Source organism: Tauraco erythrolophus, chromosome 21 (assembly GCF_009769465.1).
Source record: "Tauraco erythrolophus isolate bTauEry1 chromosome 21, bTauEry1.pri, whole genome shotgun sequence".
Taxonomy (NCBI): Eukaryota; Metazoa; Chordata; class Aves; order Musophagiformes; family Musophagidae; genus Tauraco; species Tauraco erythrolophus.
In genome coordinates, this window is record NC_141485.1 from 7473847 (window position 1) to 7527858 (window position 54012).

The 54012-nt window shown below is 55.5% G+C and overlaps 4 protein-coding genes across 5 annotated transcripts; 2 read left to right on the plus strand and 2 right to left on the minus strand.

Moving 5' to 3' along the window:
* Nucleotides 1-19437: 19437 nt before the first annotated feature.
* On the minus strand, nt 19438-27057 carry FKBP6 (FKBP prolyl isomerase family member 6 (inactive)). Its single transcript, XM_086624881.1, has 6 exons — nt 26928-27057; nt 24610-24812; nt 23229-23348; nt 22163-22357; nt 21757-21866; nt 19438-19540 (listed from the first exon to the last, which is right to left on the minus strand). Exons 1-6 carry the CDS (start codon nt 27055-27057, stop codon nt 19438-19440), a joined length of 861 nt encoding a protein of 286 aa, XP_086481007.1.
* Nucleotides 27058-29405: 2348 nt separating this feature from the next.
* On the plus strand, nt 29406-33611 carry TRIM50 (tripartite motif containing 50). Its single transcript, XM_086624547.1, has 6 exons — nt 29406-29810; nt 30714-30809; nt 31690-31920; nt 32263-32285; nt 32570-32694; nt 33004-33611. The coding sequence occupies exons 1-6, from the start codon at nt 29406-29408 to the stop codon at nt 33609-33611; spliced, it is 1488 nt and encodes a 495-aa protein (XP_086480673.1).
* A 1926-nt stretch (nt 33612-35537) lies between these two features.
* NSUN5 (NOP2/Sun RNA methyltransferase 5) lies at nt 35538-38837 on the plus strand. Its single transcript, XM_086624549.1, has 10 exons — nt 35538-35630; nt 35725-35847; nt 35928-36102; nt 36184-36292; nt 36512-36650; nt 37074-37189; nt 37612-37790; nt 37870-38074; nt 38147-38299; nt 38521-38837. Exons 1-10 carry the CDS (start codon nt 35538-35540, stop codon nt 38624-38626), a joined length of 1398 nt encoding a protein of 465 aa, XP_086480675.1. The 3' UTR covers nt 38627-38837.
* A 1672-nt stretch (nt 38838-40509) lies between these two features.
* On the minus strand, nt 40510-52689 carry POM121 (POM121 transmembrane nucleoporin). Of its 2 annotated transcripts, XM_086624546.1 has the most exons (14): nt 52427-52689; nt 52127-52342; nt 51610-51780; nt 49708-49788; nt 49225-49396; nt 48054-48145; nt 47128-47198; nt 46298-46422; nt 45795-45897; nt 45606-45608; nt 45306-45479; nt 43255-44979; nt 42387-42515; nt 40510-42166 (listed from the first exon to the last, which is right to left on the minus strand). In XM_086624546.1, exons 1-14 carry the CDS (start codon nt 52687-52689, stop codon nt 42072-42074), a joined length of 3420 nt encoding a protein of 1139 aa, XP_086480672.1. In that variant the 3' UTR covers nt 40510-42071. The 2 variants fall into 2 exon arrangements, with proteins under 2 accessions (XP_086480672.1, XP_086480671.1); XM_086624545.1 differs by lacking the exon at nt 45606-45608 and having other exon boundaries at nt 52127-52340; nt 52434-52689.
* Nucleotides 52690-54012: the final 1323 nt, after the last annotated feature.

A 54012-nucleotide genomic window follows, 5' to 3' on the forward strand; every position in this document is an offset into this window, starting at 1 on the left:
ACGGCTGCCTGGGCACCCCGTCCCTCCAGGGCAGCACTGGTGGGTGCAGGCAGGCAGGGAGCCCGGGGGTGCGCATCCCACTGGGGAAGGACTTTGCTACTGGAGTGGCACCAGCATGACCCACTTGTAGCTTAAAAACATCCTAATATGGAAATATTTACGAAAACACTAAAAAACGCAAAGTTTAACCAAAAAAAAAAAGCAGTGCCATGGTAGGTAAGCCAGCTGCCTCCTTTTCTTTTCCAAAAAATATTTTCACAAGATGGGGTCTAGGTCCGTCATCGTCATCACGGCATCGAGAGCTCAAGACGGCAACTTGGAATGGAAACCCTCAGGTATGTCAAACAAAAATACTATTTACCGTTCACTTACTAATCCTGTTCTCCTCTGGAGGAAAAAAACACAAAGCTCCCGTATTTATCTAGCAGAACTCAGCACTTCTGGGTTTTGCCGACGGTGCCTAAATATAGTTAGTGAGAAACAAATAATCTTTCAGGGATTTCTGCTCCCTCCGTCTCTCCAACCACCTTTCTTTAAAGGTCAGGCGATGGCAGCGAAGGCTCTTGCCCCGGCTGGCCACCCCTGCCATGTGGGCAGGAGTCCTGCGCTAAGAAAAGGTGCTTTTTCAATGTGTCACCAAGTCTGTGAGGTGGGTCCCCCACCCCGCCGGGCTCCTCCAGCAGTGCTGGGGGTGGGCTGTGGGTGACTCTGCTCTGGCCCCAGCCCCAGCGCCAGCCGGTCCCTCTCCTGCCCCTGCAAATGGCACCAACCCTCCAGGCACGTGCCACATCGCTGGAGGAGACAGCAGAGGGCGAAGGCTCATTTGCTGTTACTGGGGAGGTCAACATCTGGAGATGACATCTGGTCCCAGAGTGGTGCCAGACCACGGGTCCCAGCTCCCTGGGGGCTGGCGGATCTCCCCAGGCCACCATGAAATACTTCTGCTGGACATCGTGAAGGCAGGAGAGCTGCTGCCCAGCTGGGACCACAGCTCTGTGGGAGGGAAGAGATGGAGACGGCTGCAGGGATGGGCCGGGAGAGAAAAGAAGGAAAGGGTTAAAGACAGGGCGATCCCTCCAGGTGCTGAAGGATTGGTCATGGCAAGAGGAGTCCACCTAAGTACATGCAGAGGATGAAAAGTGAGCTGAGTCTCTTCCCCTGATGTTCAACCTGCATGTTCCTGCCCTCTGCCTTGTCCCGGGGTACCCCTGAGGTACCTTTTGCCCGTCTCCATCTCTAATGTTTTGCTCATTGCCCAGCGAGCAAAGAACCATGGGCAGGGAGCTGGTGATGGCAGGCAGAGCCAGCGGGGCCCCACCAGCCCTCCACACTTCCAAAAACCAGGGCTGGAAAATAAACACGTCTCCAAGCAAGCAGCAGAGACCTGTCTGAGGGAAGGCCACATCCCGTCGCATCCCCATGGCATCGTCGTGGCTGCCCGCAGGTCAAGCCAGCAGCGCCAAGGGCAGAAGCCAGCTGCCCTCTCAGATGGCTTCAACCACTCTCATGGCTCCTGGCAACGCCACTTTTGCTGCAAACCCCCCAGGAGCCCCGATGAGGTGCCCAAGGGGGATTTTGGATGTCTGCATGACCAGACGAGTGGCCTTGCGCGGCAGAAGGGCCACTGCCCCGGCTCCTCCTCGCCGAGGTGCATGGCAGGGACTCGCGGCACAGCAGCAAACCTGAGCCCAGCCCCGTGCTCCCTGGTCTGGCAGGTCCCCTGGCACCCTCCAAGCATCCGCAGCCCGTGTGGGTGCCCAGGGTTGCCAGCTCACCCCGTGGGAGTCTGTGGTGCTGCCCTGCCTCCCACCAACCCCCCGACCCCAATCCACCCTGGGAGGGGATGATCCAGCCATGGGGGTTTGGTGTGGACCATGTCCCTGTCCCCCCCCCACTATCCAGCAGAACACGGACTTGGCCCTGGCAGGTGCGGAACATCCCAAACACTCTGGCAAAGCAAACCCTTCCCCGCCGGCCCTGCTCCCTCCCCTCCCACCCTCTCTCCCCTCCTCGCATTTTCCGCCCTCGCTGCAAACTCTCCAGCACAGGAAAATGTGAGGCCATGGAAAAGGAAGCCGGTCCCCAGCAGCCAGGCCACCTTCCTTCTCCTCAGCCTCTTTGTCTCACAGATCACAGCTTGCCCAGCTCCTGGCACCTCCGGTGACCCACCCCAGCCGAGCTGCCTGCTCCCCCTGCCCTGCAGCTCACCACCCCCTGGCAGGGCCCCGAGCCCCCACATTGCACGGAGCTGGTTTTGGGGCTCACTGAGGGTTTCATGGAGCAGCCAGAGCTCCAAGGGCGAGAGCGCTCAGGAATGAAGGCTTGGTGCTGCCGGCAAAGCCCCTGTGGTTTCCCCATCCACCCCTCCGTTGCTCCAAGCCCAGGTCCTACATCGGCTCCAGCCCTCGTGACCTCCATGGTGAGGACCGGCCCCACCAGCAGGCACCATCCCAGTGCGCACGAGGCCGGAGAAGCGCCAGTATCCCTCCCCTCTGGCCTGGCTGCGGGGAGCAGAGCTGGGAATTGCACTGCAGTGCCCCAGCACTTCCCATTCCCCAGCAGGGTCAGGATCCCACCCTCAGCTTCCAGTCCTATTTTAAAGCAAATTTGGAGTCTCCTTTTGACCACATCCCTCCACAATCTTCTCTAACACCTTCTCCAGACCCTCCCGGTCTGCCAGATGTGGTTCCTGTCTGGCTTTATGCAAGAGGATGCTCCTTACTGGGGGAGAGGCAGGGGAGACGCTGGGGTACGCAGGACAGGAGGTGTGCGTGGGAAGGGGGTCACAGACCAGCAAGACCACGGAAAAAACAGCTCAAGCCTGATTTATCTTTTCCCAAAAGCTGGAAAAAAGAAGTCCAGGAACATCAGGGAGCTCCCACTTCCCTGCCAGTGCTTGATGGTAGGGGAACAGACCCCCAGCCATGTGGGGTGCCAGGCTGGGGGCTGCCCCACAAACTGTGGTGCAGGTTGACACCGGGGTACGACTTCCCACCGCTGAAAGCGCTTGTTCCTGATGTTGTCCCCCCCAGCTAAGGGACTGGTCCTTGACATCTGATTCACTCAGGGCAGCATCTTGTGTGGCTTTAAATCCCACACAGCAGAGCCAGAACGGGAACTTGGGAGGAAGGAGAGATGCCAAGGGTCCGGCATGGCATCAGCTGGCTCCAGCTCCAGCAGTGTTTCCGTGACTTCTCTCCACAGCCTGACCTGAGCAAGCCATGGAGCAGGGACCTGCTCACACCTGCAGCAGGGTTGGCCACTGCACTGGAGAGGGACAAGCAGGGGCGGCTGAGGTGTTGGAGATGCTCAGTCTCCTTGCAAGAACGTCTTTAACTGAGAGCTGGATCATCCGTCGGGAGCAACCCTGACCCTGGTCCCTGCCAGGGATGGGGATGTTTGTGTCGGCCGTCAGACAGTGCTTGGCCCAGGAGCTGCAGCGAACGGATATACATTCCCTGAAACAACTGCTAATTGTCCCCAGTTAGGGCCAGGTCTGGAATACTCATCAGCACATGGCCCCAGCCCTAGTGCGTTTCACAGGATGGTGAGGAACAGTGGCAGCGGAGCAGGGGGAAGGTGTCCCACCACCAGCACCTGCCCTGTTGAGGCAGGATTTGTATTTACGCTGCTTTCAGGGAAAAGGGAAATGTGCTCCAGGTTCCTCTGGGCTTTTACGGCAGCTCCTGGAGGGATGGAGGAGGGATCTGGGAGGGTCCCAGCACTCCTCAGCAGCAGCACGAATGCCAGCCCAAGGGTCCCTTCTGCCCCAGCCCAGCCTTTGGGCAGCCCCAAATGCCAGCAGCTCCTGGAGCCAGGGCTATGGGGATGGCATGAGCCCAAGGGCAGCACCAGCCCAACCCAGCCACGAGATCTTCTCCGTCAGGCACCAGGGGCTGCACCGCCGCTCGCTGCTGCCCCATGCCCATACGTGCCTCAGGGGCTGCAGCCATGCAAAACCACCCAAATGCGTCAAACCACCAGGAAAAGAGCTTGCCTGGGCAGTGGATGCCCTTTGAGGAGCTCAGGTAAGAGGGAAGCAGAGATGTTTTCCCAGGACAATGAAGGCTGAGCCAGGCTGGACGCTCTGTGTGCGATACCATCCCAAGAGCAGCTCTCTGCTCCTGCGCCTGCAGCTCACACGGCTTTTCCCAAAGCTGGAGACAAAAACTGTATGGATTTTGCGAAGTCCGGAAGAGCAGCAGCAGTGTGAGGTGGGGGTCCAGTTGCACCTGATGCCCCAAACCCCACCCAACAGAGAACAAGCTCCCGAAACCTTGGAGATGCTGGAAATGCCTTTGCCACCAAATGCCTTTGCGAGCTGAGCTGCCAGCGCAGCATACACGGGGTTCCCTCCGGCCAGACCCCGACTCCACTGGACAGGTTTGCGTTTGGAAACACCAGCCCAGGGTGCCGGCTCCCCTGGGGAGCCTCTGCTCTGCTGAGGGGGGGGGACCTCCTTGGTGACCACCCTGCAATGGGGGGAAGGTAAGTGTACCCCCAATTGCCCCATAAGCAATGGATGCCTCCTCCATCGCTCCCACTGGGCACCGCCGGCTGCCACAGCCAGCGCCGCCGGCATGCTGGGGCGCAGGGGAAGAAAGGAATTTCTGTGTAAATCCCATTTACCGTCGGGTTTCTCACTTCCCCTCCAGCAGACAATCCCGGCCCTCAGCACAGCGCTGCATGAAGGGGCTGTTTAATATATTTTTGGAAGAAAAAAAAAAAACCCCTCTCTGAAAAGAGCCTCTTTCAGCTAATAATGAAGTGAATATTATATTAAGAGTGAAAACATATTCAGGGTAACTTACAGAGGGAGACAGAAAACCTTTTCATAACATCCTGGCCACAAACACAACTGCCAATTAAACCAGCTTCGTTCACCGGCCCGTGCCAACACAAACGAGGGGGCAGGGAGCCGAGCACGCGGAGCTGGCGCGTTCGGTGCCCAGTTGGGCTGGCGGCACCGAGCGGTTTCCACTCCGCTGACTTTCAGAGCCAGCCATCGAAATAAAAAGGCACGAGTCCCTGTCCCAGGCTGTCCCTGTGCAGGCACGGGGTGCCCAGCAGAGGAGAGGGGCTCCAGTGCCACAGGGTCCTCAGTCCCTGCTCACAGCCACTGGTTCTGCCCCTCCTCTGGTCTGTGCCAGGGCACTGCCAGCAGCAGAGGGGACACGGTGGGTGGCAGGAGCCCCCAAGCACGTGGCCCAAGGGATGAGCAGGATCGCTCCTGGCCATGGTGGAGGGTGCTGAGCCACCCACCCAGGCTGAGCTGATGGGACCAGCCCAGGCTCAGCGGCCCCATGCATCACATGAAGGTTTAGAGGGATGGACGCTGTGTGTCCCACCCCAACACCCTGTACCCGGGCAGCAGACCTGCGACCAGCCAAAAGGGCACAGATCAGATTCTAACCGGAGGTGCCAAAGCCTGGAGCTTTTGTCGGGACCTTCCAGCATCCCCCATCTCCGCCAAGGGGTTCCCGTGTGCCTTGGACATCTCATCCCACCTTTAGCTCTGCTGACAATTTCAGCCTACCCTCGTCCCTGGCAGACCACAGCCCACAATATAGTGGGGACATCAACACCCTCCAGAGTTTCTGCATCAGCTGCCACTGGAGGGGACTGGCACTGAGTGGGGTCTTGTTGCCCTTGCCATGTCCCTTGGAGACTCACCAGCACGGAGCAGGGCTTCCAGGGGGTGCAACAAGCTGGGAGGCCAGACCCATAGGTGACATACAGGGGTTGTTTCACACTTGATAGGTTTGTTTTATCTTTGTCTTGCAGCACAAGGAGCTGGATGGATGGGTTGAGGGAACACAACATCTCAGGTTTTAGTTAACACCCATGCCAGGAAAACATCATATGGTATCGGACAATATTTTAATTGAGCAAACACTCAGCCAAGCTCAGGAGCTGCAAACAGACAGCTGATAAACCCAAACTGGAAATACAAGACCATTTTTGAGCTGTAATCAACCTTTGGAACAGTTTCTTCATGGAACAAGCTGGAGATGTTTGTTGAACTATTTAACAAGGAGGGGGAAGAGGCACTTTGGCCCAAAATAAAATTCCAGTACCAAACTTCTCAAATGCCCATGTTTTTTGATTGAAAATCAGAAAGTGGAGGGCCCTGTAGAGATTTTTGTCTGTTTTGCTCAAGGACTTGTACTTCTCTTTTAATGCCAAGCCAAGATCCAAACACATCTTTGATTTTGCCCAGAGGCTGAATGTTTCTATTTCTTCCGTTAGTTTTGAGGGTTTCTTTAAATCTAAAAAAAAAAAAAAAAAAAAAAAATCAGGAAAGTAATTTTTGGTCATTAGTTTGTAAATAAAAACGGGAAAACGCACTTCAGCAAAGTCTAGTTAACCATGGGAAGTCTCTCATACAGCAGTAAACTGGCCATCAACCTGGAGATGGACTCTAGGTCGAACACGACTTACCGGCCTGGGCTGGGCAACAGCTCAGGGAAGGGCTGTGGCCATTCCTGCACTGTGCGCTGCTGGCAGCTGACAGCGGGAGCAGACCCTCCACAGACTTACCGAGCTCCTTACGTGCCACAGCGAGCCACCCCACCGACACATTTCCACATCTCAGATTTAGCAGGCGTGACGCCTCCCACAGTGAGTTTTGTCCCTACAGTTCGCAGAGCAGAAGGTCCTGCCTCTGCAAGGTCATCGATGGACGCGGATGTGCCAAGTTTCCACTTGCAGATCCAGGTGCCCGTGCTCGCTCATCCGAGCACCCAAAGGCTGCCAGAAAAAGGCCAGCACGTCCCACATCAGAGTGGAGGCTGAGGAAGCTCCATGGAAGGCACAGCTGTCTCCTGCGGGAAAACACTCGGCCATGTTTGTGTCCTCAGACCCAACAGTCAGGAGGCACAAAGTTCTCTGCTTCTCGCAGGGAAGAGGCATCACTTCCCGATTCAAGGGAAGTTATCGGAACAGCGTGTACAGAAAAAGACCAATGTCCAGATTTAAAGCCCATCAGAAACAAACCCCTGAAGCACTTCCCTTTGGCCAAGCACTACCTGGGAGGCATTGCCATCTAGTGTCAACTCAGGAAAAAGGACTCGGCAAGACACCCACGGCCTCGAACCGCCAGCCCAGCGGGGACTGATGGGGGACAGGTTTAATGCCCTCCTGGAAAAGGGCAACGCCAAGCAGAGGGGACAAGGCTGCCTGTGAGAGGAGCACAGCTGGGAAGCCCTGGCTGCAATGGCTGCAGAAGTCCAAACCGGAGAAGCTCGCCGTCGGACAGGCGAGAGCCCAGGCTTGTGATCTTTTAACCGGAGCGAGCGACTTGAGTCACCGGCCCAGCTCAGTTGAAAGTCTCACCAACAACTTTCCACACAGCACTTGTGTGTCGGGACAACACAGTGTCCACTGCATGGACAAGGTATCAGGGCAAAGCATCACAGTGTACGATTACGAGGCCTGGTATCACGTAACTCTGCTTCTTCTTTTCTGACCATCAGGAAGGCTCTTGGAGTCTTCTGGAAAAAAGCAGACCTGGGAAAAAACCTAATCACTGGGTTGTTCTTAGGGGACAGATGACAAACCTCAAACCCTGCATTCACTTTACATCTCTTCTTCAAACTAAGCAGCACAGCAGGATTTGGCTTCCTCTTGGAGACCAAGCCATCCTTTCTCCAAAAGCACAGAGGACCAGAACAAGTAGACAAGCAGCAGAGTCCAGAATTGTGCTTGCAAGGTGCTGCCAACCTAAAGCTCTCCTAACCTTTCCCCCGCCCCACTTTGGGACATCCTACCGAGAGGATGTTTTATTTTAAGACACCATTAGAGCATGGTGGCAAGGAATCCAAAAGCTATAAAGACTCTGGGAGAACAAGAACCCTTCAGACATTTCTCTCCTGGCAAGGGGCCGCCTTGGATCGCACAGTGACCACGGGCAACCCTCCCTGCCCAGCAAGACAACACGGCACTGAATCATGTTTAGAAGACATTATCCATCTTAGTCAAACACAGGCAGGACAAATACCATGAAAACATCGTTTCATGTTACCAGCTTCCTCCTCCTCCGTGGCTTCTTGCTAGTTTTGCATTTACCTGCCACGCTCACCAAGAAACACTTGATTTTGCATTTATTACATCTCAGCCACAGCACTAAGGTTCAGAGACGCAGGGAGGACACAGCGGATTTTTCTCCAAAAGGAAACAGACTTGATCGAAGCTGGAGGAGTCAGCAGTATTTGTAGGGGATCAAGCTGGTATTCTTAAATAATCTCAAATTTAGTATCAACATTCACAGGAATATTCAGCCAAAACAAAGAGCATAACACGCTGTTGCCCAAGAAGGGAGCTAGCTGTACAGCAACAAATCAGACTATTTCCAAATTCCAGTTCCTTACACTGAAAGAGACACATTAATCACTCTTGCACAATAAATTGGCACAAGTCCTGCCAGCATTAGTTCTCAGTTTGGTTTATTTTCTCTGAACAAAAATATCGAACATACTTTTTAAAAGAATAACCTGTATAAACAATACAAACACAGAACCCCAACTTCGCACTCTCAAAACGGTCGCCTTCCTGTCCAAGAACTGCTCTTTTCCTCAGTCGGCGAGTTCCTAGGATAACAAAATACACAAAATACACTGTCAAGCGTCCCACAGGAATCATCTGTACGTTTTATTCCATTTTAACATTAAATGGTCAATCGTTACTAGCACACATCTACAGTGGCCCTGAAAAACACCCAGAATTTTGTGGATTAGCACAAGTGGAACAGGCGCAGTGAAAGCCTCATAAAATTTATTCAACTTCCTCACATAAGACTTGGAGGAAACTGAGTATTAAGTGACAAGAACTCAAAACTAACAAGTCCAACTCAGAGAAACCCTGACAACACCCTTCAGGCCACGTCACCTTCTGTACGGGATCAATCCACGCTATCCATCACTTGTGCTTTTCCAACCCTGTTCTGGGAAACTCAGTGCCTGGATACTTACTCTTTGCCTTTGGGAGATAGTCCTGTGTCTCCTAGAAGATTCTCCATTTCTATTGCTTCTCACCATATTTACTTGCTCCCATCTCCCTCCCTTGCCCACGCCCCCTTCCTGTTTGTAGGACACGACCACAGAGAGGCCAGGCCACACCACTGTGACACCGGCAATGGATCACAAAGTACTCCCAGCATTTTGTTCTTGGCTAGCTCCCCCTGCCCCACCACTCTCACTCACAGTTGGGTCCTCACCCAGTCCTGGCACACACTGACATGGTGACAGATTTTGTACCCAGTGAAGCCTCCTTCTCTCCTCTGCAGCCCCCACCTCATCCCTCCTCCTCTTTAGGGTCACGAGAGCTTCACTAGAAGGAAACCAGTATTTAGGCGTAGGGTCAGTTTTCTCTGGATATAAATCAGAACCGTTTCTAAGTTGTGACTTATTCTTTTTTTCCCCTCCCTCTGTATTTCAAAGGGGAACCTCTTGGGTCACTGATCAGGACTTGGATCACCTGCCTCACCTTCTACATGGCTGCACTGATCTTGCCGCCTGCTCCTTCCGTGCCTCTCCCAACTGTCATTTCCCTCTGCCTTTTCACCCGCAGACAGAACCAGCACCTTCTCCCTGGAGTTGGTTTTCCAGTGCTGGTCTAACACTGAAGATCTGCAGTGGCGCTGCGGTGCACGCAAGCATAACGCGGAGTTCCCTCTTGTCCCCAAAGCTGTCACACATCTGGGATAAAACACACTTGCACATATTCACGCTGCTTTCTGATGTGCCTGTTAATATATTTCAACATCCTGCTGCTCATGATGTGGCTGCAACTGGTACCTCTGAGATACTCACAGAGGGACAGTGATACAGAGGGTGTTTCCCTGACTTGTCAAAGCGCAGAAGGTACCAAAACTCCACTGAAAAGCCAGCCTCGTCCCTCCATCATCCACAGGATGAACAGCAGAAGGGAAAAAAAAATAAATCTGAAAAATCCTTGGAAATCTTTCCACAAGATAACCCATTATCTATCTTCCACAGAAGTTCTGAGGATGAAAGGAGGTACGTTCAAAAGACAGGGTATCTTCTCTCAGCTCAAGAATACCAGGAGCCCAAACCAATTTTTGCTGCTCTTTCAGCAGCTGCAGCCACTACAGCTTGCTCTGCCAGCTCAGCCGCAGCGGCCACCTCTGCAAAGGTAAATCAAATTACCAGTAGCAAAATGGTGAAGCCTGCTCCTTAGAGGATATCGACTTACAGACTGCTAACCAGAAGGCAAAAAAATACAGCAATTGTGAGGAAAAGAGACGCTTTACAGACTAAAGGATGAGAAGATGAAGCATCACATGATGCTCAAAATACACACCTCATTCATTATATGTCCTTGAAAGGCACCACAGGATCACAGGATAATTAGGGCTGCAAGGAACATCAGCAGGTCTCTAGTCCGACCTCCTGCTCAGAGCAGGGTTAGCTATGAGGTCAACCACATTACTCATCTTCCTCTGATGACCCTGAAGAAGCCGGGTTTTATTCAGTCAGAACACTCAGCCACATGAAACCCGTGACTCAAATGCCACCCTGCCAGAAAACTATGAGTCTGAATGAGGACAACGGCTCAAGGGCTGTCCCCAATTTAAAGTTTGGGATAATAAAACCACAGAACAGTCGAGCAACTTTCAAGATTGCCAGAAACACACCAGCAAAGACTCCCAGCCTAGGACAAACTAGGATTCACGGTAACAAGTCAGTGCAGAGTCACTGTCCTGGTTCACACAGATTCACAAAATCCCACATTACAGTCTCATTGAACAGGTCACCTTTTATTGTCAAACCTTCCAAAACTGGGGGTTAATTGTAATGCAAGAGAGTCACTCTCAGCTTCAGGTGGCAGCGCTTTCTAGTACCTCCTCTGACCAGAAGGAGGGTGAGAGGAAGCTTCTAAAGAGAAAACTACTGGAGGACACTTCAGCTGATCTCTTCTCTTTGAAAACGAATCACAGAGAGAAAAGCTTAAATCATTTCTCCAGTTCACAGCGTAAAGTTCTACCAACAACGACAAGGAAAGAAAGGTTTCTACAGGGGAAAAAAAAAAAAAATCATACTTTCTGTGCTGCAGTGTTCCACACGTCGTTAGAGAAAAGCATCTTTGCTCCTGTTAAAATGCAACTGGCTTCTACTCTGCTACTTGTCAGTCTAATATTATCCCTACACAGCACTTCCTTTTATGTGTCCCTGATAGGCATACTTAAAAGATAATCACTTGATGGTTCCACTGGCTGTTAGCGGTGGTTTGGGGTGTCTAGCTGCGTATAAAACCTACAGCTACTGAGACTTCTTGTGAACCATAAAAACAAAGACTGTGAGTCTTCTGGTTCCATGGCTGCTATTTGAAGTAACAGTGTCTTTACAGGGAGCTAATTAAAAAAAAAATATTCAAACTGAAACCCTAAAGCCATTTCAAGGAGTGTTTCATCAGTTCATCTCTTTCATTTCCCCCTAATGGCTACACAATCAGAAGGGAAGTGGAGGGGAAACACACAGCCCTGAAGATGCAGAGAGCTGGACGGCGTTCAAAGCGTTTGCTGCTCCTGCAGGTAGAACAGCACGCTCCAACCAGGACTCTGCTCCAATATTTGTTTCCTTCCCTTAACAGCAGTTGGCAGCAACTCAGCGACACAAACCAGCAAGGCACATGCTCGCTTTGAAGTTCAGACAGAAGTCTGTTGGTACCAGCTATTTTAACTCATGCTTCAGAAAGACAAGGCAGTCGATCATCAATTCACAGTCAGCAACACGCCAGGTCACAGGTCATTTATAATCACAGTCACCTTTACTCTGCATTAAAGCCACAATTAACAGTTAATGTTTAACTAAGGCTTTAAAATTTGTTTAAGCTGCTTTCTTGCGTAAAGAAAGAAACTGGAAAGTTAGAAGCGTGTACCTAAAGCCCAGCTCCTGACAGTTCCGCCCCCAGTACAGCCATACTTTCAAGCAGCAGCTCCCAATAGCACTGCACTGAGATAAGCCCCGGTGAGAAGAGTGCTCCTCAAGAGGAGCAATCAAGTCATCAGCTTTGTGGAGAGCAGCCTGGAAGGCTGGCCTGGCTTTTACATCCCAGAGAAGTGCCTTTAAGAGACTTTCAGATAAACGCAGCCTCCACGTTTGTTACGGGAGGTGGAACGCTTTCTTTGCAACACTTTGGTTCAAGTCTTAATAGGATGCCCACTGACCACAGAGAAGAAAGGAAGGGAAGTTTTGAGTCGGTAGGCAGAAGGATGTGGTATATTTTGCTTCAGACAAGCATGCTGGAAAAACAGATGTCGTGCACGCATATTTGGGGCATAGATCAGCAAAGGAGCTAAAACCTTCTTGAACGGCAGCTGTCCGAGAAGCGCTCTTCACTCAAACACCGGCAAGTCCAAAAGGAACTGCTGCTCTGGAGTGACAGCCTGGAGCAAAACCACCGCTACCAGGAGGTGAACAAGCTCCTTCCGAAACCCCACGTGGACCCCACAGGCTGCAGCTCTCCTGAGTGGCAAGAAGAAAGCCCAGCGACAGCTACAGCACCGTCAGCTAGCCGGTAACGAGATGTGCTGGGCAATCCACCCTGATACGAGGAGAAGAAACAGCTACTTACAACGCCAGGCTATGTTGGCTTTATCTGGACAGTTATTAGAGGGAATGCAACGTATCGCCGTCCCAGGGAGCCCGTCTCTGAGCGTGCCTTCAGAAAATTACCTAATTAGGGTACCACTTATCTGCTATCTGCAGAAGCGATTCTGCAGTCAGCCATAGCCTCATCTCTCTCTAACGTGTTGTTTGGGGATGTCCAGCTGTTAGCGCTTCAAGTGGACTCATTCCACGGCCAAGATGGCTGTGAAGCCTATCTTCAGAGCATGGTAGCACATGAGCACACAGACACTCAGAGACTCTCCATGTCTGAAGGCTCGAGCAGGCTCCGACTACCTCATTGCAGAGCAACCAGACGCGCAAATTCACAGATGAAGGTGCAAGAAGCAGATGTGCTGCTCCTCCTTTATATAACCAAGCTATACGACCTTCCATTGCCATCTGAAGATCTGCACTTACATGGATTTTTTTCTTTTTTTTTTTTTTTGCAAGTCAATTTGTCATGATCCTCAGCTCTGCAAAGGATCCACAGCGAGTTTCAAGCACTGTCTGTACGCTAGACAGACAGCTCAGTGGCAGGATGAATTCTCCAGAGATCTTTAACAAGTCTCAACTCCAAAGACTCTGAATGCTGATGACATGCACTACCATCCTGAACCTGAGGTGATGCAAGAAGGATCTGTCAAGTCTGCTCAGATCTGTGATAGGACAAGGACACCTAAAGCAAAAAGGAAAACCAGAAAGCAGAGCTCTTTCTCAAGCATTTCTAAAAAACTCCCTTAAACCAGCACCCAGACCACGTAAAAAAACTCATTCAGAGAGCAAGAGGTCTCACAAGAGGGACAATTACGGCAAGGTGAAAGAAAGGATGAACTCTTCAACACACACTTCTGACTCAGAAAGGCCTTCATCCAGCAAGTCTGCCTTGAAACTGATCCTTACAGCAGATCCCAGTCCTTCAAGAGCTCCGATAACTTTCATGTCAATAATGCTCAGCATTCTGTCAAATCAACAGGTCCCTGATAAAGCAGGGTGGGTAGCGGGAGGGGCACATGAAGGTCACATCCACCCTTACTGCAAATCTGCAGTTCTGCAAACCAACTCACAGCAGCGCCGAGACACTCCCTGCATCTTAAGCAAAAAGCCTTTTTGAAAAGCAACACTCCCCAGATCTGAAGCCCTTGTTAGTATCTCCTGCCCGTTGGTGCTGACCACCACAGGCACCGCCTGTTTGCCAAGCGCCGTTGCCACCATGTCCGACCCAGCAATCAATGCTCTGGTGCTGTTCAAGCAGCGATGCAGCCCCCGACCCCGGCCAGCTGCTCTGTGTCACTGCTGGTGGAAAGGGCATCCCATTACAGGGCTGCGCTTGGTGAACCATGTTTGGTAGCTCACAAGCAGAGGCATATTTCCCAAAACCATAATCAACACTTTTGAGGGTGCTGAGCACTCTTTTTGCTAACCTCGGCTGTCTCTGTATCATCACAGCTACTACAATGCCCAGTTAGAGCATTTTACATTCTTCCAAAGTTTCTCAGAGTTTCACCACTCACTCTGCTGGAGCAGAAAGCTGGCAGGTCTCACAAGACCCCAACTGGCACCAGCACCCTCTCATAATCAAGAAAGCACCTTACCTGGAGTCTAGGGTACGAGGACATTAAAAGTCTGCAGTTTTATTCAAACAAAGTGCTGTCTGTGAAATAAAATAAGAAACCTCACATGGAAGACCACAAAATGTCAGCCACCAAGGCACGGTTACACCATCATCTGAAGCTTTCTTCTTCTTCCCAACTGTGTGCTGGAGTTACCTTCTGCTGTGCTCCAGCTCCCTTCTGCTCTGAATGCTGCTACGGGCTGTGACGCCTGGTCGGGGTAACGGAGTTCTCGGTGCTGTGCTGAAGCAGTAGGATGCAGGGACAGACCCACGTTCAGTGACACTGACCCCAGTGCGAGTAGGATACATGGGTACACCAGCCAGGCTGCAGCTGGCCCACATTCATGCACAGGGATTTAGACGACTGAGCACGTCTGCTCAGGATGAGACCTCACTGAAACAAGCAGGGAGTAAAAACCACCCTTGACTCTTTGGAGGTGGCAACGTCCTCCGTGCTCAAGATGATACAAGATTCTTCGCACAGACATGCTTACAGTTCTCCACACTCAACACTCCTCCAAGAAACCACACCAGAAGAACAAGCACACAAGACTGTGTATATGGAAAAGAGCCCTTTGTCTTACTGTGTAAGGCACAATCTTTACAAATCCCCAATTTAAGACTGAAAGAAATAGACAGGAGAAAGATGTTTCTTCTGCTACTTCAGAGAGAAAGTCTGGAGCACCCTAGAAGAGCAGAATGGATGGCTAAAGATCCCACAGCCTGGGGAGAGAGCTGCTTACCACCATCTGGAACGCCACAAGGACCACAAGCGGCACTGGGGACTTCTGTGCCTCAGCCACCAGCACGACTAAGTGGTAATCTGATGACAGGCACGTGAGTCCCAGGCACCTGCAGCAGGCTCCCATCCAAAATCCGTTTGGTCACTACCTACTTGGGTGTAGGTTTATCTAATTTGCCTTTTTACCCATCAAGGTAACAAAATATTTTTACTTACACTTCATGTAACTTATCACAACTGAAACATGAGGGGTGGAGAAATGAGGCTTTAAAAATGATACTTCAGAGAAAACCTTAAAATAACCCTGCGTCTCCTTGCTGTCAGAAGTGAAGGTCATAACTGAATGCTCTGCAAAACTAAAACTTTCTTCTTAAACAAGTTCCCATCTTACACACAGACTATTCTCTTTAACTCTCTCTGCATGACAAACCAAGTGTTATCACGGCAATTAAAAGAGCACAGCATCTTTTTCCCTCTCTACTTATTTGTAACAGCAGTGTATCTTATCTTCCTGCTGCTGGCAAAAGGCCACACAAGGACTGGGCAATGGGGGCTCAGCCTGACCCTTCCAGGGCAAGTGCGCTGGGTGGCCTCAGGCAGGAGCTTGAAGAGAAATACAGCCAGGAACCGGCGCCTACCTGATGTGGGAGCTTCGTGTTTGAGCACACGAAGGGGAATCCCAGGCTTTAGACACTTGCTAAGTCTTAGAGCGGATGGCCCTGGGCTGGGCTCCACAGCAGCCCTGCGATGAGGCTGGAGAACCATCACTTCACCGATGCCTTGGAGGACAGGCACGGAGATACCACATGGGGCACTCTCCATTTCACGTTATCTTTTCATGTGTAAGCCCAGGCCAGACCTCACCATCCGGGCAAAGCCACCCCTAGTGCATTCAAACCAGGGACCCGTGTCCAGTATGCCTGACTGGGAAGCACAGGGGGGGAGGGCATCCCTAAGCAGAGGTGGTGCAGTCATTTCTCCACTGACAGTTTCTAGAAGAAACCAGAGCCTACCAAGCTTCCAAAGCAGGAGTTTTGGCTGTGTTATGCCCAAACTTCTCAGTTTATTTGCAAGTCTCTTTCAGTTTATTAGGTCAGTTTAACTGGCAACTGCTGCTGATTTTAAGCTTGATTACAGTCACTTCTACCTGGTGACACAGCCCCAGCTCTGCAGCCATTCTCACCAGTCAATGGCTTCAGAATCGCTAGACCCTGCTATTGGTAGCACTCTTGAGTTTGACCTCAGAGTCAGTTTCGTGCCATAATTTCTGCACTGTTCATTTTCACTGGAAAACTTCCTTGTGTGCTCTTGTCTGCTGAGACCATTTCTCCTGTGTATTGAGCTGAGATATACATCAGAGGCAAGCTTTCAACTTTGGCCCACCTTTAATAAGAAAAAAAAAAGAAAAAAGCTCAGAGTCATCTTTCTGGGATAAAAGTATCACCAGGGACCCTCTACTAGGATCCAGACATGTCTAGGGAGTTTGTCCAAACTCCTTGTGTTTAAGTTCTCTTGGTCATGAAGGACCACAGCAATACAATGATAAGAAATTCCCTTTTTTTTTGTCCCCCTCTTCTTTTCCCTCCATTTTGGGTCTTTCAAATGAGTAAAGAAAAACTCCAGTAAATCAGAAGTCCTCGGCCCATCTATCCTGCATTTTAGAGGACGCTGAGGAGGACTTCCAGCTATGTAGGTCCAGGTAACCTGGCTCTACACATCTGCACCACACAATGTGTACGGAGGCAGAAAAATAACCCAAACCCAAAGAGGGGTAAGCACAAGACCCAGGCCACTGCATGTGCAAGGAACTGCAGCAGGATGGATTTAAGAAAGCGTTCATGCTTCTATTCCTCCCTCTGAGTATTTCTGAATTCTTCCAGGAAGCATCACAAGTGGCCTTGAATTTCTCCAAAGAGAAGATTTATTATGACCTAAAACTCTATTAAAATGGAAGGAAGTTTGTTCTGAGCAAGACATCATTTGCGACAATTAGAGCAGCCGGACTCCACAGCAAGAGGGACAGAGAAACACCAGGCAGCGTGAAGATGCTCAAGAGTGCCTGGGTTTGAGCGTCACGATGCAAAACACACAACACAGCCCTGGATTATTCAGTACAGAGAAGCGAAGCGTTTGTTCCTGCAACAGAGCAACTGCTGCAGAACTCACCAAAAGGTACAGCAAACCCACGTGGGAAGGAGCTCTGAAGCAGGGGGATGGGTGTAGCAGTGTGCCAGGAGGGAGAAAATGCCACACGACAGCTCCGAGTCGTTTAGCTGGTAAGTTGGACAATGGGTCAGGTCAACACTTAACAAGCACCTGCCAGCTGGTATATGGGAAAGTTTTCCGTAACTGTTGTGATTCCACTGGATCGTTAAACATGAGCTACAGTCAGCGTTCACAGGCCATCTACTCACTAAACATCTAAGACAGAAAGGACAAGCAGGCCTGCCAGACTGACCGAGTACAGCTCGTGCCCTAAAGTGAACTGGTACAAAGTTGTCAGAAAACACCAAAGAACACTCTGCCTCAAGTCTGACTAATAAGCAGCACCTCTGATAGGGCACAGGAGCTGCAGCTGGAACTGCTTTGCTCCTCTCTGAATACGTAATGGAGATTTTAAGCAAGACGCAGCAGCAAACCCATCTCCAGCTAGCACAAGGCCCTGCAAGAACCTCCTCCAGCAAGGGATTTTTCTTGCAATGAATTAACAGTAGATTCTTGAGTACGTCTCAGTGATTTACGTTTGTCTGGAAGACTTAGCTTATTTTTAATACTGTAACTGCAATCAACTTCAAAGGAGGCTAGAAATCTTTTTGACTCTCAGGAAAGCGCTGTACACGTGCATCGGTAGGAGTCAGTGGAGAATCTCTGGCTGATGAACAGTTCAGCCCAATCTCTAAGCTTGCCTCCAGCAGAGGCTTCTCTTTTCCCCTTCCCCTTTGCACTTCTCAGTCTCCACAAACCGAAGACACTGCTTTACTTACAAAACCAGCTGTGCCGTTACATCGACTGTGTGGAAATCAGCATCTTTGCAAGCAGCTTTTTGGGAAACAAGAGGCCACACACTCTTACCAGTGAAAGACCAGTGTGGTGGCCCAGCAGATCACACTCATTCAGAGTTGCCACAACAAAGCAGGGTCAGCTAATGCACAGATCAACACAGGGAGCTTCTCAGGTCAGGCACTGATACATACTGTCAGACACAAGACCCAAGTTCTACAGGCTTCCAAACTGCAAGTCTTTGACATTCAGTAAGTGGAGAATCAGACCCTCCTTGCCAAGTCCCGAGCCACAGACTTCCTGCACATGCTGGCAAGACCGCTCCTCAGTCTTAAATCCCCTTTCACAGCTACTTGCCTCGGGGTAGGTACCTGGCTTCAGATGGGATCAGTCCCATCCTGAACCCAGGGCAGAAGAATTTGTGCTCCCAGGCAGCGTAGCAACACATGCAGCTCAGACCTGGGCACAGGGATGGCAGGGCAGGTGAAGACTGCAGCAAGGAGGCATGTCCAGCCAGAAAAGGGTCACCTTGCCTCAGAAAGCGGCTGTTCAATCAAAACTCTTCCTCAAATTCCTCCTTAGCTTCCTCGCAAGCACAGACAAAAGCACCAACCTTAAATACCAGACCAGCACCCTGCACTCGCACTGCTACTGATGGAAAGGCTGCCAATACTCATTTTCTGCAAGTAGAAGGGGTACTGCCTGTATTGCATGGGAGAGAACAGCAGCGAACTCTGACAGCCCTGAGCTGCTGATGCCTTCTGACAGAAGGCTGCTGTCATTTTCCACAACTCTTTCCCTAGGGTTTACCCTGAGGCAAGAGACCAGCGAAGATTTCCACTCCCCCTTGCACCCCCCCACAAAGGTTTTGACAAAAAAAGAATGATCAAAGAGCCTTTGTGCATTTATAGACCTGTCAATTTTGCTAGAAGATTTAAGGCTTTAAAGAGTCCAAAACATCTATTTGAAATTTTCTATACAAACAGGTTTATAATCTTTCAAAAAACCTAGAAATAAAATATTTAGATTTTTCTGAAGTGAGGTATTCCAACAGCTACAGACAGGAGTGCTGGAGGGGAGGAGGAAATTCAATTCTTAAGTTTGACACGAACAAGTTTTTTTGTTTCTTTTAATTGGCAGAGAAACAAGACTACACAGCTATTTCTCCCCCTGGCTCTGACAAGGAATAGCCGGGATGAGCAGAACAGGAAAAAACAAAACCAAACTTACTCAAGTGCTGCCAGTTTCAGGTTCCTGTCCCACGCCAGCCTGCCTTGCAGGAAAGATTCCCCAAGCCGATGATGTAGCGGCACTTCCCCCCAACATCCTGCCCCTTCCCCTCTGCACATTCCTACTACCTTACGTTTAGTGTCCAAAATCCTCCCATGCAGAAGAGAAGCAGGTTCCTCCACCAGTTCAGACACGACAGAGGTTTTGGGAGACCTCAGCCTTTTTCACAACTTGATTACCTTGCCTTCTGGTCGCTCAGAAGTACTGAGAGCAGTAAACATTCGGCGGCACATTTCTCTCTTCTTTTCCATGTAGTCCCTGTAGCATCTGCAAAGTAGAGCACAGCATGGCATCGTAGGCTGTGGACTGCACACCCAACTGCCAGTGCCACAATATATATTATTTTTTTTTTCTATAGAAATAAATTAGCCCAATGCAAGAGTGTGCTGGTGGCAAAGACACAGCTCCTCCAAGCCCTTCCTTCTGCCACGACAGGGAAAGGAGAGCCGGAAATGCTGTGCCTCATCCCCAGACCTTGAGTCTCTGCTTCACTGGTGACCATTAACTAAGTAGATCATTTGACTTTTGGTAGCCAGATGCTTTCTACACCAGTTTTGCAAGCACGTGACCATGCAGAGGAACCCCCACCTGTGTGCTGCGGTCTAGTTTTGTGTCATTTGTGCCACTCCTCGTGCAAGCTCCCTCAGCACCTAGCAGGAGACATTATCCAGGATATCTACCATTGACACCAAACGTGGGCTGAGGATGGGTAGGAGACAGCAGGGATTTGTGTCTGGACAAAGTGGATGACAGAGCAGACACTTCTTTCTCCATTCTCACTTCCCTGCCAGCACCACATTAGCATGGCAAAAGCTTCCTAGACTGCTCCATTTCAATTGCTACTTCTCCAAGAACAGTGTCCTCCTCTGCACCCTGTGCTCTCACCTCACCAGCAACGAGGTCTCACTGGTGAGGAATCCCTGAGCCAGAGGGTGACTCAGTTTGGGCACCATCCCAGGGATCAATGGCTGCCCACATCGTTGGCTTTCCTGTATCTGCTACCATATAAGGTCAAAAGTAAAAGGTTTTTGCTGCAACACACAAGAAACGGCACGAGTGTGATGTTGGCTAATGCTCTCTCAGTCACCCACCATCAGCACCCCTGTGTCCAGAACCTCAATGTGTTTTGTTCAGTGAAATCCCAGGGCAGCCAGTCTCTTCTGTTAAGTCTCAAACGTTGCCACAACTGTGCACACTGAGTAGGTCAGAGGTGCCCACCTAGACTGTGGATGGCACGCTCACACACCTCTCAGAGGAAGAAACCAAAAGCACCTCATTTGGAGGTGCAGATTCATGCCAGATATCGGAACAATGCCATTTTGTTCTGGATTTGATGCAACGCAAGCCTTCCAACAGAACTGCCAAATCCAGCAGCAGAATTTGCACCAACAGGACCACTACAGCTGGTACCAGCCACTCATTCCACAAAACCCTCACCCTGGATTCTGCCTGTTTTTCCTCTAGCGAAGTTAATGTTGCCAAGAACCTGGTTCAGCTGTTGAACAGCTACTTTGCAAAGTTTTGTTTCAGACAGCAAAAGGTAGCTGTTGATTAACAGACAGCATTCCTGTTTGAAAGTATAAATGTACTCGGTAAGGAAGTGAAAAGCCTCTAAGAACAGAATTTTGATTCATATTCCATTTCTGAAGCATTTGCCAGATCACATCAAGAGTCTTCTCAGGCAAGGCAGTTTAGCAACATTACAGGGTCTAGACTGAGGTGTGGCATAATTAACAACATCTGATAATGTTGTCTTCGTCTACTTTATACTAATTCCACTCTTTGTCATATAAAAGCAAAAAATACACCAATTTTAAATGGCACTGAAGCAGAAACTCCGAGACAACAGTGGCTTAACGTGTACTCAGAGCAGCATTAGTCATGTTCTGGTGGGGCTAGGGCATGACTAAGGCTGGCAGGATTGTGCTCTATTCAGCCTGTGGGTGAAGGGAAAGTTTGCCTTCAGGATTGCTCACTTACTACCTCCAAGACAGCAAGAAATTCACTTTCAAACACTAGTATTTGTAGCATTGTACACCAAAGCACTTGCAGTGCAGAAGAGCTGCTGTAATAAATCAACACATCTTAAAGGAAATGAAAATCATGCTGATTAATCCAGAACACTATTTGCCGGACCGCTTGCCTACCGCATTTCATGGGTTTTGAGGCATTTCAGCAGCCCGTCTCCCTGCCTGCCTCACCTACTCACACAGAGCATAACACACACATCTCCCTCTGAGAAACTGCACAGAAAGAGTGGGTGCTCTCAGCTTCTCACCTGTCACCTGTAACCACTGTGTCTACAAAATGTTTGGATCAGCTGTCCCCACACTACGAGAAACTTCTGCATTTTTCCCCAAGTCACTTAGTAACCCAATAGTTTTGTGTTTTGTCTTTTCAAACGTTTTAAGTATCTTCGAGTGGGTGTTTCCAGCCTGTCTAAGCACTCTCTTTTCCACAGGGATGGAAAGGAGTCCTCTCACCTTGCCCATTTTTTCAGCTCTTCATTAATATCGTGGTTAAACGGTTCTACACGCTGAGCTCTGACGAGGAAATCCCGGGCTTTTATGTATTCTGTCATGCAGAGACAAGCCTACCATTGAAAGAAGACAGATGCATCGCAAGACAAATATAGACTCACTGCCATTCTTCAGGACTGAAACATGCAACCACAAACGTCTGAGGCAGATCCAGGTAGCTCAGGAATCCCCCATGAAAAGATCTGTGCGACAGATTTACGGAGAGCCAGATGCAGACAAACCACCTCAACTGCTGCAGCAGCTTAGGAGGCCTGGCTCAGAATTCTGTGGCTCTCCTCCCTTCCCTTGAGGCTCTCAAGACCAGGGTATTCCTTGATGTGGCCTACCAGAGGAATTTATTTTTGCCCACCTGGCCACACCTGAACAGTGCTTTGGCATTTCTTTGGTCGATCTCCAAGGCGTTCTCGCCGTATGCCAGAGCTCGGGCAGGACATCCCAGTTTCAGGGAAGTAAGTGAGAGATTCAGGAGCAGTGGCACCTTCAACTCATCAATCTGACGCTGCTCTGCCTCACTGGCAGGGCTTCGACCAAGGATGGAGAGTGCCTGAGCAGACACGGGAAAAAGAACTAGCACACAACAAATCTGTTACGGGAAGTGAGAAATCCATCTCATCAGCCAGCTACACCCATGTTTCTGTTTACCTAGGTGAGCTAAAAATAATAATAATCACAACTCAATATACTGCACAGCATTAGCAGTGTGACTAGCCAGCTCAGCCATACAACTACAGGTTTAGGAACCTATCAAGGAACTAAAAGCAGCAGAATAAAAAAAAAATTACACCCAGGATTCGGATTTTAAGTCAAAGACTGAAGAGAAATCCTACAGGGAGAAAGGCAATTTAAATTATTTTTGTTACAAAGAAACAGAGAAAAAGCAATCCAAAATAGAGGGAAGAAAAATCGCAAAACAACTCACTACCTCTGAAACAAAGGCAGATGCATTCCAGTTTGGGAATAACTTGAGTATTTCTCTGCCCAGAGAGGCTGTGGACGACAGAGTCCTGGGCTATCTCTGGCTACGACTGACCTTCCTGCAGCACAGGGCTGGATGAGACAACCTCCAGAGGTTCCTCATCAACCTCAAGTACCCTGTGATTCCCAACTGGAAGGCTAAAAGTAAAGTCAGAATGCTGGCGATATCTCCGTTTCCATCTCAGCTAGAGCCCACAAGGAGCAAACATGAAGGGAAAGAGTTCTGCCTATTTCTGCCAACCCTTCTCCTCCTTCACGTACCACTGCTGCTCACACAAAAGCAGGTGTTCAAGATCTGTCCTTAAATAACAAACCATGCCTGGAAAATATAATGAAGTTACTTGATCTCTAAATTGGACTTGTTATGGTGAGCCAGCACTTAATACTCACTGCTTTCACAGCTTTTCACAATGGAAAACACTTTTTTTCTGGTGTCATACCCTTTTGTATTTGTCTTTGGCAATCTCGAAGTGCTGTCTACGGTAGAAGTAGTTGCCAAACTGTCTCTCCGTGTCTGCCACCTTCAACACCTTTTGTAGCGGAATCGTATCCTGCTGCTCCTGTATAAAGAAATACCTGAATTTCAGCTCAAACAAAAGAAAACAAGCAGAGAGCTCAGACTGGACAGTCCTGCACAGTCGCCTCCTATTCACAGAGCAAGAGCCAGGCCACCACCATGTGGTACTTCCCTTTGCCAGGCTGAAACATGCCACTGTTCTTGTGCTGATAACTCATAGTGAAGAGTGCTACCAACCAGGTCAGGAAGCTCACCAGGACTAAAGGGACTCCACGGCAAGGGAAAAAAAAGCAGGAATGTGTTCTTAAATCCTGCCCAACTCTCCCACCTGCTTAGCACAGAGCACACAGTTAACACAAATACTATTGCTGGCACAAAAGGTGAAGCTGATTGAAAGGCTCCGCTGCTCCAATGGCTCGGCATCACCCAGAATGGCTGCCTCAGGCCAGCTCCTGGACCAGCCTGACACCCACACAAGACCAACCCACTAAGGCAAAAAAACCCCACACCAAGAACAATTGAAAAAAAAAAAAGATAAAAACCGAGGGACAGGTTTCCTCCTGGATTTGTGAGTTTGAACCAGCTCACAGAGGGGTCAGTTAGCCAGAAAGGGCAGGCAACTGGCAAGAAGGGGAGTAAGTTCTCTTGCAACAAGCAAGGTTTGCTCCCAAGACTACGTGTGGAAAAAACAGCCTGTGCAGCAGCAGGAGGGAATGAGGAGGGCCTCCCCCACCAGTGCTGCTGCCTGTGCCCCACTCACTGACCCACAACCACAGCCCAAAGCCCTTTACACGAAAAAGGGGGAATTAACAGTAACAGCAGAACTCACCAGGGAGGAAAGCCAAGAGTGAAGGAGCACTTGGGAGAGCAGCCAAGAAGCAGAGACAAAGGGTGGGGGCTGAGGGGGCACTTGGACACCGCAGACTAAGCAGGATTTTTACAGACAGCTCATTACTGTTCCTTCAGAGAAATTCCTGGAAGCTGGTGCCCTCTAGTGAAACCATGAGGGTTTTTGTAAAGCTAAAAATAGATGGAAATCATTCCACCGACGCCAGCGTGGGTGAGCAAACAAAGGCAGCACCCAGTTTCTCCCTCTGCACAGGAGTGCAAACAGATCAAAGCATGCAGGGGCAGCCTGAGAGAGCGTGTGTTTGCATCAGAGCAGAGACAGCAGCCCAGGCTCTGCACAACTGCACCTACATGAAGCTACACACATGTAATGCACGAGCCACAGCAGCTCGAAGGAAAGACAACAAAGGTTTAGCCTCCAGATTTGGGGCTCAAACCTTACGAAGGTAACTCACAGCAGTCAACTCGAAGAAGGTGTCAGATTCATCTGAGTCTATGAAGTCCAGCACCTCCACCTCAAATGTGACCGTGGCATTCGGGGGGATGAGAGGAGGACAGCCCAACCGCCCATAGGCGTAATCAGGCACGAAGACAAATCTTGCCGCCTCTCCCTTCTTCATTGTTTTGAGGCCGAGTTCCAGGCCCCGCAGCGTGATGTCTGTCGCAACAAGAAATGGAAGGTCACGAGAACTGCAAACCCAGAAACCTGCTCAGATTAAAAAAAAAAAAAGTTTCTCCTAAAGGCTGGAGGAAAAGGCTGTTGGAGCAAGTCCAGAGGAGGCCATGAAGATGATCCAAGGGCTGGAGCACCTCTGCTATGGAGACAGGCTGAGAGAGTTGAGGCTGTTCAGTCCGGAGAAGAGAAGGCTCCGGGGAGACCTTCCAGCACCTAAAGGGGCTACAAGAAACCTGGAGAGGAGCTTTGGACAAGGGTATGTTGTGACAGGACAAGGGGCAATGGCTTTAAACTGAAAGAGGGGAGATTTAGATGAGATCTAAGAAAGACATTTTTTACAATGAGAGTGGTGAAACACTGGAACAGGTTGTCCAGAGGAATTGTGGCTGCCCCATCCCTGAAAGTGTTCATGGCCAGGTTGGATGAGGCTTTGAGCAACCTGGTGTAGTGGAAGGTGTCCCTGCCCATGGCAGGGGGGTTGGAACTGGATGATCTTTGAAGTCCCTTCCAACCCAAACCGTTCTAGGAATAAGCCTTGGTAGGTCACATCTTAGCAACTCCAATGCTCAGCTACCCTGTTACGGATTATCAGGGCGCTCTGCTGTGGGACCAAGCACACAGTCAACAGCAATGTCTCCTCTCAGATGGTCTAAAAACACCAAGATGAGCAGCCACCTCAAGGCAGACGGCAACCACCCTGCTGCCACTAACAGTCAAGAGGGGCAGAAGGTGATCAGTTCCGGATTGACCACCACCTGTGTGAAGCAGGAGCCTTTTAGACACTGTTAACAAGTTTTAAAGGTTTCAAATAACCTAAAGATACTAAACAGTGTTTAAATTCACATGTCTAATTGGGCTGCTCTTTATAACTGAGTCCCAGGACAAACTTTTCAGTTCAAACCTACCTTTTCCAAGTTTCATCAGCTCAGGAGACTTGCTGTTGTAGGTTGTGCAGAAGGGTTCACCCGTGTGTTCCAGGTACCCGGAGTACTTCACTACACAGCCCAACACAAGGAGCGAGAAAAGAAAAGCAAGAGTTTGATTTCATGTCCAGTAACAGTACCCTCGGGAGCACACCGGGAGATGAGTTTGCAACGTCACCCTTTTATCCTGTTTTCCTCTTTTCTTTCTCCTGTAGAACAGCAGAGGCAGCACAAACCACCTTGTGTTTTACACCAAAAACCTGGTCACACCCAAGTAACCAAGTGGTGTTGGTTATGTTTTAACATCATCACCAGATTCATCACATCCCATTAATTAAGGAATGTGATTTTGTGTTTGTAGGAATTGGAAACTTCAGCTGTACAAACTAAAACGCCCCAGTGACCTGCAGAAATGTGTAACAAAGCCTTTCCTAACCAAAGCTGGAGCCCTGGAAAGAGAAATAAAGGGGCAAAAGTACCCGTCCGAGCTTTGCCACCCTCCTGGGTGCTGTATGGGTAACTCCAGCTCTCACTCCGTTAGAAAACCCACTGTAACGGGCTTCTCTTGACACAGCACCAGGCCCTTGCACTTCAGGAACCACTTTCGGCTTCAAATTTCTTCTCTTTACTGTGAGCACAGGTGGGACCTGGAAATCCTGGTTTTCTCAAGGTCAAGATGCCCTTTCATTTAATCTGTCAGCCACGAGAAGTTAAACAGAGTATCCCAACTGCTAAAATACTGATAAGGGAGAGCAGGAAGTCTCCAAAGCAGAAAGACATACTGCTGTATAATATAAGCACTTCTCAGTTCTCGTTCTGATCTCCTGCTAAAGCTCAAAGCACCCAGCTTTGCCACCCCACGAGCATCTCAACATTAGAGGCTTGGGGTGTCTTTCACAGCAGGTTCTGTCCTCTCCATTTCCCCCAGCTCTCCCTTCAGGCCCAGCCACGCAGACCAAAGCAAGGGCCTTGCCTGGAGACGTAAGTGGCACAGGTGAGCACGACATTGAGTGGATAAAAGCCCATGGATTGGGATGCTACGGCAGACACGCTTGGATGGAGCTATCCCCCGTGTCCCCAGCGCTGGAATAACGGAGTGACCGTCCATCTCCCTTGTGTAGGTGAATTTTCCTCCCAGCTGCTGACACCAGCAGCACGGGCCCCCCAGCCATACCTGCCACGGAGGCTCCCGGGGGCACGACCGCCCCGGTGCCGGGGCGCAGCTCCTGCTTGCGCACTCCCCCGTCACCGCTCACGTCCTGCAGGTCCCACGGGAAGCGGGACACGGCCGGGACCTGCCCCATCACGGGCAGCGACCCTCGACCACGACCCTCGCCAGCCGCTCGGCCACGGCCCAGCATCGCCCCGGGCACCGCCCCGCCCCTCGCCCCTTTCACCAATCGCTGCCGCCAGACTCCGCACCTTCAGCCAATCACGCTCCGAGGAGCCACCGCGTCCCGGCGTGCTGCTGAAGAGCCACGCGCCTCTGCGCGGCTCTCGGCCAATGGGCGATGGCGACGTCGGCGCTGCGCACGGCACCCTGGGGGGTGTAGTTCGCGCCCCCTCCCGCCTCGCCCGGCGCCGCGGGAGCGGCCTCTCCCGGGCGCTGTTTCCCGCTAGGTAAGGGGTCCTGCACCCTCCTGGTTCACTGCGGCCCAGAGACCCAAGGCCTGCAGCGCCAGGCTGAGGTGGGAGCCCCGGGCTGATCCTTTAACCTCTGTCTCCGCTTCCCCTGCCCCACGGCCGCCGGAGGGTTGCCCCAAGGCTGGACCCTCCTGGCTGAGAAGCCTTCATCGTCCCCAGCTTCCTCTGGGCAGCGCTGAGAGGGAAGCCACGAGCTGGCCACGAGTCAAGAACCGATAGTAATTACAGGAGAACCCGTTGTGAGCAGTCAGACAAGAACACGCGCACGCCTTGCCCCGTGCTGGAGGAGCAGCACTTGGCGTTTCCTTCTGGTCTTTTCCAAAAGAAAGGTTTCTCCAAACAACAAAAAAACACTGTTTCAACCAAAAAAAAAGAGTTTTGGCTGACGGGAAAGTGTGTTGTCAGAACGTCGCCACTGACCCGAGCAGTGTGGATGACTGAAACCCCAGTGGGACTCAGGGAGACTGGCCGCTCAGGGAGGCAAACACCACCGGCTCTTATCAAAGCTCCTGCCCACGCAGTCATATGATGCACATGCCTGTAACTGCGCAGCGGGGCAGTGGACAGCCCTTCATGGGGGTGTGTCACCATCCTCAGAGCAGGAGAGGGGGACAAGAGGCTGCCTGGCCTCTCCCCACGGACCAGGGATATCCCTGGCAGGGCTGAGGCTGCAGGAGGGGAGCAGCTCGGCTCCCCGTCCCACTGAGGGGCTGCCGGTCCCACCATCTGCCTGTCTGCCCCTCTGACCAGGCTGAAATCTTCAGCTTGATCAGGAGAAGCCGAGTGACATCCATCAAGCTCAGTGTGCCAGGACCAGTGGAGCCGGAGTGGGCTGAGAGGAAGCAGTGCAGGGCACGTGAGTGGTGTGGCGAGTGGGAGGCTGTTATTCGGGTCTCTGGGAGGTGTTTCTTTGTGAGCAGAAGGAGCAGCTGAAGCTGGTTCCCCCATACGGGGTCCTGTGGTGTCTGATGGGTCACAGGCTCATTTGAACGTTCCTTGATTCACCAAGCTCCTATAGCAATGATGATAAAAGTGGAGCTCAGGTCACAACCTCCCCTTTCCATAGGGAAATTACTGAGTCTTTGACCTCAGGTTTATTTTCTCCAACTTCAGGTCACATCTTTGACTTGCCCAGGATCTTGGTGGTTGTATCTCACAGTGCCGGGAACGGCAGGGGAGGCAATGTGGCATGAACCTTATAGCTGTTAAATGGGCTGGCTACGTGCGGCCCCAGGGCTGGCGGGAGAGGCTGGGATTTATGCTAGTGTCTCTCGGGGTGCTGGCCTGGAGTGTGGAATGCTGCGGGGACCAGAAAGTGCACTGAGTGTCAAGGGGGTGAGCTGCAGTCGCAGCCCCGCACGCTGTGCCTCAGCTCCCTAGCCCTCACATCGACCAAATCCAGCCTCACAGGGCTTACTGTGTGGTGGTTATCCCTGTCTCCTAGATAAATGTGCTCTTCAGGATTTCCTTCTGCTTTTGCTTAGATACATCATTTGAGGTAATGCCAATCCTCCTGAGGATGTCTGTGACTGAGACAATAAGCCCAAAGAGATCTGTAAAACTTCATATAGGCCAGGGTCAAACTGGAATTTTTCAGCAGAAAATCCCTCTTGGGTCTGTCTCCAGCCCTGGCACACAGGCAGGTCTCCCCTGAGGTGGGCTGCAGTCTGACACCCTGCCAGGCAAAGGTGCCAGGTAAAAACAGCGTGGTGGTCCCTTCTGACACCTTAGGCAGATCCAGCAGGCATGGGCAGGTGTGTTCTCACATCTCCAGAGCCCAAACCTGTCACGAGTTAAAACAAGCATATCGGACTTTGTGTGGAGCCTAATGATGAGTTTACAACGGTCTGCGCTGCTGCTGGGGGTGGGTGGAGGTGTCTCTCCATTTTGCCTTCCCCACGTGCTGAGCTCTGTTTTTGCTCATCTCAGCTGATCTTGCTCTTGGAACAGGACCGTTCTCCTGCCCATGTTTCTCAGGTCTGTGCTGCTGCGTGGGAAAGGTGGCAGGATGGCTCGGAGGATGAGCATTGACGAGCTGGAGGACCAGCTCCTGTGTCCCATCTGCTTAGAGGTCTTCAAGGAACCCCTGATGCTGCAGTGTGGGCATTCGTACTGCAAGTCCTGCGTGGTGTCACTCTCTGGAGAGCTGGACGGGCAGTTCCTGTGCCCCGTGTGCCGCCAAACCGTGGACTGCAGTGCCTCGCCACCCAATGTCACGCTGGCCCGTGTCATTGAGGCACTGCAGAGCCGGGGCGAGGCAGAGCCCACCCCAGAGTCCTGCCCAACACACCACAACCCCCTCAGCCTCTTCTGCGAGGTCGACCAAGAGGTGATCTGCGGGCTGTGCGGCACCATCGGCAACCACCGCCAGCACAAGATCACTCCCATCTCTACCGCGTACTGCCGGATGAAGGTTGGCAGGCAGAGCCAGCTGGGGCTCCTGGGGTGGGGGTTAGGGCACCTGTAGTGCTCGCTGGCCAACTGCCCCCTCTCCTTTAAGGGACAGGCTGGAAATGATGCCAGTGTGGGGAGCACGGTCCCATGGCACAGCCAGATGTGGGGCAGGGTCCCTGGGCTGGCGGGAAGCTGTCTCTAAGGCTGGGCACGTCCCTGGCTGAGAGGACTCAGGTTTCATTGACCAAACCGCAGTGGGGAGAGCTGGGGGTCGGGGAGTGTCGGCGGAGCCTTTCAAGACTGTTTCCAAACACCATCAAAAAGAGCCTGGAGATAAGGGCTGAGGCGAGGTGCCACAGGAGAGCAGGGAGGCAGGGAAACAGGAGCCCCAGCCAGGCAGAGTAAACAACTGGCGTCCCCTGCCCAGCATCACATGAAAGCCCCAGGAATGGAAAAGCACAGGGCCACCCGTCCCCTCCGCTCCTGGCACCAGGGAGATAAGAGCCAGAGGCACCAGAAACGCTCCTGCTCCAGCCAGACTCCCGGCACCAGCACTGAGAGGGTGCTGGCTTGTGGGTGCTCGCCACCTGCTTGCCACCGGCCTGGTGCGGAGCCACCACAAGGTGTGAGGTATGGAGGGTTGGGAATGGGAGCCGAGACATGGTGCTCCAGGCAAGAGTACTTGGTCAGTAGCATCCAGATTGGGCCATGCTCTGAGTGCGTTCCTGCCTCTGGCAACCCCAAATCCTCTAGATCAAGAAAGTGAAGATCAGCAGGGCATGCAGGGCCCCAGAAAGCTTAAAGCAAGCTTAGGAGAGCGTGGCTTCTTAGGGCCATGTGCTCCTGGGGGGGTTGACAAGCACTGCCTGCGACCAAGGAGGTTGCCACAGAGGTCCCTCCGACAGAGGTGCTGCCTTTTCAGGAGGAGCTGTCTGTGCTGCTGACCGATGTCCACCAGTACAAGAGGAACCTGGATGAACACTTCAGCAAGCTTATCAACAACAAAAGCCGCATCGCAGTGAGTGCCATGTGCCAAGGGAGCCTGTGTCCCCGAGTCCTTTGTGTCCCACACAGACCCTGGAGAAACCTCTGCTCCTGGGTCTCCCCAGCTCACCTTCTCTACTCTCCTTCTCTTCCCCCCTCCCTGGGATAGCAGACAGGGCTTATCTTCCATCCTGTTCCTTGAGGTTCATGTTCTCCATGAAACTCAGAGATTAAACATAGACCTGTTTTTGGGAAGGATGACGTCGCCCACTCTGGTGGCACAGCCCTGTTTTCGGAAGGGGTGACGTAACTCTCACTAAGCATCCTGGCAGGAGCACCAGAGCTGGTTTGACCAAATGTCCTTGGAGGTGGGGAGATAACAGGTGGAAAGGGCCCCACTTGGAGCAGGCCTCTCAGTCAGAGCAACACTGTTGGTCTCACATTGAGTTTATGCCTGGTGTAGCTGTATGTCCCACACAGTAGACGTCTCCAAGGGACCTCCTGGCTTCCCTTCTGAGGCCAAAGCTTCCCAGTGGGGCTCCTCAGAAGGGCTCGACCTAAAAGAAAGTGGAGCTGCACTCTTCTCCCCCTTAGCCCAGGACACAGGTTGTTCCCTGGGAGCAGAGAGACCCAAGAGCTCTTTCAAGGCTCTGGTGAAACTGCTTGTGACATCAGGAAAACAAAATCTGGGGGAGGAGAGGCACAAGGCAGGGGCGCCATGGTGTTGAGCTGCTGAGAACAGTAGGATGAAACAAAATGTAGCCTGCTGTGAAGAGCTGCTCTTTATTTGGAAAACCAGTGGAGGGCAGCTTGGTGCCACATGTTGACATTGCTGGTGGCATCTCTGAAACCAAAACGCAGTGAAGGGGATGGAGCAAGGCAGCTCTGCACAGCCATTTACTGTCTCCTGGCAGAACGAGGCGGATGTCTTCAAGTGGGTGATCCGGAAGGAGTTCCAGGAGCTGCATAGGTACATTGACGAGGAGAAAGCCACCTTCCTGGAGAGCATTGAGGGGAAGGCAGCCCAGCTCATCACCTCCATTGAGTCCCAGGTCAAGCAGACATCAGATGCCCTGCAGAGGCTTAAAGAGATGCAGAGCTCCCTGGAGGCACTCAGCAATGAAAGTCAGCTTGATTTCATCCGGGTGAGTGCTGATGCTAGTGAAGGCAGTGACGGTCAGCCAGGCCCTCCAGCCCTCAGCCCACTGCTCATAGCCCCAAGCCCTGCCCTGGGCAGTAGGAACCCTCACCAAGCATAGCTGGGACACCATGAGAAGTGAGATCTAAGTGCCCTCTGTCCAGCCAGGGCTTCACCCGATGGGAGAGACCTGCCCTCCACGAGAGGCAATGCCTTTCACTCTCCCAGGAGAGGAGAGCCCTGGCCTCTCCAGCCCAGGGCACAGATGTGTGCAGCTGTGACCAAGCAGAGGAGCCACGGTTCTGTCAGTCTCCCACCGTTGACTCTGTCTTTCTCTTGTGTTTTCCAGAAATACAGCTCCTTCCAGTTCAGGTGAGTGGTGGGACCCAGCAGCAAACAGCATCAATGGGGATGGCAGCGTCTCTGCACCAGGGCCAGAAGTCCCGGGCCGGTGGGCATCTCAGCAATGCTGAGGCAGCCTCGCATGGACACTGCTATTGTGATGGATAGCCACGGCCAGAGCCATGCACTCAGCCCCAGAAGAGGGCAAGAGCAGCTGGTGGGAAACCAGCGGCTCCATCATACATGGCAGCCAGGTGAGAACAGGTCACACACCATCCCTGTCACCTGTGTCACAGCTGCCTGTGTCTTTCCAGGTCAGAGCTCCCCAGCCTGCACCCCGGTGACAGCATCTTTAGCCCCGTGTCCTTTAAGCCATGCTTCCACCAAGACGACATCAAGATGACCGTGTGGAAGCGCCTGCACCGCCGCGTCCTGCCAGGTACCGACCTGCCCCACTGGCAGCATGCCAAGTGCCCTGGCTCACTGCTGCATGGGACAGGCTGCCCAGCCAGTGTCGCGCTGCCCCGGCCTCCATCTTGCCCTCTGCTTGTGTGCCCCTCACACCCAGGAGAGCTCCTGGCGCAGTAGCTGGCCATGTCTTGTTCTGGTAGCAGCCTGCTCTGGCATAATGCTCCAGCTGCTTAAAGTTCAGCTGTGCCAGCTTGTCTGGCTGTGCCAGCTCCTGGGGTCACCCAGAGCCATATCCCTACCTGCTCGTGTGCCTGGAGCCTGCCTGCTTTCCTTCTAGCTCCAGAGACACTGAAGCTGGACCCGGTGACAGCACATCCCCTCCTGGAGCTCTTCAAGGGTGACACGGTGGTGCAGTGTGGGCTCTACCAGCGCCGGGACAGCAACCCCAAGCGTTTTGACTCCAGCAACTGCATCCTCACCTGCAAGGGCTTCTCCTGCGGTCAGCACTACTGGGAGGTGATTGTGGGAACCAGGAACCACTGGCGTGTGGGCATCATCAAGGGCACCGTCAGCCGCAAAGGGAAGCTCAGCAAGTCTCCCGAGAACGGCGTGTGGCTCATTGGCCTGAAGGAAGGGAAGGTCTACGAGGCCTTCAGCACCCCACGGGCCACTCTGCCGCTGACCACCCGGCCCCAGCGCATCGGCATCTACCTGCACTATGAGAAGGGCGAGCTGACCTTCTACAATGCCGACAACCCCGATGAGCTCAGCCCCATCTACACCTTCCAAGCAGAGTTCCAGGGCCAGCTCTACCCCATCGTGGACCTGTGCTGGCCGGAGCGAGGGCCCTTCTCCCCACCCATCATCCTGCCCATGCCCGCCGTGAGCCCGCACCCCCGCGTGCTGTACAACCGTCCTGCTCCAGAGGAACCCACGAAGCCGTAGCCTGGCCAGCAGGATGAGGCTGTGGCCGGGGAGGGCTGTGGCTGAGCCCTGAAGGCCCACAGCAGAGGAGAGCCTGGCTGCGTGCAGGGTTGTCCTGAGGTGGAAGCTGTGGTGGTACCACAGGGTAAGCTTCAGCAGCACAGGAGGGTCCTTCCTCTCTCCTCCAAGAGCATAAAATGTCAGCCTTGATCTCTGAGTCCCCAGTGGATTTCCCCTATGGAAAGAAGCGCCCGCCATCCGGGGTCTTTGGTGGCATGTTTTTCTTCTGAATAAAGAGAGTTTGTGCCAGGTGAGCTGGTCGCTGGCTAATGTTCCGTCTCCAAGGAACTGACTGCAGCTGGAGCCGAGTGGGCAGCCGCAGTTTTCTGCGGAAGCACCAGGAGCTGCCAGGAGGGGAAAACGGTGCTGCTGGCCAGGCAGCAGAGGTCAGCTCCAGTGGGGAGGGCACTGCCTGCCTGGGGCAGCACCTCTTCCAGCTGCTCAGGGATGGCAGCTGGTGTGGGGAACCTCGGGCACTGCCCGTCGGGGTGGGACACTGCACCGCGGGCTGAGGCAGTGTGAGCAGAGCAGGGCTGGGCACCTGGATATCGCGGGCAGCCCTGCACGCCGCAGCTCTCCAACGGCCCCTCCCTGTGCCCACCGCCAGCTACCGATCCCAGTAACCGCAGAGAGTCACCTGGGACCTGTTTCTAGGGCTCGTCACCAAAATTCGCAACTGGCCCATGCCGACTGAGAGGCCAGGACACAAAACACACCATTACCAGGGTAAATATTTATTCCTGTGCACGAGGCGTCCCCATCAAACCATGGCACCCAGACATGGTCCTACACAGGGTCACCACTAAGGCCGACACCACGCTTTACTAACCACAGCAACACTTTGCACGACGACGGTATTTCCGCGGCGTTCCTGCTGCCTGTCTACTGATCCACGTCTCTGGAGCGCATCTTGCTCAAGTGACTGATCTACGATGCCCGACGATACCGGGAGGGTTTGGATGCTGGCGTTACCTCGGCTGTGCCGGGGTACCCTATATCCTTCATGGACAGCTCTAAGCTTCCCAGAAGCAAAGTCCTTCCTTCAAGGGCCAGGTCGTCCTTCAGCTGGTTTTACTTATCAGAGAATCACAGAATGGTTTGGGCTGAAAGGGACCTCAGAGATCATATAGTTCCATCCCCCCTGCCATGGGCAGGGACACCTTCCAATACAACAGGTTGCCCAAAGCCCCATCCAACCTGGCCTTGAACACTCCCAGGGATGGGGTATCTACAACTTCTCTGGGCAACCTGTTGTAGTGGAAGGTGTCCCTTCCCAACCAGTGCCTCACCACCCTCAGAGGGAAGAATTTCTTCCTGAAATCTAATCTAAATCTCCCCTCTTTCAATTTAAATCCATTGCCCCGTGTCCTGTCACTACACACCCTTGTCCAAAGCCCCTCTCCAGCTTTCCTGTAGCCCCTTTAGGTACTGGGAGGTGCTGGAAGGTCTCCCTGGAGCCTTCTCTTCTCCAGGCTGAACAGCCCCAACTCTCCCAGCCTGTCTCCATAGCAGAGGTGCTCCAGCCCTCGGATCATCTCCGTGACCTCCTCTGGCCCCGCTCCAGCAGCTCCATGTCCCCCTGATGCTGGGGCCCCCAGAGCTGAACGCAGCACGCCAGGGGGGCTCACGAGAGCAGAGAGGCACAATCCCCCCCCCCCGCCCTGCTGCCCGCGCTGCTTAAAACTCCCCCTCCCACCGCACCGCCGGCGCCGCCCGCACCCCGCGGGACGCCCGGCAGCCCCCCCCCGCAGCGGGCGGTCACGGGCCCGGCGGGCGGCGCCGCCTCCTTCCCCGTTCCGCCGCTCGCCCCCTGCCGGCCGGGAGGCCGCGCCGCCGGAAGTGGCGGCGGCGCACGCGGCTGGCGGGGGACGGAGGCCAGGCGGGGACATGGCGCTGTACAGCGCGGCCGCCGCCGTCCTGGAGGGGCTGGAGCGCGGCGACGGCGGCATCAAGACCCTGGTGTACAACAGCCGCTTCCCGGTGCGGGGGGCGCGGGGCCGGGGGCGCGGGGCCGGGGGGCTGGGCGAGGCGGGGAGGCGCGAGGGGGCGGCGGCGGCCCCTGACCGCCCCACAGCATGTCCGGCAGCTGTACGCGCTGGTGGCCGAGACCCTCCGCTACTCGCCGGTGCTGGAGAAGCTGCTGGCCGGCGCTGCGCTGCTGCAGGCCGAGAAGAAGCTGCCCCCGCAGCTGGCGAAGGTAAGCGGGGCCGGGGGCCGCCCCTCGGCGGCGGGGCGCGGCGCGGCGGGGCCGGGCTCACCCGCGCCTCCCCACCCCAGGTGCTGGTGTACGACCTGCTCTTCGGCAAGGGCCTGAAGTGCGGCGGCCGCTGGAAGTCGCTGGCCCGCCGGCACCGCGCCCGGCTGGAGGCCGAGCTGGCCCGTCTGAAGGTGCAGCGGAAGGTGAGCCGCAACGAGGATCTCCTGGCCCCGGCGCAGGCGGCCAGCCCCGGAGGTGAGTTGGCCTCGGGACCCGGTGGTCTTCCTGTGCCGGCGGCGGTGGTGGGTTGTGTCTGACCTGGCCGCGCTCCCCCAGCCTCCCAGGTGCCGCGCTACGTCCGAGTCAACACCCTGAAGACGTGTGTGGATGATGTGATTGACTTCTTCAAGCGCCAGGGCTACTCCTACCTGGGCAAGGCAGGCAGGTGAGCGTTCCTTCCGGCCATCCCGCCTTATCTGGGATGTCAGCGAGCGGCAAGGTGGGGGTCTCTGCCACTCCCCACTCTTATTTCGTGCCTCTCTGGGTGCTGCCTGGTGCCAGAGTGGAGAGGAGGCCTGGGACAAAGGGATTCTCTGCGTGGGCTCTGGTTTTGGGCATGGTGAAGCAGGACTCTGTGTTTGTTCTCCCTGTGCCTTGTGGGCAGTGTGGAAGAACTGAGGGCCCTCTCCGGGAAGAAATTCTTGTTGGATCTTCATCTCCCGGAGCTGCTGGTTTTCCCTCCGCAGACGGACTTCCACGACAACTTGCTATACACTTCAGGGCACATAATTCTGCAGGACAAGGTGGAGGAGCTGGGGAGCAGGAGGCTGCCGGGGTGGGAAAACCACTGACATGGGTGGAGGGTTGGCCCCTTCCTATGTTTCAAGGGCTGAGTTTTGGCTGGCTTTGCTTCAGCACTTGAGGTCTAAGTGGAAATTGTGAATGCAGCGTGCATTCCGCAGTTCCCCCGCGGCTTTGCTTCTGTAGCCACGGGATGAATTGCTTGGAACTGGGCTGTAAAAACGCCCTGTCGGGAGATGGGGACCAGCACCTGAGAGATACGTGGGGCTGTGGGCTGGGCAGAGGCTTCCAGTAGTGGGGGGTGGTAGTGGACTTGGCCCTGTGTTGCTGTGGCTGCCTGTGACCCCCCAGTGTCAGCCGTGCTCCGAGGAGGGGCCAGGGGTGCTTGCTGCGCCCACCTCTCACAGGAACTTACCCTCTTGCAGGCCAGTTGCCTCCCTGCCTTCCTTCTCAGCCCTGCTGCTGGCTCCCATGTCATTGATGCCTGCGCTGCCCCTGGGAACAAGACCAGCCACCTGGCCGCCATCCTGAAGAACAAGGGGTGAGTGCAGTATGTGTGCTGGGGGAGAGGGAAGGAGTGCAGGTGGCTCTGGTTGCCCCGAGCCCACAGAGAGTGCAAGGAGAAGGTGGCAGGAAGAGCTGCAGCCTGTTACCCTGCCCCACTGCCTCAGCCTGATGCCTGCTTCTCCCTAGGTGGGCTGGTGGCACTGGTAGTGCTGGGCATTGGAAGGGCCTGAGGGGACATGAAGTCACGTAGGGGCTCATTTCCCAGCCCCTCACCCCGCTCCCTGCCTGACACTGGCCCTGCTCAGTATCGCTCTGTGGGGGAGCAGCTCCCGAGCTCTGCCCACCCAGCAGACAGCTGGTGTTTGAGGCTGCTGCAGCAGCCTGCTGCTATCAGCACAGTTCCTGGGACCAGGCGGGATGTTCATGGCTCTCTTGGGTGCCGGGCTCTGCCTCCAGCCAGATCTTTGCCTTTGACGTGGACACCAAGCGCCTGGCCACCATGAACACCATGCTGATGCGGGCTGGAGTCACCAGCTTCCAGCTGGCCCAGCAGGACTTCCTGACCGTGGATCCCGGAGACCCCAAGTACAGCAGGGTGACCTATATCCTCCTTGACCCATCCTGCAGTGGCTCAGGTAACGCAGGGCACCGGCCGCCCCACCTGGAGCTGAGCTCGGTGCGTGGACCTCCGGGCAATGGCTGCTCTCCCCGCAGGGATGGTGAACCGGGTGCCGAGGGAGGAGGCTGGCCCCAGTGCCGAGCGGCTGCAGGCGCTGGCCGGCTTCCAGCGCAGGGTCTTGAGCCATGCCCTGAGCTTCCCGGCTCTCCGGCGCCTGGTCTACTCCACCTGCTCGCTGCACCAGGAGGAGAATGAGGATGTGGTACACGCCGTGCTGCAGGAGCAGGGTGCTGCTTTCAGGTGCGCCAGGCGTGGGGGGATGCAGTGCGGGGTCCTGCGGGGCTCAGCACTGACCCTTGTCCCATGCCACAGGCTGGTGAACACCTTCCCTTCCTGGCCCTGCCGAGGACTCGCTGCCTTCCCTGGGGCCGAGTGCTGCCTCCGCGCCTCTCCCGCAGACACGCTCACCCACGGCTTCTTTGTGGCTGTCCTAGAGCGGCACGGGGAAGGGGCTGCTGCCCCCAGGTGAGAGGAGAGCCTGGGGGGCTCTGTCTGCCTCCAGCAGCCTCTGGGGAAGACTGTGGCCGGGTTTGGGGGCTGCTGGGGCACCCAGAGAGAGGGTGTTGCCTTCCTGGCGTGAGGAGGAAGGAAGATAGAGGGACCTGGCTGTAGCTGATGCAGGAGGAGAGGGCAGGAGCTGCAGTACTGGTGTGAGCGGGGGCTCAGCCTGTCGCTCTTGTCCACAGCTCCCTGCCAGCAGCAGCTGAGGAGAACCCGCAGCACAGAGAAGGACCGGAGCCAGGAGCAGCTCCCAAGAAGAGGAAGAGGAAAAAGCAGCGGGTGAAGGAGTGAAATAACATTTTTAGGACTGCACAGTGTCCAGCTGGGGCTGGTGGGGAACGCTCCTCTGCTGCTGCCTGAACAACAGCGGCACCTCTGAACACAAGTAAAGCTTTGTGCCAGCTGCAGCCATGGTATAATTCTCTTACTCTCTGCTCCCCTGGGATCAAGTGCCAACCCCTGGAACCACCCTGTAGCCAGGGAGGGGGAACTGCTCACCCAGGGCTGGCCCTCACAGCCAGCCCCCAGCAGAAGGTTTGCCCTGCCCTCCCCCCCCCCCCAGAGCCAGACCTGGGCTGGAGCAGCCTTGGGAAGTCTGCAAACAGCACCAGTGTTCAGCACAACTCCCCTTTCTGCACCGCGCAGGGCTGGAGTGCTCCAGCTGGATTAAGGGTGTTATTTTACCATGTTTCCCACCACCCCAAAAAATCCTTACCCCAGCCTGATGCAGGGTTTCAGAAAATCCTTCGACTGTAGGAATTAAACAGATTAAAATTTCTCTCTCTTCCCTGTCTTTTCCAGCGTGTTTGTGCAGCCTTGTGCTGAAACTGCCACTGCTCATAGTACAGGCAAAGGGGGGTGGAAAAGTGAAGAAATAATATTCTCCATGCACCTGTCTTTGAACAGGGGAGTGAAAACACACACGCTGGAGGGTGTTGGAAAGCAGTGCCCTGTACAGCACCAGCAATGCCTGGCCCTGCTCGGGCTCAGGAACCAAACACAGGCAAGGCAGATATGAACACAGTCTTTTTATTTTTAAACAGGAACGTAAGAAGCAAGGAAAAAAACTTGAACATTCACACTAAAATCCTCATCAGCCACACTAGGAATGATCCAAGTCTTCAGTTTGAGTTAAAATCCAGCCTCCCCTGGCCACGTACGGCAGCCCAGGCACAAGGGTCTCTCCCAGCAGGGTCTGCGTGGCAGGGAAGGGACAGAGCCTGGCTCCTTGCAGCACTGGGCACTTGGGACCCACATCAGGCAGCCACATGGTGGGCAGCTACGTGGGGGGCAGCCCCAACAGGCAGTGCTCTCCAGGGAGCCCTCACCTTGTCCCCTGCTCGTCCCCATCTCTCTCTGCCGCATGGCTCGTGCTGGCGCTGACCTGGCCAAACCCCAGCCCTGGCTCCTTCAGCCCTGGAGCTGCTGCCCTGCCTCATGCCACTGCCACCCGTGAGGGCTGGTGAGCAGTCACTCTCCTGGCTCAGCACCCTGCCCGGGGCAGAGGAAGGAATGGGCAGGGCTGGCGCTCGCCTGCACTAACCCCTTTTCAGCCACTTTCTCAAATCCCAAGGACATGCTTGCCCAGGCCGGCTCCTCTGGCGCAGCTGCCCTGCTCTAACAGCCCACTGCACCCCTCGGCCATGCCACAGGGGAAGGGTAGAAAAGCCCCTGCCAGCAGCGGCAGCAGGTGCCTGCCTGCACGCCCCCACTTGCCAAGGGGCTGTGTCCCTTCTGTGCCGCACAGAGCCCGCTCACCTGCCCTCCTTCCGCCTGCTGGGAGAGATGCCTTGTTGCTGGCAGACAATAAAACCACTCGTCACCGTAACGTGCAAGAGCTCCTGCTCCTCAGAGAAAGAATTAAAAAAAAAAAGTTTAATTACATCCACATACATCACATTTTAAAATCAAGGAGATGTCAGAGGCCGGGAGGAGCGCACAGCAGCGGAGCCCGCGGGATGTAGCTGCCTTTCCCCGGCACAGCTAGTTCCTGCGGGCAGAGCCAGGGCACGGGCCGGCTCCTCACCGGGCACAGCTAAACACTACGACAGCGCTGCGGGGGCTGGCAACCTCACTGAACCAAGCTTGAAGGAATTTGAAGGCAATTTAGCTTAAATATAAAAATAAATTTTTATTTTGTTAAAAAAAGTTTAAATATTTGTGACTTTTTTTTCTTTTTTTTTTTTTTTTTAATTTAGACTTCGGCAGACACACACACTCACACGGCTCGGAGAGTAAAAAACCCGGCAGCAAAGCACTCCTGGAAGTGGTGGGGAGTGCACGGACAGGGGTGCCCGTCCCTCGCCCGGGGCAGGGTGGGGGGCAGCTCTCGGGTGATCCCTGGCTCTGGCAGTCTCTTCCCGTAGGAGCTGCCAGGCAGGAGACGGGCCCCACTCCTGGCAGGATGGGAACAGGGGAGGCAGCACCGTAGCTCCTGGGAGCTCGTAAAACCCAAAAGGGGATGAGCTAAAAAATAAAAACAATTTGGATTTGGAGAGGTGGAGAGGGGTGAGGGAACCCATCCGCTCTGGCCTCCTTCCATTACTGGCTCCAGAGCACCCCGAGGTGGGGAAGGGGCACCAGGAGAGAGGAGACGGGGCGGGGAGAGACTGCCAAGGGCTGGAGCACCCGCGACTGGGGTCCGGGCCCTGTCCCCCCCATGCCGGCTGCCTGCCTTTCCGTCACGACGACGAAGGGACAACTCCCCCAGCACGAGTAGCCACGCAGTGATGCTACTGTCAACACCCAATTAGCCAGGGCGCGTCCCCCACAAGGGACAAGGCGCCCCCCCAAAAAAAGAAAACTCCAAACAGCAAATCCGGCATAACCAACATGCCGCCACGCACACGGTTCAATCCTTCCTCCAAACTCGATTCAATGAGCGCACTGAAACGGGAGCACGAATAAAGCAAAAAACAGAGGGGGCTTTACACGAGCAGGGCGGGGGGAGCCCGCAGCCTGGCGGGGGGCTGCTCAGCAGCGGGAGAGGGGTAGGGGACCCCCAACCCCACCCCACACCTCCAGCTGAGGTCCCGGGCTACAGCACATCCTCAGCTGGAGTTCCGATGGGAGATTAAGTCACAGCGAGGGGGTCCGTCACTCAGCTGCAGAAGCCGGGCTGATCACCCCCGGCACCGAGATGCCCGCGCCAGGCTGGCACTAACCCCGGCTCGTGTTCTGCAGGGACGGCAAGAAAGCAGAGCCCTCCGGAGGGAGCGCGTTCACCAGGCCACGGGATGAAACGAAGGGGAAAGATTTCGGGACCAGGTGAAGACAGCATCCCTCAGCAGCCTGGAACCGTGGCCGGCAGCAACACAGTGCGTCTCCAGCCGGGCTTCGGGCAGGAACGTGCGGCTCTGCCGGCTGCAGGGCAGGGGCTGGCTGTCGGGGCGCTGGGGAGGAGGGCACGGGGACAGCTAGAAGCAGCAAATGAGGACAAAACGTACATGTTATGAAACATGACAAAATAAGGTGAGGGAGGAAACGCTGTGGATATGTACAGAGGTTCATCCAGCCTTGGCTGTGGAACTGTTCAAGTAAGAGTTTGGTTTATCCTGTCCCACCCCAGCCACTGCCACCCAGCACGGTCTCCGGCTGGGATCAGAGATGGGGGCCTGGCCCCGACACCACTGGAGACCCACCATGGAGACCCACTCTAGACCGGAGCCCCTCACACACGTGCTGGCGCAGGGCGTCCTCGTGCAGGCTGACGGCAGGGGCCCAGCAGCACCAGAGGTTACTTTTTGCGGGTGTGCTGTCTCCGTGCCTGCAGCCGCTGGCGAGCACCCGTCTTGGATCCTGCCCCGATGGAAAAGGCAGGAGTGGACGAACCTGGAAGCAGAAAGGTCACTCAGGTCCCTGCAGCCTCGCTCAGAGCTGGCATGGGGATAGCGTAATCCCTGTCCCAGGGGGAATGGATGGTTTTGCCTCCCCCAGAGCCCAGCAGATGCCACCTGAGCCACTCCCAGCCTGGCCCTTGTGTCATCCCCAGCCCGAGGGCACAACATGACCCACCAACTCCCCAAGGCTGAAGCACTGACTCTGTCCTTACCGAAGGAAGCGCCGACTCCTCCGAAGCCCGAGGCAGGAGTGCTGGGTGTCCCGAAGGAAAGGCTACTGCTTCCACTCCCCACTGCTCCCGGGACAGGTGTGCTCTGCCCAAAGGCGGGTGCAGGAGTTCCTGGAAAGCAACGAACCACGGTAAGTCAGGGTCGGCAAAGGAGGCGGAGCCTGGCCTTGGGGAGCCAGCAGTGCCCGCAGGAGGCACAGATCTCCCTCTGGGTGCTGAGGCACCGCAGTTCCCTGGGACCAGCCTCTTTGCCCGAGAAGCCCTTTTAATGCAAGAAGTTGTTCTCATCGTAATCCCTGGACTCTCCTGCCAGCCGGGCAGCATGGGAGGATTTGTAGGCCAGGGAGGAACAAAGGCCTCTGTCTTTCTAGATCAATAGCTGCTCAGCATGTGGGTTTCAGCTCCGTGGGAGGTGAAACAGCCCAGCAAAGGTGCAAAGCAGTAGGGAAAGCCTCAGAGAGCAAGAAGTGAATGCAATCACTGGCTGGCAGTGTTTCTACTTGCCAGGAAGCTTCAGATTGCTTTTAAGCACTGGCAAGACCTTGGCTTCTTCAGGGCACCTGGCTGGGCTCAGCACTCACGCGGAGCCAGGGAGGTGGCACATTCAGAGGGGCCAAGGAGCAGCAGACTCCAGGACTTAAGGGTTCCTCTCCACCGCCAAGGGCTGGGAACCCAGACAGTGAGTAATGGAAGCACCTTTCCATCGCATGGCAAGGCTCTGCACAGCACGAGCACCAGACCCTCCAGGGCTGCTGAGCCCCAGGAGCTCAGCAAGGTCCGGTAGGAAAGCTGCTGCCTAAATCTAGCCCTCCCCTTCACCCTGCAAGAAGGCCCGTCCACCCCAGCTCACCTCCGAACACGGGCTTGTTGTCGGGCGTGCTGGGCACGGTGAAGGCGAAGGGCGTGCTCTGGTTCTGCGCACCCAGCGCACTCTGCGTCAGGGAAGAGCCAAACGGTGCTGCTGCCGGGGCTGCCGTGCTCTGCCCAGCCCCAAAGCTGAACGCCACGGCAGGGGAGCCGCTGCCCAGGGCGGGCGTGCCAATCCCAAAGGCGCTGGCCGAGGGGCCCGGTTGGGCGCTTGCCCCGAAGGTGAAAGGAGAAGGGGTGGTGCCGAAGACAGCGGTGCCGGTGCTGCTGGTTGGGGTCTGGGTGGTGGAACCGAAGCCGGCGGTGGTGGAGGTGGCTGTCCCGAAAGAGAAGATGGATGTGGTGGTTCCGAACGCCGCCTGGGTGCTGCTGGTGCCGAAGGAGCCCTGGGCGCTGGCTGTGCCAAAGGCTGGCTGAGCGCCACTGCCGAAGGCCGGCTGAGCTGCGGACTGGGCTGCGGGGGCTCCGAAACTGAACGGGGGGCCAAAGCTGACGGGGCCGGCAGCGGGCTTGCTGGTGGGTGGCTGGCTCTGCCCAGCACCAGCGCTGAAGGCGGGCTGACTCGCTGCGCTGGCATACGGCGGTGGCGGCTTCGCGCTTGCGCTGAAGGAACTGCCAAAAGCTGAACCAGAGGAGCCAAATGTCAGCGTCACGTGGCCTGTGGTGGCTGGGGTAGAAGATGTCAGTGCAGTGCCCCCAAATATGCTAAAGCCCACAGTGGTGGTAGGAGCTGTTAAGTTTGAAGGTGCTTGGCCAAAGGCAGGGCCTCCTGGGACACTGGTGGTAGCAGTGACCGTGGCTGGAGGTGGCTTCCCGAACTGGAACACAGGCCCTGGGGTGGCAAAGCTGGTCTCTGTGCTGGGAGCTGAGCTGGCCGGGCCGCTGAAGAGGAATGGCTGCGATGTGCTGGTGGACGTGGCAGCGGTGACAGTCAGGCTGGCGGCAGGGCCGGTGGAGGTGGGTGGGTTGAGTCCAAAGCTGAAGACAGGTTTAATGGTGGCATCTGTGGAGGAACTCTGCGTGGTGGCAGTCATAGCTGCAGTGGTGAAAATGACATTAGGGAGACTCGTAAATCCTGCCAGGGTAGTCATGGAGGCTGCTGGCAGATCTGTGGCCGAGGCCGGCTGTGGTGTTGGTTTGAAGGTGAAAGGGGAGACCTTCGCTGGAGAAGAAGCTGCAGTGACGCTGCCGAAGATGGGCTTGAACATGGTGGTGGTGGAAGACGTCGAAGAAGGGCCTGAGCTCGCAGGCACGGTGACCGAGGCAGAGACAACAGCTGTACAGGGTGCTGTGCTTTCGCTTTTCGGCAAAGCGCCAAAGATGGGTTTGAAGACGGGGGTTGTGGTGGGCCCAGCAGTGGTCGCAGTGGGCACAGCAGCGGTTGTGGTGGGCACAGCAGCGGTCGTGGTTGTTGCCAGCTGGCTGGCAGGAGGGGTGTTCAGCATCCCGAAAAGGATGCTCGGCTTTGGAAAAGAGGGAGGCTTACTGGGGGTCTGGCCCAGCTCTGTGAATGCCGGAGATGCCAGGCTGTTGGGGGTCTGCGCCCCTAAGGCGAGGGGGGCAGTAGGGGCAGGCGTGCTCAACACGGGCACAGGCTTGGTGTCGGCAGAGGTGGCAGGCAGAGAACTCGACTCCAGCGATACAGCAGGAGCGGGCAGCTGTGCGGCTGATGAAGGAGGCTGGGATGCTACTGCAGCTCCAGTGGAGTCTGGGAAGGAGAAGAGAGGGTAATTAGGGACAGGGGTTCACCTACAGACAGACAGCCATTCTGCCAGGCAGCCACCCCGCTGCTGCAAAGGCTCCTGGAGCACCTCCTGCCTCTACCAGACAGACCCAGCTCTCCACGCTACCACAGCTCCCAAGAGGACCACAGGCTCAGTGTCCCCAGTCACCCCCCTCAAGACCTGCCTGCCAGCGGAGCATTTGAACAGGGAGTTTTGCCAGCTGTCTCCCACAGAGGCAACACAGAGCTCCTGCTGTGCCTGCCTGGCTCTGCCACAGTCCCGCTCTGCCAACAACCCTCCTCTTCCTCACCTGCTGGCACAGGCACAGCCTGGCTGCTCTGCATCTTCTTCAGGCTGTCCAAGAGCAAGTTGGTGCTGGCCGGGACAGGAGCTGTTGAGGTAGGCACAGGCGCCGGGGAGGTCACAGCGAACGCCAGCGGACTGGACACGGGTGTAGTCTCTGCAGTGGTGCTGGGGACCGCATCTACGGGGAAGGAGGAAGCAATCAGGATCTGCGACTTGCTGTAGGGGACTACCCCTTAGCGGAGCTTCCCCAGCGGGTAGGGAAACTGCACAAACATCCCACAGCTCTGGCTCTGAGGAACTTCACCCACTGCTCTGGGGCATGAGCTCTCCTGAGCCTGAAGGCAGCAAGAGGATCCCCAAACCTGAGGACCAGGCAGGACTGGCCCAGAAGCTCCCCCAGCCTGTGCTACATGGACACCCCACTGGCTCGCCCACCCCAGCCCTGGGGTTTCTACTCCTTGCCACCTCCTCTGCGTTCCCAGTCTGCCCTTACCAGTCTTATCCTCCAAGAATTTGTTTATCCACTGCCACGCTGCCTTCTTCTCCGCGTCCAGGTCCTCCGCCGTGATGGAGTAGCCCAGCTGAGGTGGCGGGGGCTGCCAAGAGAGAGCAGCAGCTTAGCTCCTTCTCAGGGAAGCCAGCAGAGCCTCTCTGAAGGTGTGGTGAAGGCTGGCCGTCGCAAGACCCGTGAAGCAGGTGGTTCTGCCACAGCACGCTACCGCGGAGCTCCGATCCCCATTCGTTTTGGTCCCCGGCTTGGCGCTGAGGGCACGGCAGGCCTTCCCCAGGCCATTACCTGGTCCGGCAGCAGGCAGCACAATCACGCGCAGCCCACCAGACACTGGGGCTGGGGATAGCGTCACTTCCCACTCGGCCAAGGACGGGGCCTCCTTCCTGAGGGCAGGCAGGTCAGTCTCCCCCCAGCCCTGCAGAAATTGCAGTGAGCACATTCTATCGCCAGAGGAGGGCAAAAGGGGCTGCGAGACAGCGACGTACCAGCGCCAGCGGTTCCGCCAGGTTAGGCGTCAGCAACTGGATCTTCCGCCTGCGCGTCCCACTGCTCTGCGACGTGGACTGCGGGCTCGGGGAATTCCGCCTCTTCCGCACCGGCGTCTCCACCGCTACAGAAGGAGACAAGTCAGGACCAGCTGCGGGCAGAGGTGTCTGCCTTGTACCAGTGGGGTTGTCCCTTCTGACTCCTCTCCGGATGACCCATCTCAGAGGGCAAAGGCAGGGGCATGACGTTAAGCTGATGGCAAGGCTGTGATGCCCTGGAAAAGTAACTGGCTGCCACACATCCTGGGGGAGTCTGTTACAAGACTCTGCTGGGGCTCTGCAGTGCAGCAGCCCTGTCTCAACTCCACGGATGGTCCTTGCACACTGCCTACCCGAACCACAAACCACGCAAACTGCTATCTGTAGTTGGACCAATCTGTGATGGACACAAAAGATTTCCTCTCCGTTTTAGTGCTGGAATAAGCTCAGCCTTGAATTTGATCAAGGTGCTACTTGTATCACAGCAGATCTTGCCCCAAGGCTGACGCCTGGACCCATGCTGGCCTGGGGGGCTGGTGCTCCTCCTTGCAGGCCAGCTCCCACACATGTGCTAGCACACCGATGCAGTCACCACCCCTTGCTCATCACCTGGAAACCCCTTTAGGGCAGTCGCTGAGGGCAGCAGAAGTGCCACTGCCTCGGGGCCAGCACGTTCCCAGTTTCCAGGTGACATCTCAAACCAATCCCACCTGCAGACCTCAGCGTACCTCCTGTCCCGCTGCTTCCTAGCATCCAAGCCCGGCACAGAGGTGGGGCCCACCTACACTCACCTTTCTCTGTTTGCAGCTCCTTGTCTGATTTTGCTGGAGTGGAGGTGTTGGAGCGATGTAACTCCTCTTCCCTGTAAAAGCAGGAGAGAGCCAGTTAGTGTCAATCCCAAGGTTGGCCTTGTCCCAAGGAGCAGGACAAGACCAAACACGCTAAGGACTTCCACCAGCATCCCCGGTGTGTTTCTTTGCCTCCACCAAACAAGAGACCTCAGGACAACAGCCCTGCCCTCACTGCACCAGCCTGAAAGCAGCTCTAGGCAGAGGAGCTGCTCCCCTCCCCAGACCCCAGCTCGGTTGGGCTGCTGAGCCCACGAACCCTCCGCAGCACCAGTCGGCCTCAGGGCGGCATCCGGGGGTCCCGGACGGGAGCCGCTGCCCCTCACAGGTCCCACCCTATTGCCAGGGTGGGCGGTTGTGTCCATTTTAGTTCTGACATAAGTTCAAGGCCTTCTCTGAGATGGGAGAGAGGAGAACAAGGACCGGTGCTCCAAAGCAGGCACTAAGACATGACCCTTCCGTAGCTCCCGTGAGTTGACTTTGAGGAGATGGCAAAAATCGGGGCCCATCCCTTCTCAATGTTTCAGCCGCTCGAGCAGCCCACGCCACACCAATGCCACGTGGCAACGTCGCCTCCACAGCAATCTCAAATCTAAGTCTCTAGCCCGGCCCAGGAACAGGGCAGGGGTGGTGCAGGTCAGTGCTGCCGCCAGGACTGCGGTGCAACGAGGCAACAGGAAGGCAAACCGACACAACAAGGAGATGTCCACACTGGGGGGTGAACCAGCAGCCACGTCCCAGAAGGGGGTCTGGACTGTCCCGGTTCTGGTGGAGAGTGGGACTGGGGCACCAGGGCAGCTGGAAAGGCGGCTGCTCTCCTCCTGTCTGCTGCTGACGAGCAGCTGCTCGCCAGCCGAGTGGCTAGTTACCTGGCTTTCTTGAGAGGCCGCTCCGGCGTCTGGGAGCGGGAAGACGCTGGGCTGGACAGTGAGGACACGCTCACGCCACTTCTCTTCCTCAGCTGGAACGCAAAGAGAGACCAGCAGTAACTCAGTACTGGGCTGACAGGGAGCACAGCCTCCCATCCTCCTGCTCGCCTGCAGGTTAGATGCCATCTCACAGAGCTGTGGCTAGCGGGCCCAGAGCCTGTCTTGCTTCATCATTCCTTAACTCCTCTCCACATCCAGTGGAGCGCAAAATCTGGCCACTCAAAACCGAACGCGCTCTGGAAGCAAACAGCCTCCAGGCTCTTTACAGCCTGGCCAAGAGGACAAGGAGGGAGGATGTTGCTGGTCAGACGCCAGCTCTTGCCTTCATGTGGCACGGGCAGAGGCTGCCCAGCTGCCTCAGACACCCTCACGTGTGCAGGGCTGCTCTGGCAGGAGCAGGCCATCTCCTCGCCAGAAGCTCAGAGTGGACAGATCCCATCTCATGGATTTTGAACTCGCCCCAGCCAGAAGAAACCTTTCCTCACCAATATATCCTGGGGGAAACCTCTCCCCACATAGACTGCACAGCTCCGTAACCCATGACTATGTCCCTCCGCCACACCCACAAACCTGCCCCAGGATGTAAGCAGTGTTTTATTACAGCTCAGCAGCTGCTGAGGGGACCTGAGTCAAAGCAGGAACACACGGCTCCTACACTTGCTGACTCCAGTTGAAAAGATGGCAGTGCAGCAAAGTGATTTTTTTTTTTTTTCCTTTTTCTTTTTCCTTCCACCTGGATCTAGCCTCCCTGGCAGACTGGCCAAGGCTCAGCAGGGAGGGGAAAACTGCCTCCTTCTTGCTTTGGTGTAAGACTAGCACTGCAGCAGGACAGCTCAGCCTGGAGACTCCCCCGGCACCGTGCACCGAAGGACGAGTAACATGGCTGCCTGCTGCTGCCGGCCCAGCAGCCTGCCTGACCCGCGAGGAGATGAAACTGCCCCACGAGCCGTGCTGCAGGCTCCCCGTGGCACTTGCTGCCAGGCACCCAGCGACACCGCACCCTCCTTACGAGCCCAAGGTTGGAGTTACATGGGGCGATGCCAGAAGAGGGATCCCAGCTGCTCTACACCATGCTGGGCTCCGGCACTGCCTTCAGCAGGGTGTTTCCTACCTGTGAGAGGCCACAGCTGGAGCTGTAGGAGCTGGAGATGACATTGTGGCTGGAGCTGGGGATCCCGGCAGTGTAGGTATTGTTCAGGGAGCTGATGGAAGAGGTGCGTGACCTCTTGTTTGAACAGTCATCTGGACAGTGTGAGACAAGGCTCCTCTTCAGAGAGCCAGGCCTGGAGGAGGTTAAGGAAGATATGATGAGCTCCCCATCACTCTGCCCACAGGTCCTTTAAATGCAGGGTGGGTGTAGAAAAGCAACCCTGCTCTTTCTCACAGCGCAGGGCTTGGAAATAACCTCGGCAGTGGCACAGCCCTTACGGCCACCGGCCTGCACTCACGGTGACACACCGAAGGCACAGTCATGGCCTCTCTTGCTCTCCCCCAAAGCGGGGCTCTACAAGCAAAAGTCAAGCACCTTTTTCAGAGCCCGCAGGCTTTTGGACCCCTCCTCCCAGCAGCTGCTTTTGGCCTGATGGACACTTACTTGGGTATGAGAGAGGCGGGGGCACCGTTGGTTACCAGTGGCTCAAACGCTGACTGCCCACTTCCACTGCTATCATGGCGCCTGCGGGAGAGAGGGCAGAAGCCTGTGGTGGTGTGGAGGCAGCACCAACAGTGGATGCACTCCCAGCCTCAGGAGAAGATCCCTTCTAGGCGAGCTTGGCACTGGGAAAGCACAAACCCTGCTTCTTTCTTGCCACCCAATACCCCAGAAGTATTCCCCATCCGCATCCCGCTACAGATTTTCTCTTCGTCTGGTCCTGTACTGACTCTCACCCCAGCTGCCTCCTCCCAAGCACCAGCAGCTCTAGCAGCTGCCTGCTGGGCAAAGGAGTTTTGATGTAAAAAAAAAAAAAAATCTTTGCTTGAATCCATTATTCTAAGCCAAAATACTTTGAAGAGACTCAGCAGCTCATTTCTGGAACAGACCTGAGCTCTGAAGCTTCTATCTCCAACCTCTTCCTAACCAGTGCCCTGGACTGTTTGAGTCAGAAACTGAATCCCCCTTCCCACAAGGATTCAGTGCAGATCCGAAGTCTGAAAGTCTTAAAGCAAATCCTGCTGTGAAGCAGAGCTGGAGGTGCACATGCGATCCAGCGTTCTCCAGCTGATGCAGGCTCCCTTCTGCCCTCAAAGGTCACGCGATTTTCTGCCTACAAGCATTCTTCATGCTTGCCAGGCTCATAAATGCCTTCACAATTGGCTTTCGTGGCAAAGCTGGGCATTGGCACGTTAAAAAAACAGAATAAAGAAAAAAACCAAGCCGATCCTGTCTGTGCACCCATCCTGTTGTCATCCTGCTTAGCTCTTGTGAGGCTTGGATTCACCAAGCCGAGGCAAGGACTCAGAAACTTTGCAGAGGGAAATCCAGCGATGGAGCAGAGGATGGTGTGTCCTGCCACAGCAGGAAGGCGGCCGGTGGCTCCCTGCAAGCGGCCACTCATCCCGCTGCGCTCTCAGGGCCACCTCTACCAGCAGCCCCAGCACAGCACACAGGGCAAAGCGCCCAGGCACCGCCCGAGCTGCTCTTCCACAGTCTCCCAGTTCCCCTGCTTGAGCCCAGGCAGACAGCCCCGAGGCAAACGGCCTCCACGCACACAAGCGGGAAGGACGAAAAACAGGAAGGGAGAACGGCGAGGCAGGGCTGTGCCCAGGTGCTTAGAAAGGCTTCGGCAGACCTCAGCATCCAGGATTTATGCCTTGTCCTTCCCAGAGCGCTGGCAAAGACATTGCACCTTCGTTTCTTGAGCTGGAAACCGCTGACCTTGACTAACAAAAGCAGAAAACAGCCTCTCTTGTTTACTCTTGTGTTTTTATCTCCTATTGCTAGCTACAGCGCACAAAGAAAGCGCCTAGATCCTATTAAACCATGAAACTTCCACCTGGGGCTGTAAGACTTGGGAATCCCACCTCTCCTAGAAGACTGGGACTGAGTGAAGGATAGAGATGATGAGCCTAGAGCAGATACCAGCATTTCCCACCATGTCTCCCCAGTCTGCAAACCCCCATGATGACAGAAGCTGCTTCCCTGTCAGGGAAGCCTGACAAGCTTCCCCAACCCACATCCCAGCCTCTCCCAACCCCAGCAATGCAGGGGAACATGCCTGACCCTCGAGCTTGCCCAGGCAAAAACCTAAACCACATCCCTTTGACCTCAAGGACGAAAGAAGTCTTGGAGGACTTTCTGACACAGCCCAGAGGGCCAGGCGATGGGGTGTGCTTCCTCTCTGCGGTTCAATTCCCACAGCACTTTTCCAACCCACACTCCTGGTTGCACTGGGCTCCACGTGCTCTGGGACACATCCCATTTGTCACCACTGAAGCACCACCTCCATTTACAACCTTCCCAACATGCCAGCAGTGACCTGTGCAGCCAACTCATTACCTTCTCTTGCTCTCCTGATCGTTCCCAAAAGCCTGGTCCTCCTCCTCCTCCTCCTGCTGCTCCACAGCCCTCTTCCTGCTCTTACTGATGGCACTCAGCACAGTCTCTCTTGCACATGGGTCCGGCCTGCTGTTGGCCGGGGAGGCCACAGGCGAGACCAGCTGCTCCAGGCTGTGAGGCAAAGCAAAGCGAGGTGTTAGGCAAGCTGGGACCCCCAGCACGAGATCCCCCAGCTCAGTGCCCTGGTGCCCCCGTGGAAGGGGGAGCGGGCTCTCCCGTGCAGCATCTCCAGGGATCGCACAATCCTCCCCGCAGCGCAGCATCACTCAGGATGGGGACGGAGCAGTCACTGCCAGGCCGGGGGCAGCACGCTGACCCCGGGGCACTGCTCCGGGCACCGCAACCAGCTACGGGCCTCATCACCGGCTTCCCCGGCTCAGTGCCATGACGGTGAAGTTCCTTCGGAGCTGCCCACGCGCGAGGCGAAGCGGGGTCCGGTCCCCGCTCCCATACTCACACTGGAGAGCGGCCCAGGCCGGTGGCCAGCGAGGGGATCCTCACGGCGCTGGGTCTGCCGAGCTGAGCGGGCCGGCGAGCCAAGGGCGCGTTCCTGAGCGGGTAGCCCTGCCAGCGGGCGGCGAGCAGGCCGACCGGCAGGGTGCTTGGAGCCGGCGGCAGCGGGTACCGGTGGCGCGCGGCCTGCGGCGGGCAGCGCCGGGCGGCCGGCGGGGCCCTGCGGAGACAGAGGGGTCAGCGCCGCCGGGGCGCGGGGCTCCCCCCCGCCCGCCCTCCCGCCCGCTTTCCCCCCCGCGCTCACCCGAGACGGCGCCGCGGGGCCCTCGCGGACCGGCCCGAGGCGGCGGCCGGGCTGCCGTTGGCGGCGGTTTTGCCGGGCGGGCGCGGCGCGGGCGGGCCGGGCCGCATCGAGTACCAGGCCCCCGCCGCGCCCAGCGCCGCCGCGCCCACCAGCCCGGCCTGCAGCAGCAGGCACGCCAGGGCCAGCGCCAGGGCCAGCGCCGCCGTCAGCGCCGCCGCGCCCGGCCGCCCCCAGCGCCCCGCGCCCGGCCCGCCCCCCGCCATCGCCGCCGAGCCGGGCCGCGCCGCGCGGAGCCGAGCCGAGCCGCCCGCCAGCCGCGGCCGCCCGGCATGCACTGCGCGGGCCGGGGCGGGGCTTGGCGGGGTGGGCGGTGCCAGCCCATCCCGTCGCGCCTCATCCCCGGGCCCCGCCCCTGGCCACGCCCCCTGCGTGTCTCCACCCCGGCCCCGTGTTCGGTCCCACCCGCCGCCCCCCGCCCCAGCCCTGACCCGTGTCCCCGATCCCGACCAGTGTCTCCCGCGTCCCTCATCCCAACCAGTGTCCCCCCGCGTCTGCCCATCCCAACCAGTATCCCCCCGTGTCCCCTATCCCGACCAATGTCCCTCATCCCAACCAGTATCCCCCACGTCCCCCATCCCGACCAGTGTCCCCCGTGTCCGCCCATCCCGACCAGTGTCCCTCCGCATCCCCCATCCTCGACCAGTGTCCCCCATCTTCACCCCCGTGTTGCTGTCCCAGCCATGCGCCCGTGGCCTTGCTCTGGCCCCTGGGTCTCCCCCATGCCAACCGCTGTGTCCTCCTGTCCCCAGCCCCCTCTCCCCTCATGCCTCCTCCACCCAGGTTGCCTTTTCCTCATCCCCACCCAAAACCAGTGTCCTCCTTGACACCCCAATCCCCACGCACCCCCTCTCTCGATCCCTAGGTCCCTGTCTCCATCCTGTTCCCTACAACCCCCTGCACCATTCCAGCCTGTGCCCTCCTATGCCAGCCCCTATGGTCACCCACGTGTCCCCACACGCATCCACCTGACCCCATCCCTGGCCACACGGGACCCAACGCTGCTGGCACCCATGGGCACATGGTCCCAGTCCAGCACCTGCCTGCTCCCGCCTGTCCCTGGTCATCACTGGGTGCCAGCTCCTGTCGCCCTATCCGAGCTGAAGGGTGCCGCCACCACCAGCCTGCTCAGCAGGGCTGTGTTGGGACCATGGGAAGGACGCTCTGGCCGGCTGCGCTGCTGGGTCCCCAGGTAACATGGGTGTCTGGGGCAGTGCTGCCTGCCCTGCGGCCCGCTCTGCTGCCCACCAGCCCTTCTCCATGTCCTGCAGAGCAGGGGACCATGGCATGGACCATGGCGAACACAGCTGTGAGGACAGAGCATGGCTGTCACGGGACTTTCTGCAGCCCAGGGGGGCCGGGTGGCCCTGGCAGGGCCCTGAGTGGGAGGCTGGGTGCTGCCCAGGGCAGGAGGGCACCCAGGGAGTGGGATGTCCTGCTGCAGCATCATGCCTGGCAGGGGACATTCCCCTGAGCACCTCCCTGCCCATGGCACCCACAAGCCACCCAGCAGCAGGACCCCCACACCA

What these genes read in the sequence shown, in the direction of transcription:
- FKBP6 (XM_086624881.1), bottom strand. Translation starts at nt 27,057, where the DNA reads ATGGGGCAGGTCCCGGCCGTGTCCCGCTTCCCGTGGGACCTGCAGGAC. An exon ending in CACTGTTCAGGTGTGGCCAG is followed by an intron (nt 21,867 to 22,162) that starts GTGGGCAAAAAT and finishes TTTCAATGGTAG; the next exon opens with GCTTGTCTCTGCATGACAGA. An exon ending in GAGCTGAAAAAATGGGCAAG is followed by an intron (nt 19,541 to 21,756) that starts GTGAGAGGACTC and finishes TCTACTTTGCAG; the next exon opens with ATGCTACAGGGACTACATGG.
- TRIM50 (XM_086624547.1), top strand. Translation starts at nt 29,406, where the DNA reads ATGGCTCGGAGGATGAGCATTGACGAGCTGGAGGACCAGCTCCTGTGT. An exon ending in GTCAGCTTGATTTCATCCGG is followed by an intron (nt 31,921 to 32,262) that starts GTGAGTGCTGAT and finishes TGTGTTTTCCAG; the next exon opens with AAATACAGCTCCTTCCAGTT. An exon ending in TACAGCTCCTTCCAGTTCAG is followed by an intron (nt 32,286 to 32,569) that starts GTGAGTGGTGGG and finishes GTGTCTTTCCAG; the next exon opens with GTCAGAGCTCCCCAGCCTGC.
- NSUN5 (XM_086624549.1), top strand. Translation starts at nt 35,538, where the DNA reads ATGGCGCTGTACAGCGCGGCCGCCGCCGTCCTGGAGGGGCTGGAGCGC. An exon ending in TGTACAACAGCCGCTTCCCG is followed by an intron (nt 35,631 to 35,724) that starts GTGCGGGGGGCG and finishes ACCGCCCCACAG; the next exon opens with CATGTCCGGCAGCTGTACGC. An exon ending in GAAGGGGCTGCTGCCCCCAG is followed by an intron (nt 38,300 to 38,520) that starts GTGAGAGGAGAG and finishes TCTTGTCCACAG; the next exon opens with CTCCCTGCCAGCAGCAGCTG.
- POM121 (XM_086624546.1), bottom strand. Translation starts at nt 52,689, where the DNA reads ATGGCGGGGGGCGGGCCGGGCGCGGGGCGCTGGGGGCGGCCGGGCGCG. An exon ending in GCCCCGCGGCGCCGTCTCGG is followed by an intron (nt 52,343 to 52,426) that starts GTGAGCGCGGGG and finishes CTGTCTCCGCAG; the next exon opens with GGCCCCGCCGGCCGCCCGGC. An exon ending in AGGAGTCGGCGCTTCCTTCG is followed by an intron (nt 42,167 to 42,386) that starts GTAAGGACAGAG and finishes TTCTGCTTCCAG; the next exon opens with GTTCGTCCACTCCTGCCTTT.